The sequence below is a fragment of the Podarcis pityusensis genome (genome assembly GCF_964106645.2).
Source record: "Podarcis pityusensis genome assembly, chromosome: 10".
In the NCBI taxonomy this organism is placed as follows: Eukaryota; Metazoa; Chordata; class Lepidosauria; order Squamata; family Lacertidae; genus Podarcis; species Podarcis pityusensis.
Window position 1 is genome coordinate 30197409 of NC_138035.1, and position 69936 is coordinate 30267344.

General features: G+C 46.0%; 4 protein-coding genes across 6 annotated transcripts in view; 2 read left to right on the forward strand and 2 right to left on the reverse strand.

Annotated features, from left to right (window-relative positions):
• Nucleotides 1–822: 822 nt before the first annotated feature.
• On the forward strand, nt 823–37259 carry MICALL1 (MICAL like 1). Of its 2 annotated transcripts, none has more exons than XM_080971676.1 (16): nt 823–1295; nt 8592–8640; nt 17334–17475; nt 18589–18689; nt 20507–20643; nt 21732–22297; nt 23619–23682; nt 24815–25221; nt 25832–26319; nt 27586–27720; nt 28512–28641; nt 29949–30042; nt 30814–30887; nt 33175–33289; nt 33795–33841; nt 35419–37259. In XM_080971676.1, exons 1-16 carry the CDS (start codon nt 1150–1152, stop codon nt 35538–35540), a joined length of 2817 nt encoding a protein of 938 aa, XP_080827802.1. In that variant the 5' UTR covers nt 823–1149; the 3' UTR covers nt 35541–37259. The 2 variants fall into 2 exon arrangements, with proteins under 2 accessions (XP_080827802.1, XP_080827803.1); XM_080971677.1 differs by having other exon boundaries at nt 29952–30042.
• A 132-nt stretch (nt 37260–37391) lies between these two features.
• LOC308457696 (UPF0193 protein EVG1) lies at nt 37392–45822 on the reverse strand. Of its 2 annotated transcripts, XM_080971822.1 has the most exons (8): nt 45654–45787; nt 44965–45078; nt 43905–44018; nt 42176–42238; nt 41395–41580; nt 40422–40553; nt 38726–38826; nt 37392–38475 (listed from the first exon to the last, which is right to left on the reverse strand). In XM_080971822.1, exons 3-8 carry the CDS (start codon nt 44008–44010, stop codon nt 38353–38355), a joined length of 711 nt encoding a protein of 236 aa, XP_080827948.1. In that variant the 5' UTR covers nt 44011–44018; nt 44965–45078; nt 45654–45787; the 3' UTR covers nt 37392–38352. The 2 variants fall into 2 exon arrangements, with proteins under 2 accessions (XP_080827948.1, XP_080827947.1); XM_080971821.1 differs by lacking the exon at nt 44965–45078 and having other exon boundaries at nt 45654–45822.
• A 22-nt stretch (nt 45823–45844) lies between these two features.
• POLR2F (RNA polymerase II, I and III subunit F) lies at nt 45845–52334 on the forward strand. Its single transcript, XM_080971866.1, has 5 exons — nt 45845–46007; nt 47734–47803; nt 48221–48351; nt 50864–50935; nt 52159–52334. Exons 1-5 carry the CDS (start codon nt 45988–45990, stop codon nt 52247–52249), a joined length of 384 nt encoding a protein of 127 aa, XP_080827992.1. The 5' UTR covers nt 45845–45987; the 3' UTR covers nt 52250–52334.
• Nucleotides 52335–59490: 7156 nt separating this feature from the next.
• The window catches only part of SOX10 (SRY-box transcription factor 10), a 25585-nt gene continuing 15139 nt past the window's right edge, over nt 59491–69936 (reverse strand). The window contains exons 3-4 of the mRNA XM_080972068.1: nt 62904–63169; nt 59491–62118 (exon numbers count right to left, since the gene is read on the reverse strand). Of these exons, the coding sequence (XP_080828194.1) occupies nt 61409–62118; nt 62904–63169 (976 nt within the window). The 3' untranslated portion in view covers nt 59491–61408. The remainder of the gene's footprint in view (nt 62119–62903; nt 63170–69936) is intronic.

The window sequence follows — 69936 nt, forward strand, 5'->3', positions numbered from 1 at the left end:
TTATTTGGGGGCATTTCAGTAACAGATAACCTATGTATGGCCTTAGGCAGTCATCATTTTACAGAAAATCAGCTTAGCCCACAGGACTCAGTCTGTGTCTGGGATGTGATATTACAGATTTGAGTTTGGTCTGGCATTCCCAGGAGCACCGTTGAACTCTCCAGCGCTCAGGCCTTCCCTGCCACAACTACCAATCCTTCAGCACCAAACACTTGCTTGCATGCCTGGTCTCCTCCAGCCCAGTGTCATGTCATGAAGAGCCCTGATGGAGCAGACCAAAAACCCATCTAGCCCCGGAAGTGGGGAACCTGAAGCAACTAAGGGACTCAAAACTCCCACCAGCCCGAGCCAACAGAGGCCGATGGTCGGGGTGTAAGTGTTGGGAGTTGTAGTACAGCAACACCTGGTGGACCAAAGTCCCCACCCCCCCCCCTTGATCTCTAGACTTCCCGCTTTCCACAGAAGCCACTTCGGTGCTTCCGGGAAGCTCACAGACCCGTTTCCCGCGGATGCAGCTGGCGCTGAGCGGCCCGCTGCCTCTGCCCATGGAAGCTCCATTTGGTGTTCCTAAAAATAAACTGCCGCATCTCCAGCCAGCGCGCTCCGCTGCCGGAGTCCGTCCCCTCTCGGCTGCCGGGGAGCGAGGCATGCCCTCCTGCTCCTGTCCAGCCCGGCGGCCGCGCCGCACCTCCCTTCGCCCGCCAGACGGGCTTCTCTCCCGGGGCCGCTCCATGAGTAACCGCTCCGGTGGGGTCGGCGCGGGGATCATCATCATCATGGGCGGAGAAGCAGCGGCGGCGGCGGCAGAGACAGGTCTGAGCAGAGCCCGGCGGTGTGGCTGGGCGAGAGAGGAAGGAGGCGCCCCCCGGGGGTAGGAGGCGAGCCGGGAGCCGGCAGAGGGAACCTGAGCGCGGGCCCCGGAGCTCAGCCTCCCCGCCCAAGCACGGGGCAAAGGAGCCGCGCCGGGCTGGAAGGCACAGACCCGCCTCGAGCCGCGCAGGAGCCGCCCGCATCCAACCAAGGCGCGCCCAGCCAGCCTGGCGCGGCTGCCTCTCCGCCCCATCCATGTCCCTCGGCCGGGCCAGGGCGGCGGCGGCGGCTCCCTGAGCCTGGACCCGCGCCCCGCTGCTCGGCTCGTCGCCCGCCCCGATGTCGGGGCCCCGCAGCGCCTTGCAGGCCTGGTGCCGCCGCCAGTGCGAGGGCTACCCGGGCGTGGAGATCCGAGACCTCAGCAGCTCCTTCCGGGACGGCCTGGCCTTTTGCGCCATCCTCCATAGGAACCGGCCTGATTTGCTGTGAGTACCGGGCGAGCGCCTCAGACCCCGACCCCGACCCCACTTCACCGCGCCCCCCTCCGGGACTAGGCCCAGCAGCCGCGCTCTCGCCTGGGCAAGCAGCCGGCCCGGGGAGTGACTCTTCTGCGGCTGCGGAATGGAGATTTGAAAAGGGGGCAGGGGCGGAACAAGCCGTAGAGAAGGAAGGATTGAAGGAAGCGCCCTGGCCATGGGGTAGATGTGGGGTAGCCCTCGAGTGGGATTTAGACTCCTTAGGAAAAAGGAGAGGGAGCCCAGGTTGCCACACCTGGCAGGTAGGAGGGGAAGCCTTCTTGTCAACGGAAACATGCACCAAGTGCACACCTTCTGCTCCATATTAATTGATCCTGAGTGACTTCTGTCCTTTGCTCATTACAGTTGCCAGTACAAATTAGGGCCTCGCCTCAAAAATGAGAGCCTAGAAAAGGCTGGAAGGAGAGTCCGCCCTTTTAATCCTTCTTTGATCACCCATTGTTGTATATAGAGATTAGGGTAGTTAAAACGTGGGAGTAATTAATCTACCTAAAGGTGATCTCATGACCCAGGTTTTGTGTAACCATGGTTTAGCCTGAACAAGCAGATGTATAAGTTCCTAGACCAAAGATCATAGCCACAACTGCTGTACTATAGCGAGCAAAGCCATGGTATTATGCTTGAACCCGGTCTCGTGGTTCGGTCTTGCCGCAGAGGCACCGTGCGTTGTAACCAAAGTCTTTTTTTGGTTTATCACTTTTTTGAGAGCAGGAGACAAACCATAAGCCTGAGTCTGGATGGGACACTTAAGCCAAACCATGACTTAACTATGGGTAGTGCAGTAGGGCTGGGAGAGGAGCACTATGGCTGCAGTTAGGCTGGGAGGGACTTGCGTATTTGATCATTCATGCTAAGCCATAGTTTGGCTTAGTTTTACGTGCAAACTAGGCCCATATATAAGGGAATACCGGACAAAGTCCTCAACCCATATCAAGGAAGAGAGGTTGTAGACTGTTTTTCTGAAGTCTGGGGTCCTTATCAAAGAGGACTTGGAGGGAGCAGATTAAACCTGATAATGGGGCTCCTCTTTGCTTGGGCTGCTCTGATGGGAGTGGTGGCCTCAGACTGCCATTGGTATAGCTGCTCTGAAATCATAGAGGAGCTTTCCAGCCAAAAGAGAGGCATCTGATTATTGGGGTGCTGGTGGTGCCGTCTTAAAATCTGAATGCCAAGATTCATGTGCAACCTTTGATGGTTCAGCTTCCTTATCTAACCCAGTACACTCTGGAGTTTCTTTATCACACACCTGGTTGTTGCAAACTGGTTGAGCCTTTTTCTAGAAAGAGAGACAGGTTGCCTTTAATATGTGATAGTGCCAACTTCTCCTGACAATTCAGTATTATCGCTGCCATTTAGTGTAGTAATTAATACTTCACCTTCTAATCTCATTTTGAAAGCTTCCTGCATTGTCTCAGACAATGTGCTGCTTCCTTCCATATTACTATTTATAAACATGACTTGTGAATTGCAGCACCGGAGAATAACATCCATAGACAAAAGCAAGAGATTGATGAATGTGACCTAGTTTGTGTCCTTCAGTGACTTCTGTGCTTGTATTACAATGGACGGTTGCATCTGGTTGCTGCTTCCTTATGATCTGATTAAGTGCTTGGGGAGAAAAATTGGTGCCATTTCAACAGGAAACTTCCTTATGTATAGCTTTGAGAGTGTTCAAATGCAGTTCTTACTTGGCAAAGGTTGTAATTTAAAATAAAAATTTTAAAAATTAACTAGCATTTCAAATAACCATGTAGGTGAGAACTGGGAAACATGACCTTCCAGATGTTGTTGGACCCCATAATCCCTGACCATTGGCCATGCTGCCTGGGGCTGAGGGAGCTGGAGTCCAACAGTACTGTATCTAGAGGGCCCTGCTGCAGACAGGGGATGGCATTTTTTTTAAAAAAATCTTGAATTAGGACCCTTATGGTAGTTTGGGACAAACAAAAACACAGTCTAGATACGATAGAAATTGAAAATAGTAAAAATATTATAAAAACAAATTTAACATACAGTTAAAACTCATTAAAAACTTGACCATCATTATTTTTAAAGAAGTCTTGTCTGTCAACCGGGAATCTATGAACAAAAGGGCCAACTGAACTTTTGGGAGAGAGAATTCAGCAATTTAGTTACCAGAGTCTTTTTACTGTTAGCCACACCTCCTTTGGTGGCAGACCAGGGCTACTGATGGTAACAGTAATGGACAGTAGGTTTGTTTTCATCATGCTCTGCCTCAAAGGTTCCTAGGGCATTTTGCTGACTTCTGCAGGAAACAGATTGCTGGGGGAGATTTTCTAGAAACACGTGAAGTCTCTGGTTTTGATTTTCTTGCAAGGCGGCCTTACACAAGCCAGTAGTCTCTCAGCTTCAGACCCTTCCCTCTCTGCTATATGGAATCAAGAATACTGGCCTACCTTACAAAGCCATAAGGATTATTTATTGTGGTAATGTATGTAAATGGTGTAAAGGTGCGACCTGAAAGTGCATGAGACTTGCTGAAGTCTAAGAAAGTCTGGGCAATTGCCTGGATAGGTGACCATCTGGGCACCTTATGTACCCTGCATTGGATTCCATAACAGAAGAAAAGCAGAATGTAATTGTTAAAATAAATATTCCCTTCTTATATGTGTGTTATATTATCATCATGATTGGCCCTTTTTTATGAGAACATTTGCTACTCTTCAGAACGGAGACTGAATTTTGCTAACACATTATCTTGGTGATTTCTACTCTAATTCTGAGATGTTTTCAGTGTAGACACAGAAGGTTAGCTGCTAATTAAATCAGCTTCGGTTTAGCACAGGTCCACACCACATGCGAGAGGGTAAACCCACAACCTGTAGCAAACAAGGTTTTGTTGCTAGGACATTGTTCTATCTTCACAGGTGGAGAAGTTCTTGCCAAGGGTCTCCATGGAGTGCTGTGTGACATTGATGTGCGATGACAGACAGGCATGAGAACAGTGAACAATTCATACACTTTTTAGATGTGTGTGGCAGCTGTTAAGGGTCCAAAAAGCAGCTGTTTAAAGAGCATGTGGCCTAAGCACAGCATCTGAACAAGTGGGTCAGAAGAGCTACATTCAGCAGTGGCAAACTTCTCCAAACAGCTTTTCTATCCCATTAAGCAGAAGTCATTGCTGCTAAATATCCAGGACATAAATCTCTTTTCTAGCAGATGGTCTAACTAAGCACTTCTCAGTTTAGTGAATTATACTGCAGACTTGACACATAGGACCTTACAAGGACATGGCACGGTAAGAAAGGATTTTCGAAGCAGCATCTAAGGGGAGTGTTGAATCATTTTAACCACTTTAGTATGCCTTGATTTGGAAGCAGGGGATCTAAGAGTGGAAAGAACCACTCAAACAGATCAAAAGCAGACCCTCTCTCCTTCCCTTCATATTAATGGGTTCTGGCTGTGGTTGCAAGGTCCTCCACATGGACTGGCTGTTTCAGCTGAGGCCTTGGAGAACTCAAAGAATCTGCTTAGACCACAGTGAATTCTATAAAAGCCCTGAATGCTCACATGCAGCTGTGCTATTAATCATTGCCACAGCTTACACAGACCATATGATCAGGGCTTTGTGTGGTAAAAAGTAATAGAATTGTTGAGTTGGAAGGGACGGTGAGGGTCATCTAGCTCAACCCCCATTCAGCGCCGCAATCTTTTGCCCAAAGTGGGGCTTGAACCCACAACCCTGAAATTAGGAGCCTCATTCTCTACTGACTGAGCTATCCCAGCTGCGCTACCACTAAATAAATCAAAACTCCACTAAGGAAAGATTTCTCTGACTTGAATAGAATACTTTTAAATTCTTATTTTGCGTAATTTAGTCTGTATGTTTACTGACTTATTCAGCTTGCACTAGTTAAAGGGGAGGAATGTCCTGCCTATTGGCCATGCGAAATCCTGCAGTCATTTTGACCTGAGATTTCACCAAGGGTTGTCAACATGCTTTTAAGCATGTCTTCACAATCTTATGGACAAGGAACTTGATTTTTTTAAAGTATAGGCTCCAAAGAAGCTGAATTATGTTATTTTCCCCTTTCCTGCGTACCAGTGTGGAATACACACAGCACTATTTGTAGGGGGCACTGAAACTGCCTTTGTATACATCACTGGTGGTGAACTAGATATGGGTTGAGGAAGAGGATGATAGACCCCTTCCACCCTCCATCCTCTCTCTGTTCATTGTGGCCATTCAGTGAAGGTGATGTGTGGCAACCCATACGTTCCTTGTCATTCACTCGCACCTGGAATAAGCCTTGCCCTTTTGTTTTCAGGGTAGTCGCTCCTTTTTCTGACTACACAATGAACCAAAGGAGCCTGGGATCAGACACAGCTTTTCAAACCCCGGGCCAGTGAGTTGCATGTTGGTTCAATTTGATCAATGAGCTCTCTCTCTCCTATATCAGTATTAATACCATCCTTGGGCTCAGTGAAGTTTTCTCTGGGCTGTGGTGCCTCTGTACATGCCAAGCATTAAGTCACCTTTTATATACGAGCAGCTAGTCAATGTTGTGTCCTGGCTGCATATCATTCCCATGCTTTATTTTTTTGCATGTGAGATGATGACAGAGGAGGTGTTTCATATTGAGATTAACAAATAAATACATCACAAAGAGAAATCCCTGCTGCTTTAGAGTTAGCAGCTAGAGGCCCTGGGCCAAACCTGGCTCCTGAGAGGCGCTGCCTGGCTCTCTGTGCTGCCAACCTGGGGACATGATGGATCTAGAGAAATCAGCATCTGTGGTACGGGATAGGGATTAAGGCCCATCAGCTCCCCCTCACTTCTCAAAGTGGGTTTCTAACATTATTAGTTGCACAGAGAGAGAAGCTTGCAGTATCGTATGACCCACTTTTGCTTCTGCGTTGCCTAAACCTGCTCCAGCATTGAGTGGAGCCCCTCCTGGCCGTATCTATGCTGAAATCCCATCCTTTCTTAGTGAGTAGTTCCTGCAGTTGAGTCTCCATTGGATGGATGAGCTTAAAAGCAGTACTGCTAGGAGGCCTTGCTGGGAAATGCACGAACCTTGCTCGAATGAGAAAAAAAAGTGTGTTGTCCTCTTGGAGAAAAATGAATGTTCAGCTTCACGTGTCTTTGATTATCCAGTTGTGAACTTCCTCGACTCCGGCTATAACTAGCACATTTCACACCGTGTTTCTGAGCTGCTGCTCTCAGCTGCATCTTTTCCTTCACTCTTCCCTCCCTCTTTCACTATTGCTCAGCAAGCTTATGTTGCTCTAGGAAAGCTCATGCAGAACAGGAGTGCCTTATACTCCATCTTTCCCTGAAGGATCTAGTAGTTAGTCAGTGGCCAGAAGGTTCTTCACTGAGGTCACTTCAGTAATGGGAATACCCATACCATGCTAGCTAGGTTTGCTTAGGCTGATTTGCAGATCAAACTTTTTGGGGCCTGAAATGGGCATCCCTGAAGCAGATGCAGTAATGATACTGGGTGGTGCATAAAAAGCAATGTTTACTCTAATGCCGGAATGGCATGAATGAATTCTATTTCTTTACTCTCAGGTCCCTCTTATTTCCGGGACCTGCATATAAGGCTAAAAAAGTACACCTTTTTTTCTCTTGAGGGCACTCGCTCAGCAATATGCCAGTGAGATGGCAAAGTTCTCTCTGTGTTTTGTGTGAGGAGCATTGCTAGGTAGGGCCCACAAACTGAAACTCTTCTTACTTGGCAGTTTTTATAAGTAACATGAATAACAGGAAAAGAAAGACATGCATAGACCAGACCTACATATGTTTGTTCAGGAAGTTAGCCATATGGAGTTCCTGAGAAAGTATTCATAAGATTTCAGTCAGAGTTAGATTTTGTTATCCTTAAGTCTACAATTCATAAATTAACACAGGACACGTTGCATAGAATGTAAGTGCTAAAACTCTATGCTTTGCAGGGTTGAATAGGGTAGCAGGAGAACAGACTAAATTAAAAATAAAATCCTTGTGCAACTGATGAAATGAATCCATGTGAAGAAAGGGAGCTTAGCCCCATCCTTAATCAAAGTGCTTGTTTTCCTGCACATGAAGCAGCAGGAGGTTGGACTAGATGATGCTCTGGGTCCCTTCCAGCCCTACAATTCTATGATCTTTGACTTCATCTCAGGTCCGTGGAGATGCCTAATTAAAGGTTTAAAATACACACACAATTGCTGAGATCATTGGGCAGATGGTGCCATCATAACCAATCATGGTTGCTGTTATGGTGGATGTGCAACAACTCAGACATTTGCAGATCATGCCCTAGCTTGTTAAGTTTCCTCCTTTGCGAAAGGTACTGGAAATCTTGGCAAATGTTACCTCTTTTGCTGAACAAGCGTCCACACCATTAGCAATTAAGTGCCACTGGGTAGTTTTAGACTCTGGATGTAATGGTCTTACACCCCACCCCCTTTAGGTGGAAGCACTAACTTACTTCACAGTGTGGCAAACCACAGCCTTCCCCTATGATGCTGTCATTGCTGTACACAAAGTTTTTCTTCAACTACAGGATGCTAGGGTAGAGTTGCCATATTTCAAAAAAGGTTTTTTTGTTTGTTGTTGTTTTGGCCAAAATCTCCCCCCCAAAATTGAAGTTTTTGAGCTGTTTTTTAAAGGAAATTTGCCAAAAACCCAACACTTCTGACATGCGTTGCCATACACCCGGGTTTTCCCTGACATTTTTACCGGTTTTGGGAAATTGTGCCCAGATGCTATTTCCAACAGACAAATCCCAGATATGTCCAGAAAATTCCGGACGTATAGCAGCCCTCTGCTAGGGGAAATGTCATGTGTGAAGCAGTCCACATGATGGTATATCCCTATTTGGATAGACTGAAATGTCATACGTGTACTGGCTATGAAAATATTGGTGTAGAACTGTACAGTACCTTTGTGGAGCAGCAGTGGAAGTGTTGGTTTTCTTTTGAAAATAATAATAAGAACCAAAGCTCACTTTTTATCTTTGGTCGCCCTAAAATCAAGGTTCTACGGCCTGCATTTCCTGCCTTTGTGTTTTGTAAAATGCCGTAGTCGGAAGCTTTCTTTTCCTGCCTGTAACATCAAGGACAATTAAACTACAAAGATTCTGTGGTTTGAAAAGTGTGCTTTGAAGTGTCTCTATACTAATGGTTACCCAGAGATGCTGCCTCTCAGATCTCATGTGTGATCTGGTATAGATTGAACTATGCTTCCTGCTCCTCTTGTAACACCTCCTTTATTTATTATTATTATTTTCCTTTCAGGGACTTCAATTCGCTTTCCAAGGACAATGTATACGAGAACAATCGCTTGGTGAGTCCCTGCCTCTGTCTTCTCTCTTGATTACTTCACTTAATTCTGACGCCATTCTGGCTTACAGCAGGTTTTGAAAAAATCCCAGGTGCCTGGTTGCCCAGGTGTCTAGAAAATACGATGCTGGTACTCAGATATTTTGGCAGAGGGGATTATCCCTCTTATCTCTTCCTACCTAAATATAAATATGTTGATATCCAGCGAGTGAAGATATTGAAGTATAAATAAATATAAATAGTCATTAATTAATAATGACTATAGAATCACCCAAAAGATCATCTGCTGTGCCCACCAGGATGATCTTGTGTGCTCCTGTTTTTGTGTTCTTCTAAGTACCCAGGTTCTGCAATTCACTCTCTTGCAAATTCCAAATGTTCAATCTATATAAAGAAATGAGGATGTTCCCTTTTCATCTGATGAATGTGAACTGCCTTGTCCAGTAACTACCAGCTTTTGCTTCTGGAAAGTGTTGGACCTTCAGTTTTCTGTAAAGTTTAAACGGATGTGTGCAAGGCATGTGGACCAAAGTTTTGGATCGTGAGCTGCTTAATGTTTCTGGGATAGAGATGGGCCTGGCAAGGGGAATTGGTTTGTATAGGAAAAGGAGCAGAAATGAAACTGAAAGCAGCCAGTACTGAAAAGAAGGAAGAATGTGTTCACTTAGGCAGTTTGTATGATTTTATCTCAGATTAATAAGCTGAAATCGAATTAGACTTTTGGCTGCACACACAGACTCTTGGATCCTTTCTTCCTTGTACAAACAATCAAACCGTTAGCTGTAGTTTCCCATTTTGTCTGAACTAGGAAACTATGGTTAATAGCTTCAGAACAAGCTGGAATTATGAAACCTTTTGGCTAAGTTTTAATCAGTGTAGAGCCATGGAATTTAATGAACATTACTAACTAAGTTGGTGAGGGACAGAAGGGGCTTGGCAACCTGGGAAGGCAACCCATCTAGGAAGAGGGAAACTCTAATCCTAAACCTCTGCTGTTTTGTGGGATATCTTTGGGAGGAGAAAAAGCTAAGGAGTAAACCCTAGACAAATCTGGAGTCCCCAAGACGGTTGGATGGTGCCTTTTACACCTCCTTCTGGCAACTCCTGCAGCCAAGCTGGTACCAAACATATTGCTCTGCTTTCCTTTGGACCACATCAGCGAGGCCAAGAGGGGGTTTTGTTGCCTGGGCAGTCCAGGACCTCCAGACATACTGCCCAGGTTTGTGTCCCAGGGAGAACATTTCGGTGCTGCTAACACAGCAGTTTGGTTTTACCCTTGGAGGAACACTCCATTGTCTCTGTGATGGGACGATGAGCTGCTTGTGTGTAAAATCCTAGTCCCTCAGAGTTTGGTCAAGTTTGCAAACCTCTGTCTGTAACGGAGCCCCTTAAACATGGCTCCGTCAGTCGCTGGCAGTTTCCGACAGTGGTTGCTTTCGGAATCGCTTCCAACATAAAAGCTCCTTAACGGAAACACGTCTTCTGGACTCTCTGCGTGACAGTTTCCGGCGAGGAGTGGGTGTCCCTACAGGAGGTCCTGAAACCTCCCCACTGTTTTCGCTGGAAGTGTCTCTGAGCCATCCCTCCAGCTCCCTTTCCCTCAGCCCAGCTCCTCTCCCCCTACTGGTTCCCTCTTCAGCTGCTGAGTCTCTCCCAACCTGTGTGAGCCCTTTCACTTCCCTTCCTTCCGATGGCAGTTCCCTGACATCCACCTCCCCTCCAGGGCCCCCTTCATCCCCTCTCGCCCCCTCCTCTACGGGCGGTGAGGAGGCAAAACCCCGGAATGAACTTCCTTCATCTTCCGATGTCCCGAACACTTCTCTCCACCTGTTGCGGTTCCTGGTCTCGAAGTACTCCTCCTCCTCAGAGTCCATCTCCCCTTCCCCTTCCGATTCCGAGAATCCTTCCAACTCCTCCTCCTCATCGGTGGTCCCAAAGTATTCCCTCCGGAACCTCTCCACAGGCTGAGGTTTCCTTGGGAACCTTTGATGGAACGTTTCTATCAATACCTCGTCATTGATATCTTCTGCCATTACCCAAGTGTTTTCTGACTCCGGTTCTCCTTCCCACGCTACCAAATACTCCACCTGATCCCCCTTCCATCTGGCGTCGAGGATTTCTGCCACATGGCTGCTGCATTCCCTTTCTTCTATGACCGGTCCCCGAGTGGTCATCCCTTCTCGTCCCCCCTCATACGGTGACAGTAACGACCTGTGAAATACTGGGTGCAGTTTCATGTGGTTGGGTAACCGGAGCCTGAAAGCCACTGGGTTGACCTGTTGAATGACCTCAAAGGGACCCAATCTCCTGGGTCTTAATTTCTTACAACCTCCTTTGAACGGCAACCCTTGGGTTGACAGCCACACCCTATCTCCCACCCTTATGGTTTCACCTTCCCTTCGGTTCTTGTCTGCCTGCCTCTTGTATTCTTCCTTCGCCCTTTCTAAGTTGAGTTGGAGCTGACGATGGATTGCTTCCATTTCTTCTACAAAATGCTCGGCTGCCGGAACACCCCATCTCTCCCCTTCTCCCCCTGGGAAAGCCCTGGGATGACACCCATAATTAGCCAAGAAGGGGCTCATCCCTGTGGACACATTCTCGGCATTGTTGTAGGCAAATTCCGCCAGCGCCAACTTTTCTACCCAGTCATTCTCTCTGTCATTGACATAACACCTCAGGTATTGCTGGAGGACCCCGTTTGCTCTTTCCGCCTGCCCGTTGGTTTCAGGGTGCCGGGCAGTCGAAAAGTTGACCTCCACCTGCAGTAAGCTCATGAGCTTCCTCCAGAACCTGGAAGTAAATTGTTTTCCTCGGTCTGAGACCACCCTCAATGGCACCCCGTGCAACCTAAAAATGTGTTCTACAAATAACTTCGCTGTCTCTTCCGCCGTGACTGCATGCGAGCAGGCTACAAAGTGGCACATCTTTGTTAGTAGGTCTACCACCACCATGATGGCTGTTTTCCCCTTGGACTTCGGCAGATCAGTCATAAAATCTATCGACACTGCCTCCCAAGGTCGTTCTGGGGTTGGTAAGGGTTCTAATAGCCCCGCCGGTGCCCGCCTCTCCCCTTTGGCTCGCTGGCATTGCTCACACCCTCTTACATACTCCCGTACATCTTCCCTCACCTTAGGCCACCAAAATTCCCTGGTGACCAACCACATGGTTTTGTGTTGTCCAAAATGCCCCGCCGTGGGGCTGTCGTGCAACTGCTTGAGTACCCTCCCCCTTAAGTCTCCTTCAGGGATATACAGTGCCCCTTTGTAATACAAAGCTCCATTTCTTTCCTCGAAACCCCCTGGTTCCTCTCCCTCACCCCTAAGACCTCTGAGCTTATTCTGGGCGTATTCATCATTCTCTGTTTCCTCTACCAGTTCTCTTTGTCCCACCAATGCCGCCCCACACACCCAGCGGTCCTCTGGAATGACATGTCTCTCTTCGGGTGCTCCCTCCTCCTCCAAATATTCAGGTTTGCGTGAGAGAGCGTCCGCCCTAATGTTCTCTGGGCCTGGCACGTAACAAATCTCAAAGTTAAATTTGGAGAACTCCTGGGCCCATCTCACTTGCCGTTGGTTGAGCACTCGTGCCGTCCTCCAATACTCTAGGTTCTTGTGGTCAGTGCACACTTGCACCTTATGTTGTGCGCCAATTAGCAGGTGCCTCCATCTCCGGAACGCCTCATGAATGGCTAGTAGTTCTCGGTCATACACCGTGTAGTTCCTCTCGGATTTGTTCAGCTTTCGCGAAAAAAAGGCACACGGTCTCCACTCTGACTCCTCCTTCCCTGGCTGCAGAAGCACCGCCCCAATAGCTCTGTCTGATGCGTCAGTTTCCACTCTCATCGGTTTTTGTAAATCCACATGCAGGAGTTGTTGTTCCGAGGCGAAGGCCCTTTTTAGTTCCTCAAATGCTCGCTCCGCCTCCTCAGTCCAAACGAACTTCTTCTTACTGCTGAGACAGTCCGTAATGGGCGCCGTCAGGTGGGCAAAGTTTCGGATGAACTTACGATAGAAGTTCCCAAATCCTAGGAACCTCTGCACATCCTTCCTTGTTTTGGGTGTTTTCCATTCCAGCACCGCCTGGACCTTGCCGGGATCCATGGCCAATCCCTTGTCTGACAGGCGATACCCCAGGAATTCCACCTCCTTGGTATGAAACTGACACTTCTCCAGTTTCACCCACAGCTGGTTGGCTTGCAGCCTGCTCAACACTTCTCTGACGTCTCTCACATGCTGCTCCTCATTCTCAGAATACACCAACACGTCGTCTAAGAAGGCCACACAATTCTTGTAAAGCAAAGGCCCCAGGACGTGGTTCATAAACGATTGAAAGCACGCGGAGCCTCCTTGTAGGCCGAAGGGCATAACTAAATATTCAAATGCCCCCAAAGGGGTGAACATGGTGGTTTTCCATTCATCCCCCTTCCTTATTCGTATCAGGTTGTACGCCCCCCTTAGGTCCAGTTTAGTAAAAATCTTTCCCTTCCTGACCCTTGTCAAAATGTCGTCAATCCTGGGCATAGGGAAAGCCACTGGTTCTGACACTGCATTTAAGGCCCTGAAGTCACACACAAGCCTCGGCTTGTTCGTGTTTTTTTTATCCACAAAAAACACTGGGCTGCCCCCCACCGCCCTGGACTCTCTGATGAACCCTCTCTTCAGGTTCTTGTCAATGAACTCTCTTAGCTCCTGCATCTCTCTGTCTGACATGGCGTACAGCTTGCCTACAGGGAGCTGTGCCCCAGGGAGTAAATTGATTTGACAGTCAAAGGGTCTATGCGGGGGTAATTGGTCAGCTTCCCTTTCGCTGAAGACGTCGCGGAGATCTGCGTATTGTCGTGGTACCTTCACGTTCTCCGTTACTTCAGTCCCTGCTAGGGTGGCTTGGGCCCCTGCCAAACCCTTTCCCTCTTTGCAGTGTTCTAAGCAATGTGCTGAACCAAAAGAAACCACTCTCTGATGCCAGCCCACCAGCGGATCATGTAACGCTAGCCAGCTCATCCCCAATATAATGGGAGCTCCTCCCAAGGTGGCCACATTAAACGCTATCAGTTCGGTGTGCCTTGCCACCTTCATTATCATTGGGACGGTCTGCAAGCTGACTTCTCCTCCCAACAGCTCCCTGCCATCGATCGTGGTCACCTGCAGGGGGTTGCTTAAAGGGATCGTCTGTATCTGGTGTTCAGCTGCAAACTCTTTGCTCATGAAATTGCAGGAGCTGCCTGAGTCCAACAGCGCCTTTATCTTTAGAGGGTGTCCGTTTGGCAGCTCTAGCGCCACTTCTATCACTAGGGCGGGTTTAGGAGGTTCTGGCGTGGGCACTTTCACTGCTCTTTGGCCTGGCTGCTGTGCCCCGACGGTGGCAGCCAGGCGTTGGCTTTTACTTGCTTCGGTATTTCTTCCTCTCTTCCCTCCACAGCTCCTACCATCCCTTGCCATTCCTTCCTCTGGGGGCAGACTCTGGCAAAGTGACCTGGCTGTTGGCAGAGATAGCATTTCCGGGCGCCTTTTCCCTCCTTCTTTCCCCCCTCACTGGGCTTTGAAACTGCGCGCGCGCGCGCTGTTCCGATTTCCATCGGCTCTGCCGGCGGGAAAGTTGGCTCTGGAATGTCTGGAATGCGGAACTCCTTCCAACGTTCCCCCTTCCCTTCCCGCCTCTCCAATGCTCTCGCCTCCTGGCGCGCTCCTATGGTCAGCGCTGATTTGGTCAGCTGGTCCATAGACTCCGCCCTGGGCGCCCGGGAAAGTTCGTCTTTCACAGCCGAAGAAAGCCCTTCTTCAAAGAGCATTTGAATGGGTTCCGCCGATAGATCCCACCCCAATTTATGGATCAACATGGTGAATTCAGTCCAGTACTCACGGACAGATCGGCTCCCCTGTTTGCAAGCCATTAACTGTCTGCGGACCACTCCCTGTTCAATATCGCTGGAAAACATCAGATCCATGGCGCGAAAGAACTTCATCGTGTCCTTTAGGACGTCACTATTCGCTGCCATCAGGGGTCTAACCCAGTCTCTCGCCCCCTTTTCAAGATGCCCAATCACGAAAGCCACTCGTGATTCCTCGTCAGGGAATTCATCAAACTGCAGATTGAGGGCATATTGCATCTCTGTCCGAAAGCCATGATAGTCTTTGGGCTCCCCCCCAAACTTCTGCACCAATCCTGGTACCTTTCTGACGAGCTGGGTGTCTTTCCCCTTTTTGTCTGCATCCTGAGCCCTCCTCTCCTCAAGCCTCGCCGTCTGCAGCGCTAGCTGGACCTCCAACACCCGGTACCTTTCTTCCAGGCTTGGACCCGCTCCAGCTCCTGCTTCTCCGGTTCCGGCTGGGTTGCTCATGATGCCTTCTCCTGCACAAGCTGCTCACGAAGACTGTCGGAATGCTGTGATGGGACGATGAGCTGCTTGTGTGTAAAATCCTAGTCCCTCAGAGTTTGGTCAAGTTTGCAAACCTCTGTCTGTAACGGAGCCCCTTAAACATGGCTCCGTCAGTCGCTGGCAGTTTCCGACAGTGGTTGCTTTCGGAATCGCTTCCAACATAAAAGCTCCTTAACGGAAACACGTCTTCTGGACTCTCTGCGTGACAGTTTCCGGCGAGGAGTGGGTGTCCCTACAGGAGGTCCTGAAACCTCCCCACTGTTTTCGCTGGAAGTGTCTCTGAGCCATCCCTCCAGCTCCCTTTCCCTCAGCCCAGCTCCTCTCCCCCTACTGGTTCCCTCTTCAGCTGCTGAGTCTCTCCCAACCTGTGTGAGCCCTTTCACTTCCCTTCCTTCCGATGGCAGTTCCCTGACAGTCTCTCTAGACAGACTGATGCTGAAAACTAAGTTAGGTCCAATAACTTAGCTCAATACCACCCATAGTTTGAAACTAGATGTAAATTGAAGACTTCCTGATATGTGAAGGATGGGGCAAAGGCCCCAAAGACTCTCCTCCTCTCCTCATTTATTTGTTATTTATTAATGTCATATGCCACCATTCCTCCCAAAGGAGGCTGTGACTTATTAAGATGAGATATGGCCATCTGAATGTGGTCAGTGTACAGCTCTATCCTTACTCAAACAGACTGAATAAAACTAGTTGCAACCAGACTGTATTTGTTAGAAACTCTCTTCCCCGCCCCCCGCCACTCTGTTCCTTAAAAAAAGAAATCAAGTTCAGATTTCCAGGGTAGCATATGAGATTCCACATTTGCACAGCAAACTTGCAGACCCAAATATGCAGCCCAGCATGATGGACTTGCCATGACAGTGGAGGAATGTGCTTAGATTTCTCTTTGTGGCCTGCCAGTGATACCAAGCAAGTGTAAATAATAATCTCAGCTGGGCAAACAAGCGTTGATGTAATTGCAGACTTCTGCTGGAGATGGGCTGGTTCTGACATAATCCTTTGTGGTTCCATTCTGGAAAACGCCAGAGCAAACCATATGTACCGTACAAATGTTCAGGCATACTTAGTCAAGAGTGCCTTTATTGAAGTTTTGCCTTTATGTTTCCCTTGGCACTAAAGTCATGGTACCAGGCTTTCTTACCGTGTTTAAATTCCCAGCCCAAGACCAAATGGAACCAAGCAGAAGTTTTCAAGTTTGATCCCTGGTATCTCCAGGTAGCACTAGGAGAGACTGAAATCCTTGAGAGCCACTGCCTGTGAGCATAGACCATTCTGAGCTAGAGGGACTTATGGTCTGATTCAGTATAAAACAGATTCCTAGGTTCCTACTGCTGTGGTGGGCAGATCTCCCATTTCTGTGTGACTGGTGTTTGTTTAATACAGTATGCATCTCTTCCTAGTGTTTTGTTCAGTGTTGTTGTCTTATGTTTTATATTGATTGCAAACACTTTGAACACATATTTCTGGGGGGGGGGGGCGGAATGGGAGAAAGCAATTTTAAGCAAACAAATAAATAAAATATACTCCTCACAATATGATTTATGCTTTATATTTGATAAGCGCCAACATTCTCAAACTGAGGGAGAGAGCCTCAAGGTCTGTGGTGCAGCTGAGAATTGGTCAGAGTCCAAATTCTGACTAATGGGCCATGCTGGAAGCAAATATAGCGTCGTCATCTCTATTCTGCTTCATTCTCTGTCCCTGAGCAATTGCTAATGACTGGAGAAATTCACATACCCTGGCAGGGGCACTTCTATTGCCACTAACTTCTTCCCAATTTGCGTGTGTGTGTGTGTGTGTGTGTGTGTGTGTAATATATATATATATAGAGAGAGAGAGAGAGATTTTTTGGGGGGGGGAGGGGGGTGTTAAACTAAAATGGTGGAAAGGATCATTGGACCCTTGCTGAAATTTCAGAGGTGTACAATAAAAAAGCTCTGCTGGTTCAGGCCAAAGGCCCACCTCTTCTGGCACCCGATGCCCATGGGAAGCCCGAAAGCAGACCTGAGCACAACAACACTCTCCCAACCTGTGATCCCCGACAACTTGTGATCCCCTGGCATTCAGAGGCATGCTGCATCTGACAGTGGAGGCAAAACATAGTCATTGTGACTGGTAGCAATGCCAATGGAAAGAGGTGGTATGAGTGGCCAAGGTCCCAATATGTGTCATCTTCCTTATTAGTTCCTTCTGTACTGCAAGTTTCTACTTGGCGACTTCTGCCCTTATTTTGTTCCACCAGTGGTGCGTGCCTGTCTCTTTCTCAGAGTCAGCTTCCGCTTCCTGATTGTCTTCTCTTTGTTGCCTTTCAGGCCTTTGAGGTGGCTGAGCAAGAGCTGGGGATCCCTGCCCTGCTGGATCCCAGTGACATGGTCTCCATGAAGGTCCCTGACTGCCTCAGCATCATGACCTATGTCTCTCAGTATTACAACCATTTCAACAACCCCAACCAAGGTGAGAGCTCCGAAGCGGGGCATTTTCCTACAGTTACCCCTCCAGGGATCTGAATGACAAAGAGGAGGAGTTGTGCTCTCCACCCCACCCCCCGCTCCATGACAATATTGGCACCTTTGCTCGCTTGCAGTCCATAAAGTTGTTCGCAGTGGTGAGCACTGACTTCTCCAAGCTTGATGAATCCATGCCCTTCTCCTAGAGCAGGTGTGGAGAACCTTTAGCCCTCCAGATGTTGCTGAACTACAACTCCCATCTTCCCTTGTCTGTGGCCATACTTACTGGGGCTGATGGGAGTTGCAGTTCAGCTGCTGAGTCTTGCCTTTTGTGAGTGGGTTAGTAGATTCCAAAGTACCATACTGGGAGCAATACGCCATCACCCTTCCTGAGACTGGCGTGGGGCAGGGCACAAACGCTTGCCTGCTCCTAATTGGCCAAATTTTGCAGATCCCCAGAACTGCTTATGGGTTTAATGATGCTGCTTAATGTTTCTGGGCTCTGTGCTGAAAGTTGAGCTTAAGGGCTCATCGCAGCTTTGAAGTATAAAGGAATGGGGTGAATAGTTTGCCCACAACAACCGGAAAGAACAGAAACTCATGTAGGCTGTGTGCTGCCACCCCTGTCTAGGTGTTTTCAACTATGAGACAGTAGCGAAGTGAGAAAATCCAGGTAGGCCAATTCCACCTCATCAAATGCAGTGATTCTCTACAACTTCTGGCCCTGAAAGCATGAAGGCTAAAAGGGGGTGGGGGTGGATATGCAAATCCATCTCCAGTGTCCCTGCATTTGCCAGCTCTGCTTCAGACCCATGTTGAGAGGGAAAGTCTGGAGATTCTAAATGCGTTCACCCAACAGGCCTAGAATCCTCCCCATGAGCCTCTCCATGCCTTAGCTGGTTCTCGATCGCAAGGAGCCTAAGCACGCTCACCCAAACACATTAAGACTCCCTTTTCTGACTTTCCCTCTGGTTTGTGTTCAGAGATGTGCTTGGGTACATGTACTTGTCCCCTGCCCACTTTTAGCCCACATGCTTTCAGGTGAGCACCTGAAGAGGGCTTCTGTCTTTTACTTACTCAGCAGCCACCATCATGGATTGGTTCCCATCTGTCTTTGCAGCCAGAGTCCTCCCGCCTATGAAGCACCCTGCAGTTGCCTCCTCCCCTACTCTGCCAGCACACAAACCTGTGCCTGCCTCCGAGACCACATCAGCACCCAAGGTACTGAGCCTGCTCCTCTGATCGGTCAGATGTCTCTAACCTGCTTCAGGTTCCAGTTTCTGAATCGAATCTTTCCAAAAGCGAGCGATTCAAAAAGTGTGACTGATCATTCTGTCCTCTTCAGCTTTGAAGAATTTACGGGTCTCCTTTTGTGGTTACTGCGGCAGCGTTTATATTGTTTCTGCACTTGACACAGAGATATGTATATTTCAGGAAGGGGAATGCAGTGTATAGAGCAGGTGTTACTCACAAAGTTGAATGCAGCCATTGTGCCACTAATAACAGCCCACAAAGGCAGGGGTGGCCCTTTAGGTATTGTTAGTCTTCCAACTCCCAACAGCCCCAGCAGCATGGCCAATGGTCAGGGATCGTGGGAGTTGTAGTCCAATAATATCTATAGGGTTAGAGGTTCTCTTGTAAGGGTTTGCTAAACCTTATGTTTATGCTACCTGCCAGGGATTGCAAAAAAGGGGTGTTTGAGCACCATGCATGCCACAATACTTGGGTTGTAAATTGTGCAGGTCTGGTGTAGAGAGTTGCTGTTATTCCTGATATCCGAGGGCCTTTTATTTATTTTTTTTACATAACTGAGTATTTTGAAATAACTATCCCTTAGCTCACATCAGTGGTTGCTGTCTTTACAGGATATCAGCCCTACATATCTTGTTTCACCTTGGGATAAAAACAATTCTATTGTAAACAACCTTTTTTTCTGTGACAGGGGTCAACATTTTTGCCCAGGGCAAATAGCAAACCTGTTAAACCTTGTCATGCACATTTCAAACTAGGATTCAGTTGCACATAGAGACTGTGAAACAGAGCTTGCCTCTGGACAGGGTTGCTGTATGATAAACACCTGTCTTTCTCCAGTCAGCAATAATGCATGAAGACAAAGTACTGGCTTCTTCCATGACTTCTCAGTATAACACTTTCTACTGCCAACAGTTCCACATGATCATGTCAAACAGTAACACAGAAGCCTGCAATCATCCGGGGAATGGAAACATGCATGCAAAGAAGGAGGCGACAGTGAATTAGGGATCCTGCAAAGTTGTGCAGCACATTTGCTCAGGCTTAACAATACATTCAAAATCCAAAAGAGAGTATAGCATGCCTCTCTGCTGAAACTCAGAAACTTTCATCTTTACAAGTGAAAAGGTAGACAGACCTTTTACCATAACTTAATCAGAAGGTTGGGGGGGGGGGCTACTACCAGAGTCCATAGAAAATTGATTTGGTGTGTGGATGTGGCATGTACACCTCTGGTTGGCCGCTCCTGAATACAGAAAACAAACCAGTTATCTGCAAATTGAGAGTAAGCCAAATAATGCAAACCATTTGGAGGTAACAACTGAATTTCTGAAGAAGAAGGAAAGTCAAGATACGGCTTCTATTCTGAAAATAATAGTGTAACCTGGAAGCTATATATGTGCCTCTTTCAAGGGTCTTGTTGAGAGATTTAGTAGTTCTTATGAGCTGTTGAGAATTTTACATTATTGAACTGGTATTGGAAGATTCCCCTCTTCCTCCTTGGCAGTCATCGTAGGAAAGAGCATCATGCGCCATTCATTCCAAGACTGGCTGAGAGCCAGAGCACCTTGCTGAGATCTGGGCTGTGGATGTTGGATAAATTGCTTCTTAATACTTTGAACTGGGTAGGGCCCTAAATTGGTAAGCAACCCTGGTACCTGAATAGATCTTTCTTCAGGTTTGAGGCTCTGCTGTGCTAGACAAGAGTCCTCTTGAGGCCAGTCCCAAGAATGTCTGAATCTCTTTGTTTGTGGAGGCATTCTTACGCCACCTTTCTGTTGCCACAGGATGAGGATGCTGCAGGCCTGGCAGAGCAGTCCCAGAGAACCACCCTGAGCAGCACTTGCGCAGCTTGCCAACAACACGTCCACTTGGTCCAGCGCTACCTGGCTGATGGCAAGCTGTACCACCGCCAGTGCTTCAGGTAAGCTCTTCCTCCTCACTGAAGACCAAGTGGAGCCACCTGCTCTCCTGTAGCCTTATCCTTCTTTGCCAGGCATCGCCTTCTAATTATGCCAAGCCCACGTAGATCATCTCTGTTCTATGAGTAGTGAGAACATACTGCCTGCATATTTTTGCCAGCTACCATGAGGTCAGTAACTTCATTACGAAAAGAAAGAAATAAGCAGCAACCTAAAGCTTCTGTACTTGAGTGGGTCCCATAATTGCTACTGTTCTGAGAATCAGAACAGTAAAACACAGATTGCAACAGCAGCCAGTGAATAGTAGCTACAAAGTAATCAGACTTTTAAACAATGTACAGCCCAGCATAAAAATAACCAGAATGTCCAGATAAACTGAAGATTAAAACCCAGTCCTCTAAAACCCAGCAGCCTAAAAAGAAAAAAGAAAGCTGAAACAGATGGGGCTTCAAGGCTTTTTCACATCACTACTGTAGGTTAAATGATGAGGTCATATCATTTTCAAAAATATGGGCAGGTGTGGGAATATAGAACTCTACTGTGATGTTCTGCTACTAAATCCATGAGGCTCATAAGTCTCGCTGTCATTCCCAGTTCTGACCTGCTTTCTGTGTTATTGGCGTACGACTGTAGTGTAGAAAAAGTGAGGGGCACGTCTGTTTCTCAGGAAAGAGGCACATTTTCCAAACCAGCTTTGATTGTTTTACTTAATATGTCTTTTCTCTGAGGAATAAAATGTACTTGATTAACTTTATGGTGTCATATTTGCCCACGCAAAAATGGAAGACAGATCCAGCCCCGGAAAGCAAAACTGCTTTTGAGTTTAAGTCGTGTGAGAGAGACGGCACCAATCTCTTCTCTGAAAACCTTATAGCCTGAGTTAGAAGTGCAAATCAATTGTAATTTCTATGTGGACAAATGGGGAATCAAGAAACAGAGAAGCTAAGTGACTTAGCCTAGAGTGTCACAGGGCATCTTCGGCGAAGCTGTAAATGGAAGGTTGTTCTTCTAAGGGTGCCTGTGATCACAACTCCGCAATTCTTGCCTATCTCCACTGTTTGGTGACAGGCTTTGCTTGTGTCTCCGGCAGGTGTAAGGAATGCTCCAGCACTCTCCTCCCCGGTTCTTACAAGCCTGGACCTGAACTGGGCACATTTGTGTGCACCCAGCATCGTGGCAAGTTGGGCCTGAGCGGGAGGATGGAGCGCAGGCCAAGCCCAGATCTTCAGCACGTGGGGGAAAGCGGGGAGACTGGGATAGTGAGCACTGGTGCGGAGGAAGAGAACGGAATACTGGAGGAGCACCCATCTGCTGCGGAAGAGATAGGCAAAACGGGGGAGAGGGTAGCTGATGGAGTGGAGAGCGAGATGCCTCTTGCGCAGCCAAAGAACGAAACACTTGCCCCTGCTCCCGGATCTGAAACCTGCTCCCAAACACCTCCCAAACCTCCTGTGCCAGCAAAGCCACCTCTGCTCATGCAAGAGAAGGCTAGCCTGCAACACGGGCAGCTCAAGGAGGCTCGGCCCACGCCTGCCCCCAGGAAGAGCACAGACACAGCAGCAGCCCTGTCACCGCCAAGCTCCCAGCCTGTTCCAAAACCCAGAGCCAACGTGCAAAGCGAGGGATCCAGTGAGCCTGGCACTGGACTGGCCAATGGTAAGGAAATGCGTGCACAGAGGGAAGTAGTGAAGAACCCATCTGCAGCACCGTGGCAATAGCCAAACTGAAATGGGAGCCCTCATTTGCAGCTTGTGTGGATTGGAATCTTAGAATCACAGAAGGAACCTCAAAGGCCATCTAGTTAGACTCCTGAGACAGGAAACCTGCTGCTACAACATCTCTGGTAGGTGGCCACCCATGATGTTGCAGGAGCAGATTCCCTGCTGTCTCTTTTTTGTAAACTGCACTGCAGCCATCCTTGTTGAGGGGAAGTATAGAATTCTCCGCATAAATAAATACAATTGGCAGGGGGTTGTACGAGAAAACCTTTGGAGGTACATTTCAGTTGTAGCAGTGGGCAGCTTGGCGAAAGCCCCTTTGTCCTGTGAAACATGCCCTTCTGATGGGACAGATAACCTGGATTCTGTGCCCATGAATTAACTGCATTCACTCCTTGTGTGCTGCTTCATTCTTCTTCCACAAGCACGATTTTCTTGTAAGGACCAGTGGAGTGGATGGAAAGAAGGGCGTGGAGATTCAAGGCTGGGTGTGCCTTGGGCATAGATCAGAGAGCCGTAGCCAGGATGGAGGGAAAGGAGCTGTGTGGCTGTGCAGTCATGCTCCCAGAAGGCAAGAGAAGATTTATTTGGCCACTTTCCTAGTTTCTGAGGTTTCGCAAGATGCTGCGCAGCTGCATGTTGGGAGCTTTCATCCCTGGCTATAAAAACAAGTTATCCCAGCGTAATGGATTTGGACATCCTTGCTAGGAGATGAGACACATGGGTATGTTAAGAGCATTAGGAGAGCCCAGCTGGATCAGACCAAAGGCCCATCTAGTCCAGCATCCTGCTCTCACAGTTGCCAACCAGAGGCCTATGGGAAGCCTGCAAGCAAAACTAGAGCTCAAGAGCAGTCTCCCCACTTGTATAACAGCTGTTATTCAGCAGCAGATTGCCTCTGACAGTACAGGGGGAAAACATAGAGCTATTAGCCATTATGGCAATCTGCCATGACTTTGTCTAAGCCTCCATTAAGGCACCTATTTTGCTGGCTATCCCTACGTCCTGTGGGAATGAATCCCATAGATTTAACTGTGTGCTAGAAGAAGTATTAACTGTCGCCCTGAATTTTCCAACAAATTCAGTAGTGCTTGAAAACTGTTGCGAGAGAGGGAGAAAAATCCTTTCTCTCCACTTTTTCCAAACTGCATAATTGTATACACATCTATCATGTTCTCCCTTACTTGCCTTTCCCCCTCTCCTAAACATAAAAGCCCCTAATGTTGCACCCTTTCTTGTGTTCTTCATTTCTGGATTAGGTAGGCCTCCTGAGCCCTGTCCTCCTGTTCCGAAGCCCAGAGGCAGACCCACGTCCTCCGAGCGGTATGTCCCTTTTGCTTGCAAATCACACACAGACAGCGAGATAAATGTTGACCTTCCTTCCATTTTCCTTTTTCCCTGTTCATGCAAATTGAGCTGCAGGATGGGCATGCATTGGAGGTTTTAAGTGAGGGATGGGGGCTCATTCAGAACTTGTTATTCTGAAGTAGTGACACTCCCCCCCCCCCCCAAACTATTGAAGAGAGAATCCTGGGTCCTTGCAGAGCAATACAGACAGCAACACCCCCCCTTCAATCTGTGTATCTCTTGCCAAAATGCAAGTTAACAAACAACTGTGTAGACCACACTTCTCCAACCTGGTGCTCTCCAGATGTTGTTGGCCTGCAACTCCCACCATCCCTGAACCCTTCCTGTGCAGTGCTGATGGGAAGGTGGAGTTAAAAAACATATTGAGGGCACCCAGTTGGGGAAGGCTGACTAGATAGTAAATCATGCAGATGAACCCTGTGTAGGAAGAACAGCATGTCTTGATTTCCAAAGGGTAGCTATGCTAGTCTATTGCAAAGAGTCTTGTGGCACCTTTAAGGACTAGCAAAGCTAAGAAATCGGGTAGTTTTCCCTGGACCATGTGTCACAAGACTCTTCATCATGCTTTAAGCAGCTCTTCGCAATTTCAGCCACATAGAGGGGAAGATGGAAAGGCTCAGGGTCATGTCTGAGTCACTTGATGTCTCCCAGTCCAGCACAGATGGAAATGGTTGTTCTCAGTGCATCAGACTATCTATAGCTTGAGAATCCAAAGCTGCTGCTCAGTATTCCTGCCTGAAAGATTGGAGAAAAAAATAACAGGGCCGTGTATATTCTAAACATAACAACCAAAGTCATGATTCAGTACCAAGAAAATATGCTTTCTGCTTTTCAGCCTTCAAAATATACATGTGTCTATCTTTTTTCTTTTTTCTTTTAAGCAAAGGGTTATGAAGTAAATTAAGATTCTGCAGGGGGGGAGTGAATGCTGTGTTCACTATCAGCTTGTGGTCTTGTGTGGCACACTTGCGGAATATGTGCAGCCTTGGGCTTCAGAGACCGAGCGTCTTGCTTGGGAGGAGCCTCTTTTCCATTTTGTACTCTCCCCCTTTCATCCTTCCTTACCCCATATATTTTCTCCTGCCAGAACTGGGGAATGCCTGCGGCCCAAAGACCCTCCCTGGATTGCATTGGTCCAGGGAGAGCCCAAGAAGAAGCCGGCCCCTCCGCCTCCCCCGCCAGGTAGTCGCAAGGAGAGCCCCTCAAGGGTTTCAGAGGAGGATGAAGGCGGAGAAGGGAAAGCGCAAGGCAGGGAAGGCAGGCCCACTCCGGAGGAGCCCAAGCCGTATAATCCCTTTGAGGATGATGAGGAAGAGCAGCAGGAGGAGGAAGAAGAGGAGGGAGTCGTCGCGCAACAGAGCACGCCAAAGCAAGAGCAGAGTGAGGGCGAGCCCACCTCCAAGGTGGCTCATCCCTGGTATGGCATCACCCCCACCAGCAGCCCCAAGACCAAGAAGCGGCCAGCTCCAAGGGCCCCCAACGCATCCCCTCTTGGTGAGTCTCCACCCTGCCTTCCAACAGGAAGGAAAAGAATGAGCTCTCTCATGGCTTGCACCAATGTGGCTTGGATGTTTGAGGCCTGGTCCTGCCATGCTTGCCGTGGCTGGGGTTCCTTCAGGGCTTTGTTGGACTCAAGCTCCCATCATCCCTGACCACTAGCCATGCTGGAGAAGGCTGATGGGAGTTGGAGTCCAGCAACGTTGAAGGGGAGATGCTCAGGTTCCCCATCTTTCGAATGGGCCTGTCTGGAAAAGGTGTTCTGTCATGCTATGACTTTTTTTTCTGCCCGAGCGCTGCCTTCACTCCTGGGTGCTTTGGGGGGGGGGGGGCAAATTGGCTGGGGCAGCAAAGGTAAATTTTGCCTTTGGACCAGTAGGCTAGGTTTTGCGCACACACATCGTTCTCTGTCCTCCAAATGGACAATCAAGAGGCAATATCGGAGTTCAAGGACACATTCCAAGCAGGCATATTGGGGGCCAAAGCAAGGCCAGTGGGAGGTGTGGCATGGGGAGGGTTCAGAGGGCTGGGCAGAGAGGCCTAAAGAGCCATGCTTGGGCCTGAGTTCCCCGACTTTCGTCTCACCTGTACTTTCCCCTCGTTGCAGCTCACCACCCCATCTCCCGACTCTCCCGCTCGGAGCCGTCTTCCTCCACGCCCTCGCCCGCCCTGAGCCTGGAGAGCATCGCATCCGAGTGTTTGGCCAAGGGCGCGGACGACTTGGACGAGACCTCCGTGCCCAAGAGCTCCTCGGAGCCCGCAGTCCACGTCCCAGCCGCCACTTCCATTGTCTCCTCCTCAGCCCCTCCGCTCCCCCGTCTCTCCTCCTCTGGTGAGGAGTGTCCCACAGCCCTGCCCAGCAGCTCGGCCAACTCCTCCTTTTCGTCCTCCAGCGATTTGGCTGGCGATGGCAGTGAGGCACAAGGGGGACATTCACAGACTGCCCGAACCTCCTCATCTGGGAACTTGAAAACCTCTCCTGGGGGAGCCTCCCCCAAGCCTTCGGCCGGGGCCATTCCCACGCCTATCCTCTTGGCCTCGGAGCTGAGTGGTGCGGCTGCCAGGAGCTCTCCATCACCCAAAGCACAGCCAAAGGTAAGTTGGAGTCGCTTTCCTAGGTTCTGGTCGTGAGACCCATCCTTCGTCCCTGCAGGTTTTTGAAAAACAATGACCTTTTGCCTTGCTCTGTTACTTTGAAAGGTCCCTGAAATGAACTGAGAAGTTTTTATGTGTGCATGTTTGTGTCTGTAACAAAGCATCTGGCCAGGAAGTCCCAGCCAGAGTTACAGCTTTACTGTCTTCATACAGTGGCACTTTGGTTTGCAACCGCTTTGGATTACAACCACGTCAAACCTGGAAGTGTGTGTCCCTTTTTTTTTGGATTACAACCCATTTTTGGGGGGAGGCCCCATTGGCGAAAGCGCACCTTGGGTTACAACCTGTTTTGGTTTACAACCAGACCTCCGGAACAGATTATGGTTGTAAACCAAGGTACCACTGTATCCCCAGAGACATGACAACTTCTTGGCCTGCTCTCCACTCTTGCCTCTAGCACCACCCGCTGGTTATGTTATGTACTGCTTATTTTGCAGCCTTACAAATAATTAACTCCGGGTAGAAGCTGCTGTTATGAAGCATTGCACAGGGTTTCAGATCCTCTGTCAATGCTGCTTTAAAGATGGCATGCACAACAAAGGCTGTTCTCATGGGGAAAGTCTGTTAGGGCTGTGTTTAATGGTGCTTAGGGCCAGATCTGATTGGGGGGCTTCTGATTCCCCCACCCCTGCTTTAACTCTCCATCAGTTTTGGCTTTTTGCTCCATTCTCTCCCCCTTCCCATTAACATAAGCCTAAACTGATCACATGCAGAGGGCTTGAAATGAGGGCTGCCTGTGGCTCATGAGCTGCAGAGGAGGGGGCTGACACGAAATTCCCCAGCCACAGAGTGCTGCAGGGTTTCGTGTCAGCCCCCCTCCCTCCATCTTTTACCCCGGGAAATTTAAAACTCACTGCTCCACCATGCAATTCCCTGTTCCACCAGGATCCCTTGAACTGCAGGGCAGTCTCACTGTGGCTGGCTTGTCCTCAGTTGCTGAGCATGGCTGTCGGGAGTGTCCCCAGCATTTGTGATTTCTCGTGTGCACTGCCTCATTTCCCTTGCTCAAAATCAGGAGTCCCTGGCCTGTGTCTGTTGCAAAAGAGGCCTGGCTACTACGCCCCCCCCCCCCCGTGCCAGAGCTGAGTCCCTGCTCCAGAGATATGGTCCTCAAAAGTGCCAGGGTGGAGTGGCAGGTTCAGGATCCCATTGTGGTGCAGCCCAAGAGGTATATTTTGATATTCTGCTTGGTGTGTTTGTCCCCAGTCATCCTGCAAAGAGAATCCCTTCAACCGGAAGCCGTCGCCTGTCACATCCCCCTCCATTAAGAAAACTCCAAAGGGACCCAAGCCAGCGAGGCCTCCTGCTCCGGGACATGGCTTCCCACTAATTAAACGGAAGGTAACGAGGATTGGGGGCTTCTGCCTCATTTGCCATGCTACTTAATTTCCCACAAATTGCTCACAAAAGGAGTATTTAAATTAACTGAGCTAACTCAGTCGTGTTTGTTAACTTTGGTGGGTTCTACTCTGAGTAAAACTTAATTGAATACCACCCCTGTGAAGAGGGATTGCATACTTTCTAGCGGGGTGATTGAGAGCTAAGGGCTGGTGTGAGGCATTTGTATGTAGTGGTTGTGGCTTCCTCTGAAAGCTACACCGTAACAAAAGTTGCTGGGGCAGATTCTAAATGCTGAGCCTGAAACCTGGCTTGAAAGGTGCTGAAGGCAAGCCTCGCTTGCAGAGGAACAGTTATCTGGGATCAGGTGTGGGGCAAGGCTTGGGGAAATGACAGCACAGGCCAAAGTAGGACCAGGACATGTTTAGTTAGGCCTGCAGGCTGGAGGTTCCTCACCAGTGCTTTATGTTTACTCTGTGGACTCCAGAATTTGTCTCCTTAAGAATGTCGGCCAAAACAAGTTTCTGCCCCTCATGATTGTGTAGGAAACCATCTGAAACATTCAGTAGTGATAATTTTAGGTAAGGAGGCTAGGAAAGATTTTGGGTGGGAGACCCCTGCCAGGTTCTGCCCTACATCTTGCCCTAATTCACAGATACATATTTTTAAAAATGTATTCCCCATGACTCTTATCTCCCTCCTCCCACCCTGGAGTCAGTAGTTATCTTCTAGAAAGCCACGCCTGCCTTGTTAGAAACAGGAAGCATGATCTTTGGTTCCTTGCCTTTTTACAGGTTCAGTCAGACCAGTATGTTCCAGTGGAGGACATCTATGGCGAGATGGACAGCATTGAGCAACAGCTGGATGAGCTGGAGCATCGAGGGGTTGAGCTGGAAAGGAAGCTTCGCAGCATGGAAAATAATGGTAGAGTGGTGGATCACTGCCTGTGAGGCTGCGCAGGGCGAGGCAGAAGGCAGGAAGATTCGCAGGATATATGAGCGTCATCTTCGGTCATGCTTGCTGGGGCTGCTGGGAGTTCTAGTTCAGCAACACCCGGAAGGCCAAAGGTTTCCCTGCACCTGATATAATGTAGCCAAGTTTGCTTTTCCATGGCTTGGGCACCACCTGCCTATCTTTGCTTATCCCACTGTGTATATTCATGGGGTGAATGTTAAAAAATATTATATGTATATGAATTATCCATGTTTGTTAAAATATATACCATGTAATACTTGGTTAGGGAACTTTCAGGCAGAAGGGTTTCTGTGTTCAGAGCAAAGGCAAGGAGGGAAGAGGTTAAGCTTTGGCAACTTGGAAAAGATGGGTCAGGTTTAAAAACAAAAGCCAACCCTCCAGGATGTTTGGTATTTGTGTCCGGAGATGGAGGTGATTGAGGAAATGCCTTTGTGCGTGTCCTGGTAGTGCTGCTGCTTCAAAAATAGCATTTCTAGGTTTCAGGTGCCCTGAAGCTAATGTGGACTAACAGTAAGAGCTGCTGTAGCTGCCTCATCCCTTTGCCTCTGTGGTGGGCAGATCTCAGGGAAGGTCTCAGTGGTAGAGCACATGCTGTGCATGGCAAAGATCTGGGTTCAGTCCCTGGCATTTCTACGTAGGGCTGAGAAAGTCCCCTGGTCTGAAACCCTGGAGAGCCACTGCCAAGGTAGATGAACCAATGGTCTAATTCAGTATTGGTGTCAGGCTCTGAAGAGTGTGTAGCAGAGGCAGGGGGACAGGGGAGTGACCCCAGAGAGGGACCAGTGATTTATGGGATGCCACGCAACCCACAAGGCAGGAGCAGGAGCCAGGGCAATTCAAGGCAGAAGAAGAAGAGACCGTTCAGGCAAGGGACGGGTCAGTAGACCTTCCTCTGTCCCACTGTCTCCTGGGAGCAGGAGGGGCTTGAAAATGGAAGAGCAGCGACGACTTCTGTGCAGGAGGTCTCAGGTTGAGGCCACGCCACCCGTCAGATAAGCCTGAGGATGGGAGGGGGCCCCATTGTTGCCGCAACTTCTCCGTAGGGCCCAGACCTATGGACAGCTGCATAGAGGCTAGAAGTGTGTGAGTATGTGTATCCAGAGCACGATGGAAGCTACTGTAAGTGTTTCTCTAGCCAACAAAGAGTTAACTGTCAGACGTGCATCTTCCTTATCTGAGATAGGCCAGGACAGTAAGGTAGCTTCGTACCCGTGTGGCCTTCTCAGCTCTTTCCCTTCCTCTGTCCCTTTGACCAGCAGATATTCCTGAAGACGGCTTGCTGGTCGACTGGTTCAAGCTCATCCACGAGAAGCACATGCTGGTGCGCCGGGAGTCTGAACTCATCTATATGTAAGTACACATGGTTGATTAATGGCCACACACTTTCTAGGGGGCAAGTGCCGCTCTTTGCAGGCTCAGTCCCAAACGCCAAAGGCCATCTCAAACAGGTAGATCAGAAGTTGGGGGCGCCATATGTTGTTGGGCTCCATCTCCCATCGTCTCCAGCCAGCATGGCCAGTGGCCAGCAATGATGGGAACTCTCATCCAACAGCATCTTGAGAGGCTCAGATTCCCCATCCAGGATTGGATCTTCCAACCTTCAGAAATAATCTGGACTTTGCTGAGTAGGCATAGGGAATGCCATAATGGCAAGGAGGATGAGCTAGTTATAGAATATACTATTACAGATGCCACATAATATTAGTTCTGCACTTGTAAGAAATAGATCTTGCAGGGGGGGGGGGCACCACCAAAACTCTGGAACTCACTGCCTATTGACGCCTTTACTGTACTCTTTTCAGCGCCTGTCAGAAACTTTACCCAAAGATGTAAAAACTGACAGACATTTTAATCTGCCATTTTAGCCTAGCTGACTTTATTTATATATTTTATATATATATTTATATATTTTGTTTTTAAAAAATAACTTTAACTTTTATCAATAATTCTAATGTATATTTTATGCCTTTTGTAAACCACTTAGAAGTTTTACTTCCAGTTAAGCGGTTTATGCAAATTTTGTTAAAAATAAAAAATAAATTTGCCTTGCTGAAGATTCCCATCCCACTGCTCCCACATCTTGGTGCTGGCATGTAACTCTCCTCTTTTCCTTCCTTCTAGTTTTAAGCAGCAGAACTTGGAGCAGCGTCAGGCTGATGTGGAGTATGAGCTGCGATGCCTCCTCAACAAACCTGGTACGTCTCTCAGGGTGTGATACGAGCAGTTTTTAAAAAAGCGATCTTTGCCGTAGCATTTGAGAATGACTTGAAAATGATTTTGGATGCATTTGAAGGGAACAGTGTTACAGGATCTACGTGAGGAGACCATGCCAGGCAATGTGAGCTGTTTCTTGTTCCCCTGGTGTGCTCAGGCTTTGCTGGGATGGCCAGTGCTCCAGGTTGCTCACTTTGAACGTTAGCCTAAGTATGTTTCTTCATAAGGTGCTTACAGTTCCTTCAGTATCCTTAAAATTGTGTATGTCCGTTTGTTTGTTTGTTTGTTTGTTTGTTTGTTTGCCAAAAAAAGACTGAATAGCAATCAATAATTCATTCATCCAATTTATATCCTACCTTTCCTGCCGAAAAAGTCTAGGACTGCAGAAACAGCCATGATAAATCACAACTAAAAACAGTCAAAAACAGTTACAAGCATGTTAAATGCATTCTAAAAACCAGCTAAAGACGTTATTTCAGTCGGTGACCTCAGGGTTGTCAAGAGCAGTTTTTCAGCCATCAAATGCCTGGAGAAACAGGAATGTTTTTAGAGTGCTGAAAATCAGTAATGAAGGAGACAGACACACCTCACTAGGGAGAGCATTCCACAAACACCCCTGTCCCTAGGTTTAAAATTTGAAAGACACAACACAAAAGGAAAAAGGATTGGGCAGGAGGAGGAAATAAACAAAACTCAGAACTAGTTCTTAGATATGGAGTTCTTTTGACTAGCTGGAAGGGAAACTGCTGAAGGAGAGGAACGGCCAAAAGTTGCTGATTTTGCATCAGAGCCAGTAAAGTGGTCCTGCTTCCCTTCCCTTTGCTCTGCTGCAGTCTGACAGAATGGCAAGATGGAATTTGAGGAAGAAAAGCCTGCTGGAGACGGCTTCTCAGTGGAGCTGATGGAGCGGTCCTTTTTTCCGTATGCTTCAGGCTGATGGAATGGCAGGCTAGGAAACTGCCTAATACCTGGGACCCAGGAACTGTTCTTCCACTATGGCCTGAGTGTTGCTCGTTTAGACAACTGATGTTACTGTGTCAGCTAAGAGGAGAACTCACTAGTTTGAACCTTTCCTCTGCCATGGGCGCATTAGGTGGCATTTGGCAAGCCATAGATTCCCAGATTCATAGATTCAATCTCATCTGCAGTATGAACAGAATAATAGCGGCCTACCTTACAGGGCTGTTCTAAGGCTTGCTGAGATTGAAGGATTTCAGAGTTTCGACATGAACCTATATGTAGGTGGAATACTACCCAGAGCAGAATATTATCTCAGCGCACGTTTACTGCCAGCAGAGAGCACTGTTCAATAAAACGAGAGGTTCTTTCCCTACTGCCAGCCTTCAGTCGATGGCATTTCCTGCCCTAGTTAGTTCATGAAAGTCCAACAAGAGGGAAGCTCTCGAAACAGGCTCAAGGCACGGATGATCTGTAGAGAGGTATGGGGAAGAACATAGTGAGCAAAACCCAGTGTTTCTTGAGCCACAATTGACCCTTTGTGAGGAGAACTTGGAAGATGTTCAGCCTCACAGGCAAGAAAGGAACATGGAGCAGTCTTGTTCTGAGTCACTGCCTTACACATTGCTTTGCCCAGTCTAGTTCTGTGTACTCTGAAGGGCAGTGGCTCTCTGGGGACCCAGACAGCGGTTTTCCTTAACTCTACTACCTGAGACCCCTTTGACTCAGGAGTAGCTAACCTGGGTCCCTCCAGAGGTTGCTGAGCTACAACTCCTCTCTGTCCTAGCCAACACCCCGTCATGGACAGTGTGGGTTGTAGTCCAGCAACTTCTGAAGGACACAGATTTTCTCACCCATTTTATCTGGAACTGACACACTCTGTCCCACACAATCCCACGGGTTGTGCGCCTTCATAAGGGCCAGCTTTTATCCTTTGGGTGGCACATTCTAGGCTAAAAAGCCAGAACTTTGCTCAGACTTTAGCACTGTTCATGTTAAAAGGAGGAGCACGCTGGGTTCAAGCACACACTTGTCATGTAATCCTTCGCAGAGCAGAAGTGCGACCGTCTAACCCTAGGAAGTTCCACCACATAACCCCTGCATTGCTCTTTGCTGCTATTCTGTGCTGATGTTTTGCTGTTGGGTGTTCTTGTGCTTTCATTTTATGATTTTAACGTAAACTGTACTTGTTTAATTGTCACTTTTTTTTGTAATCCGCTCCTGGACCGTTTCAAGGAAGGTGGGCTTATAAGTACAAACACCTAGTAAATAAATAACCGCCTACTCACCTCTCTCTTTCTTGGCGGACAGAGAAAGACTGGACAGATGAGGACCGTGTGAGGGAGAAGGTGCTGATGCAAGAACTGGTGACCATTATTGAGCAGCGGAACGCCATTGTCAATTGCTTGGATGAGGACCGGCAAAGGTAGCAGAAGGGGAAGTGGTTGGAAATGGCCTGCCTACTTCTAAATAGTAGGGCTGGGGTGACTGTAAAGATGGCTGTAGTTGCATGGCCCCAAATGCCATTTTTATAGTGAACATCTTCCCTAGACAAGACACAAGAGCTTTGTCCAAGGGAGCAGGTGCTAGGAGCTTGCCCAAAGATGTGGTGCATTTGGGATCTGAAAGAATGGCTTTCCAACTTGGGCCAAGGATGGTGAACCTGTGGCCTGTCAGTTGTTTCTGGACTACAGCTCCCATCATCCCTGACCATTGGCCATGGTGGCTGGGACTGATGGGAGTTGGAGCCCAAAAGCTTCTAGGGGAGGGCCATAGAGCCCTATCCCCCAGCATAGAAACTATTGGCTGGGCAGGATTGGGAGAAGAGCAGCTTCTTGTGTTCTATGGCATAATGACATCTTTTTAGAAGCTTCACTTCAACTGTTCTGGCAAAGACCGAATCTTACTATTCCTTCTCCTTGTTTTACCAGGGAAGAAGAAGAGGACAAAATGCTGGAAGCCATGATTAAAAAGAAAGGTAAGAGAGGTCCAGGAGTTAAGGCATTGGTTCCTGGAATATTCTTTATTAAAATATTTCTAACCCACCTTTCATTTAGATAGTTAAAACGACTGTTAACCAGGACACAATGTGCTTATGTGTCCTTTCCATACTGAACACACTAAAAGTATGCACCCAAGCAATTTGAATTCTGCTCCAAGGAAAGCTGAATTGTATGACTTAAATGCAAAATTAAGTAAATTTGCATAATTTTTCTTTTTTTTTTTGTAATCCTGCTGATCACTCAGGAAAGTAGCCTTCTGCTTGCAGATGCAGTAGGGGCAGGAAGCCAAGGTGGGGGGGATTTGGGACGGAAAGGATGTCAAATGCTCCTCTGCTTTCTCCCCAAACTGCCTTTGGCCATGGGTGGTGCATGCATGTTTCCTCTGTTGTTGGGGAATATCGCTCCCAGCACAGGGCAGCACATAATCCCTATAGCCCAGGTCTTGTTCTTCATCTTGGAAGCAGTTGCAATACAGAAGGAGGAAGCTCTGAGACATTGCACCTAAATCTGAATCCTTCCCTCTTAATAGTTGCCTGGGGGGCAAAGGGAATCTAAGTTTTCCCTTCCCTTCTGCAGCAGCTATTTTAGAGGAAGAATGAAAGCCATGGAAATTCTTTCATGGATGCATGCTTGTTTTTGCTAATTTGCTAATTTAGTCTGGTTTTGCTAGCCACAGGGCAGGGCAATAAACTATGCAAGGCACTGAAAGCCCTGCCCCCAAACATAGGAAATTCAGTCTCCTTTATGGCTTCTGAGATTTTAACTCTGCATTTTCAAGCCTTTTCTTCACATCCAAAAAGGCTAGAAACCTTTTTCTGTCCTCCTGGTTTCTTTTTTCTTTTAATCAGGAAACCAAATTCAGTGACTTAAGAAAACATTACGGGTTTTTTCTGGACTCCTGCAGAATGGCAGGATATACACAGCTTTGGGATCAACCCCTGAACACCCAGGGATAATTCCAGCTTGAGACTGTATCTAATACAGTCATCTAATACACCCTTTAGGTGCCTATTTGTTTTGGCAAACAGCAAGGGTCACAAATCTATTTAGTGGTTGCTATTCCTCCCTTTTTGCATTTTTCCACAGGTGATGATCCTCCTTTCTCAATTCCTTGCAGAATAATAATTCCAGATTCTGTAAACAATGCTTGTCCTGACTTGACAATTGGCCTGTTGTATGAAGCATGCAAATAAGCAGATTTATGCTAATTTAGCTAATGTAATCCCTTGAGGCATTTGGATTTTCTGGTTACTGAATCTAATTTTAGTATAGAACTGTAGCATCCATGATGTTACAAGCATTTGCCAGGGTAGGCTTTGTTGCATGAAGATCCTGATATATATGGGAGGGCTTTAGCCCAGGTTCAGTCCCTGGCGTCTCCAAACAGTGTTGGCGTCTCCTGTCTGAAACCCTGGAGAGCTGCTGCCAGTGCTGAGCGCCTGTCTGACTCAGCTGAAAACAGTTTTTTACCTTCCTCCCTTGCCCAACCCCAAGTGCATTCCACAGAAAGTGATCACTGTACTTTCTCTCTCCCCCTCCCTCCTTTCTCCAGAATTTCATAAGGAGACCGAAGCTGAAAGCAAGAAGAGAGGGAAATTCAAGCCCATGAAAGTGTTGAAACTGCTTGGGAACAAACATGAGTCAAAGAGCAAGTCGCCCAAGGAGAAAAGCTAAAGCAGGAGGCAGCCAGAAGCGGGGAGGGACAAAATCGGTCCTGTTTGGCCGGCCACCTGGCAAATGGGGCTTCTGCCTCCTGCCCCTTCCCTGCCCTCCCGCCACCACCAATGCTGTGCCTCGCCATACACCAAAGCTGGCTTCCCTCGGAGAAATTCCGTCAGCTTCCATCAACAGAAGCTCCTTTGCCTAGTAAAAGGGGAGAGAGGTGGGGTAAGCCTAGTCAGCACTGAAATAGTTGGAGGGACAGACTGGAGGAGGAAGCTACTTGTCTCTTCGGCTTCTGGGTAGGGGTGGGAAAGTGAAATAGCTTTAGGCTTCCTCGATTGTACGTGTGTACTTCTTATTACTGGTTCTGAGCAGTGCAGAATTTGGGTGTCTGTGGGAAACTTGCACTAATTGTCCCCCTCCCGTCTCTCAACTGTGATAGTCACATGTGCCTCGTACCCCTCTCCTTCGGGGAGGAGGAGACTTTCCATAGTAGTCCAGGGACGGGGACTCCTCTCCCCTGCTCCAAATCCCTTTTCTCATTAACCTGCTAGTCAGAAATCCCACTTGGGTCATTTGGAAAGGTTTTGGGCTTTTGGAGCACGGTTATTTTTTTGTTTTGGCTTAAAACTGTTAAACTGAGTATCATGGGAAACGCTTCCATGCCATAAGGGCGGATAGAAACAGCCAAGAGCCTAACCAGTGGCCTATTTCTCGCCTGCTGCCAATGTGCTGCAAATGCCGAGTCTCTTGGAAACCGTTTTTAGCAATGCAGGGAGGAAAGCTTAACGGGATTGGATTTTCATGTACTTGGTAAGGTCTGAATCGGACACTCACTGGGCCTTTTCACCCTCTTGGTTGCTGCTGCTAAATTTCATCCATGGTGCTCTTCAAGGGACACAGTGGGCTGGGAAAGTGTCCAACGTTCCCCTCCACTGTGAGGGCATAAGATCTCATGCTGTACTCGATGCCAACAAGGTTTCCTTTTTGCCTTGCTCACCAGTGCTACCCTTAGCCCATTTGGGAGGGATTCCAGCTGCTCCCCCCTCGGCTTGACATGTATATACTTTCCTAAGAGTGCAAGAGGGCTCCTTTCTATACTGCTTCCTTAGCTTGAATTTCCACCTCTCCCTTCCAGCTTTGTTTTTATTTGTTTGCGTGTGTGTGTGTGTGTTTGCGTGTGTGCTGGGAGGGAAGGGGCCTTCCCACTTTCCTTTCTGCCTTCTCCTCCGAGTGGAGGAGCTATTTATTGAGATGTTTGTTTGGTCTGAGTTAAACACTGATAGTATTGTAGGTGTTGGTTAGTCAGCTGTTAGTCTTGGGTTCTTGTTAGCAGAGTAGACTACCAGCCCAGAGCAAATTGCTGTGCTGCCTTATCCAAATATGATGGAATGTTTGGCCAGTCCCTGGCTATGATGCTCAGCCTACGCTGTCCCAGAAGGGGATCTGAGTTCATCAGTGTTGCCAGCGCTGGTTTGGGGCCTTGTTATCAGTCCCCACAAGTGGGTGACAACCTCCTGCTGAATCCTGCTCTCCACAGAAAGGCCACCCTGGGGTTTGATTCCAGAGCACAACATTCCCCTCTAAAACGAAACTGTTACAAAATGCCACCAGAGACGCTCCCATCACAAATCCCCCTAGCCCTGATGGACAGAATTACACTGTATTAACCACAATCTCCACTTACATGCAGGGAACAAACAAATGAAATAAAACTATTGTATTTAGCAACAGTGTTGGTGTTTATTTCTCCGTTTTGAATCACAGTAGAAACAAAACAGACCCTCTCTTATAAAGGTAGTCCCAGGGCATATAAAACAGAGAAGTCTCAGGTATATATTTCATACCAGTCTTGTTTTTAAAAATAATAATAATCTGAGAAGAGTATATGAGGGGTAAACTAGCCTTGAGGGGGCAGCTGTATTTTGTATTCACACTTCTGCCCCACAACTAAACTGGAGTGGGTGTTCTTTTTACAATAAGAGGTAAGGGGAGCTGGTTGCCTCCTCTCTCCCCAATTTACCTCTTTCCACTCTTGTCACTTCAGGCATTTGCCCGGGTTCCAATACCAACCATGAGCTAAACAGCCAGAAAATGTTTCAAGTGACAGAGCACAGTGAGTTAAAGCAAATAAGAGATCAGTCCTCCTTGGCCCCAGCTTTAGTCATGAATGGGGTAGGCCTGTGACTAAACAAACATGGGTGCCCTCTGTTATATCTAGGTTGGTCCTGACATGTTCCTACATGCTCCCAATCTCATTGAGGTAGACATAAAATTAAAAACAAGTCCTCACAGTGTTCTTACTAGCTCTGAAGCAGCAGGCAACATTATTTGTCAGGTATAATTGTACACAAGATTGTAAGAGACTTTCAGCTTTCACAGGAAAACGTGTGAAAAGTAAAGGATATGAGTTTAGACAGAAGCTTTTGACCAAAACACTTCCTATAATAGGCTGTTGTGATTTTAAGAAGCAGAAGCACAACCTTCTAGAAAACTGCATACTGTTATGTTTCACATTGAGACTAGATAGGTGTGTGGAAGTTCTACCCCTTGCTGGTCTGTTTAAAGAGGAAATGCCCATTCATGCCTTTTACTGTAGCCAGGCATTAATCCTATGGCTACTTTTAAACCACACCCTCGAAAAGGCCTCTTGCTGTTAAAGGCTATGAAAATAGAATGTTTTGAGTTCCTGCAAAAACAAAGCCCCTGGGGGCACGGAAACTTCCATTTGCCACTTATGGGCTAAGAGCCATTTCTGAAACTCTTGTGGAAAGTCTAGTTCTGGCACCCTTGTACAATAATCATGTTCTGGAGTGGGAAAGGACTACTGGTCTTCTTGACTTGTGCAATCAGGGTCAGGTTTGTTGCCTATATTGAAGGATTTAGCCATCGCCTCTTTCAGTTCTGCACTTCTCTGTTTGTCGATGATCTCCATCTCTCGAACCTTCTGCAAAAAGCAGGGGAAGGGGAGGCAGTGAGTATTCCAGACACTTTCATCACAAAATTACATGCAACAAGTGTCAGAGATTTACTCCCACACCTGTAGCATTTTTTTTAAGGCTCTTCATGTCTTTCATATACCTGGCGGTCAATCTTTCCCCACCTTCTCAAAATACATTATGGCCAGTTATCAGACTAGAACAGTAACGCTCAGTACTATACATGACAGAATGTCCAAACCAGAAGAGGCCACATACCTGTGATATTTCAGTGAGGATGATCCCTCGGTACAATTTGCCTTGTCCCAGGGCCTCCATTTCTTCCAGAAACCTCTTTCTATCTTGAACTTCATTAACCACTGAGTATTTTATTGGGGGGGGGGGGGGAGAGAGAAAATGAAACAATGGAATGACGGAGCCTGAAGGCAGGAACACATAAGTACTCCCGGAACTATGACTCATCCAATTTCCTAATTACTACACATATTGTATTCATTTTTAGTATGCTCTTTAAACTTGGAAAGGACCATTGCTCTCTCGGAAAGAAAGCTTGATGACTGAATTGGTTTATTTACGTGTATGAAAAGGAAGTCTTCCCACAGTGCCTAATTAATTTATCGAATTTGCTTGCAATATAAAAGTGGCGGTCAGAGCAAATTTATGGATATCAACTTGCTGGCGTCCAATATACATCAACCCCAGGCAGCATGGCTCAAGGGCCAGGGAAGATGGGTGTGGTGCCCTCCAGATGTTTTGGACTACTCACTTGGCGAAGGCTGAGCTATAATAACTAAATGGGAACTCCAAATTCAGAGGAGCTGAGCATATAAGTTCTATTTGCTGTGGTTGGAGGGCAACAAGTACAAGCCAGCAGTTGCTTGCCAGAACATTAGATTGGATGGCCCTTACGCTGATCCAGCAGGAATCTTTCATCAGAGCATTAATATTCTGCCCTTCTAGTTTTGATACACCACACAGGGGTGCCTTAATATACATTAAAAATACAATCCTATTAAAAAATGGTATAAAACAATTACTAAAAAAATGGTATACAATTACAAATATTGTAAACATACTGTTCTAAAAATTTAAAATAACATTTTGTTTCCTTTTATTTTTATTTATAAAAGTATTTAATTTTATACCATCCTCTCACCAATCATCAGAGCAGTGTACAGCCCTGTTTATGAAATGACTTTTGCCTGATCACCACCAATCAACATATTTGAATGCGGAGGAAAATAGGCATAGCTTTCCCAACTTGCATGTATATATATCACCTACTCAGCATGTTTTCCAAATCAAATATGAGAATATTCCCCTACACCATTGGCAGATGCTTTTCAGAATGAGCTCAACTCAAGGTTTTTGATGCCCCAGCTGTCACTGGCACTGTGAAGGCGTTCCCATGCAAATAGGATGCACCTCTGGGGCTCCTAAACTAATGGGAGTCTGCAGTGTGAATTCACTTTACACAGAGGACACAAGCCCACAATACGTGTGCTGTTTCTATTGTGGCAGGAGTTCATTTAACTAGGAAAACTAGGCTGCCTGCCTAGTCTGCTTGTATATTTGGACAGCTTTACTGAGTCAGGTCTGCACTGTATGTGCTCAGACACGAAACTAGCCCTTGTAACTCATTATACCCATCTTAAATATGTATTAATCTTGTATCAGACTGCTGTAGTGCCATCACGGGGAACAGAGGGCACTACTGACCATGTTTATAGGGTGGAATTTGTCCTGCACTCTATAGTTCCTACTTAGTGAGGTAACCTTCTTTGACAAGACACAATAAGGGAGATTTCTTTACTTAGGGCTCTCCCTGAACCCAAGAATACAACCCTTACTTTCCTCTGACCAGTTCCTATGCTTCAGTATGGGAGAGCAGCCTCCCTACCATACATAGAGCATCAGATCACTGCTTTCAACCGAGGCAATCCATTGTACATACATTCTTCAAACCGGTCTGGTTCTGGGACCTTCTCTTCTACCTTGACTGGCTCTTTCTTCGGCTTTTTTTCAACTTTGTCCTTTCCTGTTGCAAAAATGTTTTGGAGTCTTTCCTTCTCCTTCTCCAGGTCTCCTACAAATGCCAAAGCAAGCAGATGATGTACAACATGTGGGAGAAGTGCTTTCTTCTATTGCAAGCTCTTCAGGCAGTTTCTGTGCTAGATATTCAGAGTTCCTACAAAGGTGTCTGCATAGGAGACTTATCAAAATCAGGCACCACAGACTGTAGGCTGCAGAGGCCATGCATCATGAAAATGACAAATATTTTGGGTAGAAGTTCTGACACAAATCAATCAGCAATGGTAATATGAAACAACCTGAACACAGCAAGGTATGGCAGGCACCAAAACTGGTAAGAGGAGGGCAGAGGTTGCAACACAATCCTATTCATATTTACTTGGCAGTAAGTCCCACTATGTTCAACAGGGCTTGCTCCCAGGTAAACATGCATAAGGCTTGTAGCCTTAGTAATGGAAACTAGATTCTATTAAGCTTTTCAGAGGAAAGGTGTGAAAACTGGTTTAACACCTGGAAAATTTCAGTGTGTGGTCTAAAAATTCTGCTGAGCTTTCACAAACAGGAACTTTCATAAACGTTACTGCAAAGAAAACTTGTGAGCTACTGCACTGCAGTGGCTAGGAGCTGGAAGCCAGGAATTTCCCAGTTCAAATCCTGCCCTTAACCATAAACTTATTGGTGGCCCTAGGCAAGTCACTTATCCATCCGCTTCAGCACAAACACACCCACCCATTGCACATGGAAGGACTGTTAATGCTGACCTGACAGGGCTGTTGTGAAGAGCGCTAAATCCATTTTACATTCTGAAGTGCTACATAAATGCAAAATGTTGTCAGGGTTACTTAACTCCCATTTCAAAATTAGTCCCCTGGGAATGTTATCATTTGCTTCCTTACGGGTGGCCTGGGGCCTGAATTGCTCCCGGATGTATGCATCGCCTGCCCGGCACATCTCAGCAGGCCGGAGACGAGGTCTTCCATATGGACTGATGGACAAAAAAGCCTTTGGTGGTGAGACAGGCTTGGAAAGCTCTGGTTCCTTGCTGGATGTTGGGCTGCATTTATCAGGAAGGGAGTCACCTCCTAAGGAAGGAAAGACCAAGAGCAGAAGATCAAGGAAGTAGATCTTGTGACTTACTGACAGAAGCAAGTGACTGTAACCCTGAGGCTTCAAAGGTATACCTGGTAAAAACCAAGCATTTCAAGAGCTCAGATTTGAACCAAAGGCCTAACACAGCCAAGCAGATGCACAGTGCTCTACTCACAACCTCTCAGCAGTGGCTCTGGCAATTGGTTTGGCTGCAAATGCATGGTGCAGCATGGTAGATGACATTTAACGTTCAGAATCTTTTGATTCTCAGCTTTTAATAAAAACTACCCAAATCTAGTTTTACAAATCTAGTTTTACAGTATATACAGTGACCAGAACAATAAAACAGCCTTTATTATGTCCCTACTGGATAGAACTAGTATCTGTTAGGGAATCATCCATGACTCATTTCCACTTACATTCTGTTTAGCTGCTTGAGTCAATGCTAATTTCCTTTCCAAAGGGATGATTTGTTTGTTTGTACATGGATAACATGAATGTGACTAAACCGTATTTGGACTAGTAACAACCAACAACTCAGCAGCAATGCTAAGTGTAACGGCAAGGCTGAAATTAGACATAACTCACGCTTTATGCAGTTTGTGAGATGACGTTGCTGGAAGTTGGTAAGTTTGGATTCTTGCATCATCACTGAAAAACAGAAGCTATCTGTAAATATCATGGCCTGAAAATTCCTAGGACATCATCACCTTCACAGGATTAGTTTTAACATAAACAGGAAGAGCAATGGTCCTACAGATTCTTAAAAGATCTTAGGTAACGTGTGTTTTTTTTGGGGGGGGGGTTAAAGTATATACAGCAAAATAACTACTTAAATCTTCAAATGTGTGATTCGCCATCAGCTCCCACTGATCTCAATAAGTGGAATTCTTGGGTGAAATGGTGATGACTATTTGAACTTTTCAAGAGACCCCCAAATGGAATAATTGATTTTCCCCATATTTCTGAAAAAGAATACAAATATTTAAATACCTTCTGAACCACAGAAATCCAAAGGAAAGAGACACTTTTATGAGTTTGTACTGGATCTTTCATTTTAAAAAGTATTATTTAGAAAGGCCATTATACAGAAGCTTTTTTTTTTATATAACACAAAATTGCAGATCAGTTTAGAATCTGTTTCCATTAAAACTTCAGTGGACAGCAGCAGTGAGAGAAACCCAATCTTTGCCGACATGGAGCTAACTGCAGAGCATGGCATATGGGACACATGCACTTGTCCCCATGCGTTGGGAGCTTGGGCAGCTTATGGTAGTGTGCCAAAAGCTGCTTCCACTACATCATGGCAGGTGTGGAAATCCTTCCTGGCACATGCTAGGCAAAGAAGGGACTTGATGTAGGTTTGTTTCTGTAGTCATCATTTATGAAATTGGTTCTGAAACTAGGCCTTTACTTTATAATCCCGATTTGCACTTTCAACACCATTAAAAATTATTTGTATTATGACGTAATATATTTTCTTTGGCTTGTGCTCTTAAGTGTAGACTTGGATAAAGAGGGCTAAATCAGAAGTGTGAGAAGCCCACAAATTAGATAACTCTGAAATGCAAGTCCATTTTCTTGCACTTATACAATAAAACTCATGCCATGTGGATTGTATTTTTAATCTTTGTTGGAAGCCGCCCAGAGTGGCTGGGGAAACCCAGTCAGATGGGCAGGGTATAAATAATAAATTATTATTATTATTATTGGCTCAAAGAAAACCTGTAGCACGGTGGTAGTATGCATGATGTCAGCCCCTTGTTTGTCCAAGCAGTCTGGGTAAGACTCCTGCCTGAAACCCTGCAGAGCAGTTGCCAGTCAGCATAGAGCAGTGGTGGGGCATCTGTGGCCCTCTAGATGCTGTTGGGCTCCAATTCCCATCAGGCCCAACCAGCATTGACAATAAACAGGAATGGTGGGAGTTCAGTAACATCTGGAGAGCCCCAGATTCTCACCCGGCATACAATCTTTGCAGACAATACTGACTGAGATGACTCAATGATCTGACCTGGTAGAAAGCACCTTTCAGTGTTCATGTAACTGCAGAGACTTTGCTGTATCTGCACTTGCTGTTGCCCGAGGTGTAGACAGGCCGCAAAAGAGGGGCGATGAGTGCTAGATGGACTGCAGACTGTGATAGTGAATGTGGATCTACAATCTCAAGGACCTATGTGCGTGGGAATGCATTCACACAGAAGATTATACAGGGCAGCATGGCCAAATGATCTGGTGCATGAAGCAGGGTACAGAGTTGCTGGGCAAGGTCTACGAAAGCTCAGTCTTGTTCTAATATCTGCTTAACAGCCTTAATTACCTTTCAACAGTTTCTGTGTTTCCTGGCTATATTCAGTTACAATGGGAACATGCCAGAATCCAGAGCCTTTTGCCACAGCAGGTGTGGTCCTTTCTCGGGCAGCCATTGCAGCACCTTTAAAAGAAAGGTAGGGAAATGCATTTTCTGCATTGGTTAGAACTACAGCTCTAAGACATATTCCAACACCAAATATACTTTTTCAAATAAACATTGGTCAACATCAACAAATTTTACCCTTTCACTGTGCTGTCAGGTACTACTGAAAAAAAGATGGGGAGTGAAAATTATACTTTGAGAAGTTACAGGTAATGGTTTAAATGAATTCAGGATTTGATTGCCTTATATGCAGTCCAGTCCTATGCATATTTACTGGGTACTGGTTGCTAATGTGCTTCCAGTCCATATTCATGGTGCTGGTTTTAACCTTGAAAACCCTTTGCATTCCATCATTGAAGGGGATGGGAACCTCAGTTGGTAGAAGCAGATTTTTTACAGCATTTGCTCTCATCCTGAATAATGATATCAGACCTGAAAAGCTGCAAATCTTTGGCTCTTTCAAATGGCTTTTGGTTTGGGTGGACAGGAGGCAAATTACAAAAAGCAGCTGATGCTGTTACAGTTCTGGGGTTTTTTTTTAGAACTGTGTTTGAGATGCTATTTTAAATATTGATTAATTTATTATATGCCTCTCTTATGAATAAAAACACATAATAACTCAGAAATCAGCCCTTCAGACTTCAGTGGGGCTTAGTACCAAGTAAGATCTAAAGGGTTGTCACACAGATTGAGAAAACTTGTTTTCTCCTGCTCTGGAGGGTAGGACTCAAGCCAATAGATTCAAGTTACAAGAACAGATATTCTGACCAGTGTTACAAAATGAGATATGAAAGCTAGGAGCTAAATGGCACCTTAAACCTAGGGGCACCACAATGGAGTGTCTAGACACACTTTTTAATAAGAATACAAAGCGCCTAGAACAATGGGAGTTTCGAACGCTGATTCCGACTAAACATCAGGAAGAACATTATGACAGTAAGAGCTGTTCAACAGTGGAATGAACTCCCTCAGAAAGCGGTGAACTCTCTTTCATTGGAGGTTTTTAAGCAGGATGGTCATCTGTCATGTGATGGAGGGCTGAACTAGCGGATTCTTTGGTCTCTCCAGCTCTATGATTCTAGGAAGCCAAATATTTCAGGTATTATTGCAACATATGAGTTTCTCATGCTGAGGCTGTATACACACCATATATTTAAAGCCGACATGCCTACCCCCCCCCCCACAAAAAATACTGGGAACTGTAGTTTGTTAATGGTGCTGGAACTACAGCTCAGTGATGGCTAAACTACAGTTGTGGTGCTTTGGGGCGGGGGGGGGGAGGCACTCAGCCAGAATTTCTCACAAGACCAATTTAAAGACAAAAATGATATCTCTATTATTTTATTTTATTAAATTTGTATACCGCCCTTCATCCGTAGATCTCAGGGCAGTTCCCGGTATAAAAATACAAGATAAGAACACGTTTCATAAACAATAAAATACAAACAAAGCAGCAATCCCATAAGGGAACACACAGCCCCTCGTGCATGTTGCTACAACAATCCGCGCGCATTTCTTATTCCCGACTGGTTCTAGGGGGCATTTTGGCATCGCTCGTGATGCCACGGAGCAGCTTGTTGCCTCGCAAACAACGGAGGGACAGTCTTCTTCCGCCTTACATATACCGTGGACGCCCCAATTCCACCCTTTTACCTTTAAAAGAAAAAAGTTCCCTCATAGGATCTTAATTGTTCCCTTCATTTGTAAGGGTAAGACGAATCCCTGACGTCCTCCTCCTCCTCTTGCCCGAGCTGGCGGCTTCCGTCGCCATAGCAACCGCCTCCGGCGTCCACTTCCGGTGACGTCAGTTGCGACCCGGAAGGACTTGCGCCTAGCAAAATCGTTGCCGGTAGAACGTTTGCGAGGCTTGTGCGCGGCGGCCGGGGTGCCGTTTGGCGTTTCTTGGCTCCCTCGTGCTGGGCGCCTCGCTTCTCGTCGGAGCCTCTGGTATCGCGAGAGGTCGCGCCGAACCCGGAAAAGCCTCAGCATGTCTGACAACGAGGATAAGTAAGGGACCCTCGTGAGGGGAAAGGGATGGGGGTGGGTCGCTGGGGTTTCTGTAGGCAGCAGCGGTGGTATTTACGCAGGGCGCTTATTTTGTGCTGTGCCGCTGGATTCCCAAATATTAAACGCCATTATTGACACAGTTACAGATAGGTAGCCGTGTTGGTCTGCCATAGTCAAAATAAAAAAAATCCTTCCAGTAGCACCTTTAAGACCAACTAATGCCATTATTGACATTATTCTTATTACGTCCTCCCTCCAGGGAACTCAGGGAAGCCTACCTGGTTATTCCTATACACATTCTATCCACACAACAACCCTGTGAGGTAGGTTAGGTGGAGAGAGAGGGACTGGCCAAAACTCAACCAGTGAGCTTCATGGCTGACCAACAGTTTTGTGGTGGTGATGGCCACAAAAGTTCGATGATTTTAGAAGAGGATCGACCAAATATTGCCAGTGACTATTGGCCACAGTGGCTATGCCCTGCTGCCACAGTTGGCACCAGTAATCTCTTTGAATACCAGTTTGTAGAACTACAGGAGGGGAGCATGGGATTTTTTGGGGGGGAGGACTTTTGTTAGGGGAGAGGGCAGAAGTGATGTGATTGGTCAATTAGTTACGTACAGTGGTACCTCGGGTTACATATGCTTCAGGTTACATACGCTTCAGGTTACAGATTCCGCTAACCCAGAAATAGTACCTCGGGTTAAGAACTTTGCTTCAGGATGAGAACAGAAATCGTGCTCTGGCGGCATGGCAGCAGCGGGAGGCCCCATTAGCTAAAGTGGTGCTTCAGGTTAAGAACAGTTTCAGGTTAAGAATGGACCTCCAGAACGAATTAAGTGCTTAACCCGAGGTACCACTGTATTTCTATTGTTTTACTTGATCGGGGGGGGGGGCAGCTGCCCCCCCTGCCCCCTTTGGCTATGTCCATGGAGGGGAGAGCAGTCTTGTGCTTGAATCCAGATTTTGGTAGGTGGTGGTTGGGTTCTTTTCTTTCCCTTTTTCTTATACTGTATTAAGGTGAAAAAAACTGAAAGGCTGTGATTTGTCTGTGGTCGCTCTTTAAACTAGTTGCCAAGCTGAAACATAAGCCAAGCAGTCAGTTCAAACTCTCATAAATTAATTTGACTATTAGCTTCCAAACCTTCCACTCAATGCAATGGAAAGGATTGTGAGAATAAGGTGCATTGTTTACATAGAGGTACATGCTATGTATCTCATGTCATGGCAGCCATGCTCATAAGTTTCTCACCTCATATTATGTATAGTATTTTGAACTGGTCCAAAGTGTCTTAAAGTTGGAAGGAATCCAGTGAGTCACATTAGGCCTTGAAGCAGGACTAGTGGCCCACAAACTTTGACTAGCCACTACTGCATGTTGCCACCAACCTTTCCCCAAGTCTTCTGCGATATGCAAAAGATTCATGCTGGGATTTGGAGATTCTTGGAAGATGTACGAGAGCTGTGATGGCAGGTTTCAGTTCTCCAATCTTGGAAGCCTTGGCAAAGGAGATGAGTTGAACATATTTTGTTGATGATTTTGCAAAGGGAATCTTGCTGTTAGTAAAGTTTAAGCAAGATACAGTAACTAGCCAATTCCACAAAAAGTTATTTGAGTATTTAGTGGCTATTATGAAAACAATTAAGAGAGTATTTGAAGACAGTGATGTAGTAAGATTTGAGCTCTGAAATTTTATATAAGCCTTTGATACATTTCTTCCTCCAGTTTTGATGGAGATGATTTTGATGATGTGGAGGAAGATGAAGGACTGGATGATCTGGAAAATGCTGAGGAGGTAAGTGACTTCAGTATATGATGTCCTATAGCCTATGTAAACATCCCAACATTTACCTGCACTTCTTGTATCTGTGTCTGTAACCTGTACCTGCACGGTTCCTATGTCTAACGTCAACAACTCCTCCAAAACTCATGTGATGAGAACAATAGAAAAAGATTAGGGAACAAGTTCTAATCTATTAAGGTGAACATATCTCATAGCCTTTCTTTTTTTTTTTTGAAATGGTAAAACTTAGTCTTCTGTGTTAATCAAATAAATACTTCTCTCTAATGGTTTTCCTCTTTCAGACCTTTATTTTAAAATATTTTATTGAAATCTTCTCTGTAGATTTGAATTTGATCTCAAGTGGCTCTAACAACTAATACACATATAACTCTGTGAATATGGTTATAATTCCTTATATTTGTGTTACAGGAGGGTCAGGAAAATGTAGAAATCCTCCCCTCTGGAGAACGCCAGCAGGCAAACCAGAAGCGAATCACCACTCCTTATATGACCAAATATGAGCGTGCCAGAGTTCTTGGTACACGTGCCCTCCAGATAGCGTAAGTATGATTTTGGTCCAGGAATATGGATATTCGTCAATGAAAATTGGTAGAACTTATTTCATGTGTTTAAAGTTACTTCTGTTTAGATCTACACCTAGTTCTTATCTCAGTCCTCTCCCCCTCAGAAGATTTGGCGTTCCAACCAAGGATAATACCCCTGTGCTATAAAGCAAGTTAGGTGTTTTAGCCAAATCCCAGAAGGTTTTAGGCTTTTTCTATAATTTTCTGCCCCCTTCTTTTGCCCCATTGTGCAACAGTGCCCCTCCAGAAAGCAATAATAAAATAACATTTGGGAAGCATTTCAGAACAACTAATGAAGAGGAATGATGTGTGGATGGGCCAGTAACACACGGTTATTGTGACAGTGACATGTTGCAGAATACACCCACACAAAACTCTGGTCTTGAGGGGCCACATGTGTGTCAACTACACATGCAGTGGATCACCAAAAGAAGTAAGCTGTGCATAAGGGGTGACAAAGAACAGGTTGCATATAATCTGCCACCCACTGAAAGCTTTTCATATGAGGATGTGAAAATTCACCTTTTACTCTGGTTCTAGGTTTTCATATAATTCCAGTCCGTTATATTGTCATAAAATGTAGGTATCTCATTTTTCTAGAGTGCTGTTATGGAGATGTGCTTTAAAGTATCTAAGATAAGGGGGGTGGTGGTCTTTTTTATTATGGGTCCACAAACAAGCAAACAATAAATGCATTATAAACAACAAAAAACCTGAAAAGGTTAAAACTTAAAATAATTTAAGCATCAACTCAATTAAAAAAAATGTTTATACTTAAAATAGTGGAAATGAAAGGGAAAAACAAACTTATCAGCTTACATACTAATTATATAACAAAATGGTACATAATATTTCATTTTTTCTCTTCATATTTTATGTTCTTGTAGTTAGTAAATACATTTCATTTTTCAGTGAATGTATATGATGCACAGTCTTCTTTACATTGATAAGTAAGCTTAGTCAAGGAGAAAAGTGTTTTCTTCTTCTTAAAGAGGTTCCCATTCTGTATCTCTGAGTTAATACCTGTTGCTGCATAACTTAATATGCCATGAATACAGAATATAGGCCTGTAGGAGCTAGATCAGTGTAGCATGCATAGTTATTTTGCTGAGAATGTTTCTTCAAATTCTCATCCAGGTTTAATATTAGATGTGAATGCAGCATTGGCTTAGTGCATGTTTTGGTTATAATAATATACAGGTTATTTCATAAAAAGACCAGTATTTCCAAGCAATATTATTCATGTGCAAACCAGAATTTTTAGAAAGCTAATTTGCATCCATAATTGTTAAAATAAAAACTGTCTTGAATTTAAGGTGTATTGCCTAGACCAGGCATCCCCAAACTCGGCCTGCCAGATGTTTTGGGACTACAGTTCCCATCATCCTTGACCACTGGTCTTGTTAGCTAGGGATAATGGGAGTTGCAGTCCCAAAACATCTGGAGGGCTGAGTTTGGGGGTGCCTGGTCTAGACATTTTGTATGTTCTGAATAAATGATGTGTGGTCCGAGTCTCTTAAGTTTCCTGGTAAAACAATTTTTTCTAGTACATTGATGCTACTTATATTAGCACATAATAACATCACTGTTCACACAAGGGAAGGTATGAAGGGCAGGAGGTGGGATATCTATCTAGGCACCAAAATTACTACATCTACTCCAGTCTACTGGGCAAAGAGAAAGGGAAGCTTTAGGGTGAGGTACTGAAAGTACCTTGCTCCACCTGTGTTTGTTGTTACTTGAGATACCTGATGTCTTGCAGAAGATGGAGATTTTCCCTGCTTGGCATTCTGTAAAATCTGGAAGTGAAAAGCAGCCCTTCTCTGCTCAGGATTAACTGGTCACTGAAAGTGAAGTGATGTCCAGTGTTAGGCAATATCTTCTGTTTAGGGCTTCAGGGAAGCACATGGAATCAGTGTAATGCAATACAGTACTCCTGAGCTGAGCCTAACAGTATCTTTCCACAACATTGAAAGGGCAAAAATAAATGTAGTTTGTAGATACAAAAGATCCCTGGACTGCTTTTCTCCCTGAAGTTAATAGGAGTCCCACATAGCGCAGTTGCTTTGATAAGCCAGCTGAGACATGTTTGCTGGCGCCTGTCAGAATAATGTGTGTGTCTGACAATTATACTCTCTGTTTGCTTTATTTATTTCAAATATTTCTATTCTGCCTTTTTGCCCACAAAAGGGCCCCTAAGGTGGCTTTCAATTTAAAAACTACAATAGAAAATTTAAAAAACACAATCAAAACATCTCAAACAAATAAAGCAAGTGGTATTAAGTGACCTCAGTTAAAATAGCAGCAAGCAGAAATCATGAAACTAGGTCAAAAAGCTAACAGTAGAAGGATAAAAACACAGGTTAAATAAAAAATATGATGCAAGATGGAATTCACTGCCCACTCTGAACTGAGAATAGAGTTGCTACTGCCACACAGTATATCCCTATTGCTGTAATGATTTTGGAATTGTTTCCCCTCCTCCCAGCATGTGTGCCCCAGTGATGGTAGAGCTAGAAGGAGAGACAGACCCGTTACTGATTGCAATGAAAGAACTCAAGTAAGTTGGAGATTTTAACCATGTGTGCGTGATTTGTTGTAGAATGCTCAGCCCTGAAAGAGGAAAGTTGATATAAAGCAATGTGAAGAAGAGGGCTTCATCCCATCTCTTAATATTTGCTGTCATTTCATTCACACGTAGATTACAGACAAGGCTGGTATTGATATGGAGTTTAAATGGAAAATTCATTTTCTTATTAAAAGTGCAGTAGAACCTTCATTAGCTTGAAAGCCATAGTGCCACTTCATAAATTACGTAGGAGTTGTGAAAGAAGTGCTGGCGACTTGTGCTCCTGCTATAATGCAAGTGAGATTCATAACTTCAGCTTCACACATTACAGAAGTGATGAGAAAAAGTATGACAAATCAATCAACCTTTCCTCGCATCTGTGCTAGACTTTTATATATTTCATTTATAGCTCGGTTTTCTCCATAAGAGTCTAGAGATTTGGCTCTTGTTTTCCATATAATTTAGCATCTGTACATCTGTGTCTGTATAACTTCGTGGAAACAAGTTTGAATAGTCCAAACATTAAAAGTATGTAAGCTTGTTTTGTTGTAAGCTTGTTTTAATGCATGTTTGAGCTGTGTGGAAGGAGTCATGATGAGGGGCACCAGTTACGCCATTCTGGACACGGCTATGTAATGAATTCTTGTGATTTTTAAAGATTTTCATGTGGGGTTTTTTTTACTGTTCATGTGCTGCAAGATTATAAGCCTGATGTCCTGGACAAATTCCAAGCTGGCTAATTACATTGTTGACCTAAAAAGTCGTACTTAGATTAATCTGGATTTGAGTTTCTTTCCTTTCAGTCCTGAAATGTTCACTTTTCCAAATGCTTTTTTACAGCCATTGTATTCCACTCAAAGGTGGGGCCGTTTTCAGTGGTTGATGAGGTGTGTGAGCTCTTTAGATTCTGCTAGACAGATGTGTTATAGATAGGTCAACATGTGTCAGATATTTGTGTCATCCCAGCAGGATCTTTATTCAATTGTTTCTTCACCTCGGGGGGGCGGGGCGGGGCGGGGATGATCCATTGATTGGGATTCAGTATTACTAAATCAAACCATTTCCTGCTGAGCTGTGGGGGAACTCATCACTTAATGTCAGAAGTTTTTGTAAACATTTTGTGTGATCTTACCCTACCAAAGTGCCCTTGGATGCGAAACTCCATGATGTGGCCAAAGTGCCTTCTTCTATATACTTTTCTTTCCTCCCTGCAGAGCCCGGAAGATTCCCATAATAATCCGCCGGTATCTGCCAGATGGAAGCTATGAAGATTGGGGTGTGGATGAGCTAATTATCACAGACTGATCAGCTATCCTTCTGTGCTCTGACTTCACTTTGACTGCAGATGTTTTTATTTTTGTGTAAATAAATACTAAAACCCCACTATAAATGTTTAGTTGCTTACTTGTTCCTCTTACAACTTAATTCCGTGAAGAGGTCGTAGTATCCTTTTTTCCTTTCTGTTTTTCTGGAGCTTCTAGGCTACTTGGCCTATTGCTAGATTTGAGCTTTGAAATACTACATCAGCAAACTAGTTGAGGACCACAAGAACAGACTCTCATGTACTTGTTTCTGACTGCCATGTTGTATATTTAAGTGTTTTTTAAAGTGATTGTGCAGCTGCCAGGCTGCCAGGTGCCCTCTAAGGCAATTGAGAGACACCCTCCCCCCTGCCCAACCCACACCCTTTTCCAGGGGCCTGTAGTAGAGGAGACCTTTCTCTTGTCTGCCAGCAGACAGACATGCCTTTGTGCCTGGGAACAAGTTGCCTTGGAAACCCCCAATTTCCCCTCTGATCAGGGCTGGCTCTGTGGGCTTCTCAGGAGTATCACAGAGCAACTCTCATCAAATCTCCCATTGTTCCCTTCTTCTGCCCCAGCTTCTTATCAATCAACAGGATCCCCTTACAGTGGCAGTTCTGCAGCAGAAAGCACAGTTGCCTCTATGAATCCCAACCCAGTGAGGCTCTGTTTTACATCTTTAGGTATAAACTATGATTTACGGTATGTATCAGTGCACCTCTTTCCCACAGATCCCATCATAGCCTTAATGTAAGTACATCTGGTCTTCCTATTGTAAGGAAGTGAGGTTCTTAAATTTTAGTGAATCAACCACTATTGAGGCAGGGATCTGTTTGAGGCACTCTGTGGGTAACAAATGGAAATATTCACTTTTGAAAAAAACAAAATAGAAAAGAGCAGCTATTTGGATGCTTCTGGATGGGTTTCTGTGTTAGTCTGTTCTGGAAAAAATAACAGTGTCTTTTGGCATCTTAAAGACTGACAAATTAATTGTGTCTCTTCATTGTTTTTGCTGTGTATCTTAGATCTAAAGATCTGCATATAGCACTAATTCCAGATTTTAGGTACTGAAAGCAGATTTTAAAGCAACAACCATCCTTTAAAAACCACCCTTTAAAAACAGCACCACCTTTAAATTGCTGCACTGCAAGTTTTAAAAAGCAGTTGGTGGTAACCTGTAAAAGTGTCAGAAACAAAACATCTTAAGCGGATGACAAAGCTACAAAGTGGGTGGACAACTGAAGTTCCCTGGGCAAAGAATTCCAGAAGTGAGTTTTTAATAATTTGGGGTGGGGGAGAGAACCACTCCTAACTATACTATGCTCTTACAGACTCCACCAAATGTAAGCCACTCTGTGATCATCAAAGGAAAGGTGGTATATAAATGTAAGAAATCAAAATAAATAAATACATCATGAGTTACAGAGCAGAGCTTGATTTGCTGATCTCAGTGTGAGTGGAAGTACATGAGGCAGCAGGCACTCCCTAAGCATGTAAAGTGGTTTTAAAGGTCAACAGCAGCATCTTGAATTGGGGCCGAAAAAGAAGTGGGCAGACAGATCAGCATCAGAATAATATGATCTGTCCTAGACAAAGCTACCAGTAGGTGGAAAGCGCATTCTGTATTACCTTTCCAAACAGTCCAGGGCAGCACGTTACAACAGTTTAAACCAGACCTTGCCATCGCAGAGACGATAGGAGCAAAATTCTGGGCTAAAAGAATGTCTTAGATGGTTTGCCAACAAAAGGTGATGGAAAACATTACTGGACACTTTCTCCACCTGAGAATTAATCAGCCATACACAGTCAAGGAGCACTTCCAGACTGCATGAATCAGGAGTGAAGAATCTGTAGGACTCAAGAGGTTAATCCCACCATCCCTGGTTATTGGTCATGCTGTCTGGGCAGATGGTAGTTGTAGCCCAACAGCATCTAAAGAGCCACAGGTTTCCTACCTCTGATCTATAATGGTGAAAGTCACTGAGGTCAAGTAGCACTGTTACACTCTGTCTGCTGAATTCTAATAATCTAGATCTGTGGTAGCCAATGTCCCCTCCAGATGCGGATACAACTTGCATCAGCCCCAGCCAGCATAACTATTAGCCAGAAATAATTGGAGTCCAACAATATTAGGAAAGCACCAAGGTGGCTACTCCAGATCTAGAGTCTAAGTGTAAACTTTAGTTAAATTCTGCACAAATCTACCATCACTTGTACTCAAGTTGCTACTTCCTTGCAATTTCATTGCCAAGAACTACTCCAAGTAGAAATCCTTCTTGTTAGCAACATGAGAGATCATGGCAAAATACTTTTTGATTTCAATAATCAACTTGGCTACAAACCAAAACACTAGTGGGAGCAGCTGGCAACATCTCCAGAATGTTTAGAAACCAATTCGATTCATCAGTCCTAAGAGGAAGACATATCTGAATTGATCTCATAGGAGACAACTCCTAGGGGCTGAGGGGGCTTCAGCCCCTCCTCATAAAATATTTGAGGGAGCCAGGCCCCACTCCCAAAATTGATGGGCATTGCCATTCAAATGGTGTGATTGCACCGCATCATGTGATTGATTATTGTGGGGCAGGGCTCACCTGCCCCCCTCCCCCAATATTTTTTTCACGTTGGCATCCCTGATTGATCTACCAACGCTGTGTAAGTGAAGGACTTTCACGACCTGCGCCCTGACCAGGTTTCAGTTTGTGCATGACAGCTGCAAAACGGAAATGTTGCCTTAAAACCCAGCAGTAGAGCACGTGCTTTGTGTCAGGAGCTGGAGCCCAGTGGAGGTCAGCAATTCAAATAAAGCAAAACAGTGCAGGCCTAGTCACCTCAGTAGGTCTTGCCCCCATGTAGGTCTTGCCTAAGTCCCCTCCTCTCCAGGGGTTCCCCCAAGCAATTGGAATTGTGTCTGCATGCAATCTTTACCCTGCTCTTTTCATTTCTCTGTGTGTTCTGGCAGACCAGTGGCGAGGGGAGCTGGTCGCATCAGGATGGGGAGACTTCCTGGATTCTTCAGCAGCCAGCCTCCTCTCTGTCTCCTATTCCCCCTCCTCTACCTCCTCTGAATAAGGACTGCTCTCTGCCCCAGCCTCTTCCTGCTCACTAAACCCTGTTGCCCCTTCAGCTTCTTCCTCCTCCTCCCAGACTGTCCCATCGTCATCGTCATCCCACCACTGATCCCCTAGCTCTGAACCTTCTTTCCTTGGTTCCTGCCACTCTTCTGCATCTAGCCAGTCCATGACACTTTGCATGCAAAACATCCCAGGCTCTGTCCCAGGTATCTGCAGGAAGGGCTATGGAAAATACTCCTGCCTGAAACCTTGCAGAGCCAATGCCAGCCAGTGGGGAAGGTATTGAGCTAAATGGATCGGTAGCCTTGATTTCGGTCTAAAGCAGCTTCCTGTTACTCCTCATCCATGTGACCAGTGTAGGGTATATGTGCCTTGCCAGTGACCAACAGTTGCCGTGGGTGCCATGAAATCCTGAGCTACATCTGACAAGGCAGATTTGATATGGCTGTATCCCCCCACTCCAGCCGCAGCCCTCAAATACCAACAGCCTTCATCCTGTGTTGTGTGTTGCTTCAGGCAACCCATCGATAATGTCTTCCCATGTGAAAATGGAATGCAGAGATGCGAACGGCGATTTAATCAAGGGAGCGGTTTAAGAGGCAGTTTTGAGAAATGACCGCTTTAAAGGGATATGATAAGCAGCTGTCAGCAGGAGCAGGGCACTGAAGCCACAAGGAATGTGCTGTGTGCTCACAGCAACCTGGCCAGGAAAAGGTTAATCTGTGGAGTTAAAGCTTACAGGCCTCCTTGTCCTCCCCGCTCCCCCTGGCGTTTAATCACGTTGGCGTGATGAAATTTCAGTAATGAAATGTGCCTTTGTGCGATCATTTTGGCATCTGCAATGGAGCGCGGGAGTAGTTTTCTTGGTCCTCTTTTTTAAAAAAAGCTTCTTTGTTTTAATGCTCCCCCCTTCCCCCAGCCCAAGCCTTGCATCTATATCAGATACAATTAAAGGGATAGCGAGGGACTCTAGGCCAGCTCCCACCAGACTGCGAAAGGGAACGTGCAGCCCCTTTGTGTCCACTGTGGAAGCTGGTGGGTGCTGGATCCTGCTTTTGCTGGGAAGACAGAAGTGGAGTCGTTGGCACTAACTCCTGCCAGTCAGTGACCAAGAGAGCCTGCCACCGCTCTCTTAAGCAGTCTTCTTCATAGGGAAGTCTGGGGACCACTTGAATTAGGCTGGGTGTTTGGTCTCATGTGCATCACTTTTTTGCACGTTCCCCTAATCCAAATCCCAGCTGTGCTTCTGCAAAGGCAGGATTTGAGCCTGCACTTTATTCTTAGCTATCTTTCTTAACTTTTAAAAATGGCTTTTCTCCATCGCTCTATTTAAAATATTTTCTCTGCCTTGGATTTTCCAAGGGCATGTCTTCATGTGCACTTAACCACAAGGCAATTTGCTCTGCTGTTGCTTTTGCCTGCATATCCAGGGAGCAACTTCTAGAGGGGTAGCCGTGATAGTGTGTTGCTGCAAAAACAGTCTTTGGGATCTTAAAAGACTAATATTTATGTTGGCATAAGCTTGGGATGCATCGGATGAAGTGGGCTCTAGCTCACCACAGTTTATGCCACAATAAATCTGTTATGAAGGATCAAGTGCCCTCTAGAATTAAGCAGTATCCTAATTTCTGTCTCATTTGCCATCTGAAGGCATCTGAATGTGTAGCCATGTCTGGTACAGACTCTGATTAGATTCCAGTGCCAGCCAGAGGCCACATTTGCCCAGGTGTTTGCTGTGCATTAGCACTTGAGCCGTATTTGATTACAGTGGTACCTCGGGTTAAGTACTTAATTCGTTCCGGAGGTCCGTTCTTAACCTGAAACTGTTCTTAACCTGAAGCACCACTTTAGCTAATGGGGCCTTCTGCTGCTGCCGCGCCGCCGGAGCACGATTTCTGTTCTCATCCTGAAGCAAAGTTCTTAACCCGAGGTAATATTTCTGAGTTAGCGAAGTCTGTAACCTGAAGCGTATGTAACCGGAAGCGTACGTAACCCGAGGTACCACTGTATTAGATTTTACTGGGTGTTTTAAGTTTGTGAATAATATTATTTTCTTAGTGGTTTATTACACGTGTTGCATTTTTTTTAAATGGTGAAGGAACTCTGCCCTGGGCTTGTTTTTACAAAGAGAGATCGGGTAATGCATACATTAAGAGCAGTTCTTCATGTTTCCGCTTGCTGACCTATCCCTTCATAATCCTCTTTCTCCTCTTCACTTTAATCCATGGGTGCAATGGTGGCTAAGTGGGCACTTAACTGAGGCAGAGTACCTCCCCTCACTTGATTAGGCAACTTCTGGCACCATGATGGAGGCATGGTCCAAATTGCTTAATTTGGCTGGGCATTTAAAGCATTTGAACTGGAAAGACCCTCTGTAGGCGTGGAGCCAAAGATTCCCATTAAAGCCAGTCGGGATAATGTCAGGCCAAAGCATAATCCACTCGCCTACTGCATTTTTGCATGTGCCCACGCGCAGAAAACGGGCAAAGTGTCTGCTCTGTCATTCAAAAACGTGGCATTTCCTAACTCTTTGAAGTGACCTCTGGCTGCGTATCCCCCCCTTCTTACCTTTTGCTACCCTTGGCCTTGCAAAAAGATATTTCAGAGTGAAGAAAGGATGTGTCGTCTGTTCGTCATCTTGAAAGGCTGGCTGTGGAACCATTTTATCTGATGGAGTGGAAAAGCCGGGGGAAGCTTCTGTAAATGGTGTTTCTTTCTCCTCCTGACTACTGTGCAGTATGACAGCTCCGAGATCAGAGGGTGTCAGTTGCCTTCAAGGGTAGTGCAGAGGCTTGAAACAAAGGAATCATGGTTTGGAGTGGAAATGCCAGTGGTGTGGAGCAAAGGATGGGTTGTTGCTGCCATAAGCAATCTGCTGGAGGTGTGCAGGCAGCAATGGGATGGAGGAGGCAGAACATCCTCTTTTACTTAACCTTTGGCTTTAACTGAGCTATGCATGATAACGGCAGGTTCTCTGAGCTCTCTCTCTCTCTCTATGTGTTTCAGTACTACTAGAATGTGATGCTACCCAGTGGAATAGATTAGAAGGAGGCTTACAAAACGAAGTCATACTTAATGCAGTGTGTAACTTACAAATGCATTGAATCAGTTGCAGGTATGGATGGGGGAGATATTCTGCTTAGATCACAATTAAAGATGAGCCTACCTAATTTGTACTTCCCAAAGATATAGTCAAACTGAAACACAGCCTGCCTTTGAAATTTGCATTTATCTGAATTTTGCAATGCCATGTGCACAAAAATGCATATATTCATGGAAGCAACATACAGAAATGCTTTAACTTAGAGGACATTGCTTTGCAAAAAAGTGTGTATTAGGTAAAGCTGTATACAAAAACGTGCTTATTCAGGGACAAATTCACACTAAAATACTGGTGAGGACTTTAAAACGAACAGTTTGGGGGCCTGATGTGGAAATGTGAAGAACTGAACTTAAGTCAGGAAAAATGAGAAACTGAAATGAATAGTTTTGCCCATGCCTAGCTGAGAGGGACCTCAGCGTTTGCTTAGTCAAGTCCCCTGTCACTACATTCCCACAGAAGGTGGGAATGGGTGCTTCTGCCAAAAGATTAGATGCAGACCAGGGCGTGGATCTCATTTGGGATTATCCCTGAAAACTAACTGCGTGGAACTTAGGTCACCCAGCAAAGACAGTTCTTAGTTACCATTTGTGCCCTTTCAACAATGTTTAGGGAAGAAATATGAAACACCATTTTCATATTGCATATGTACTACTGCTATTAGCCGCCTTGAGCACTGCAGTCGTACCTTGGAAGTCAAACGGAATCCATTCCGGAAGTCCGTTCGACTTCCAAAACATTCAGAAACCAAAGCACGGCTTCTGATTGGCTGCAGGAAGCTCTTGAAGCCAATCGGAAGCCACTGAAGCCTTGTCGGACGTTTGGCTTCCAAAAATAGTTCGCAAACCAGAACAATCACTTCCGTTCAAGAACTAAGCTGTTTGAAAACCAAGGTACGACTGTACTTGGAGGAAAGGCGAGATTCAGATTTAACATATAAATAAGAAGAAAAAAATGTGTGAGCCAGAAGGGTGTGTGTAGGTAGAAATAGTTTCCTTCCACCCCTTTTGGGCGGTGGGGGTGGGGATTGAGATTGAGATAGAGAAAAGAAGAAACAGAAATTGACACGCATAGCTGAAACCTCTTAAGTTTATTATTCCATACATTTGATGCAAAGTTAATGGTGCTAGAGGGTTGTGGTGCTGGGAACAGGGGAGGATGTGCTACTTCCATAAATAAGGGTGTAGAGCAGTTAATAGATTGCATGCATACAAGGATTACAGGCATACTACATGTTCTTTTCAAACACCATGGAGAAGAGATAATCATCCATAGCAGAAAAATGGAGTCAAGCATATATAAAGCTCATAACTTTTGGGGAGGTTAGCCTCAGTCGTCTCAATCCAAAGGGGTTAGGAACAACAGCAAGTACCACAATGTACATGGTGGCCAGTTGTGGGTCTATCCTCATGCAACTGCACAGTGTCTGGCCTCTCCAGGGTGTGTTTTGGGTACCGTCTTAAGTCACGGCAGCCATCAAAGTGACATGCTCATTCTTTTTTGAAGCTGTGGAATGGGCATGTATCAGGGCCACGGAGAAGAGGCAAAGTTTGATTTAGCTGAGGAGGCTGCCTCCATTTGAAAAACTCAAAAGTGAACATGGGTTCATCTGAATTCTGCACAGCCCTACTTCTTCTTTAAATGCCCATTCCACATCCTTTGTTGTGGCAAAGACAGAACTTAGCTGTTAACAATTTTGAACATGTGACAGGGATTGGCCCTGCCAGGAGGCAGGGTGAGGCAGCCTCTGGCACACAACAGATTTTGGAAAGCGGGAGCAAATGATTGGTGATTTAGTTTATAATGTTTTTGGCAAGCCATGTGCATGCTCTGCCTCGGGCACCAAAACGCCTTGAGCTGTCTCTCGTGGGGGAATGAGGATATGTCTGTTCTAGCATTGTGTTCATGTAGAAGTTCTCCCTGCGCATTTGGTCTGTGTTTAAGAAAATAGGAGAACCACACTGACCGTTCCAGGCACTGATATCTTTCTGCTTTCCCTCACCCACTCTGCACACACATGTGCACACACGCATATAGACACACAATCACTCTTGTAAGCCGGAAGGAAAAGTATTGGCTTTGGTAGGGTATCTTCTGGCATGTTAGAAAGGTAGCTGGGGGAGTTTAGAAGGGAGCCACAAAGTGTTGGAAACAAACTAGGAATACAAAATGTTCATAACAACAAAGTTGGATTCAGTCCCATTTGCTTTTTTTACGGTCCAAGGGACCAGCATGTATGCACATGCTTACATGCTGCGATGCAAAGGCGGCCAGAGCATATAATGCAGTTCCTGAGTCCAAAGTACTGTGTAGTTAAGTCTTAAGAGAGCCAGGCAGCAGAGAGGCGATGGAATGGATAAGGGAAAGTGGGCGCAGGTGCCAAATATCAACAGGAAAAGCAAGCATAGGTTGGTCTTCCAATGGGGAGCAACATTTCATGCACGTGCGACTCTGAAGCAGGAATGTCCTAGAGCATGGTCCATATCGGACGGCTGCACCATTCTACTTCTCCACCTGTAACATTACCCCACCAGGGTGCCCACCTAGCCTTCACCCACAGCGAGTGGCAGAATTGCGTCCATTGTGTTTCTTCCTAAACCATCAGGATGATGGGTCTGGACAACTTCAGGGAGGGGGAGAGAAGGGAAGGGATTATCTCTCAATTTTATTTTGTTTTAAACCCTTGATCTTCTGAACAAAAACAAAAAAACCCACCATGACTAGTTGCTCCGTGCCTAGAATCGTCCTCATCTAGAAGGCCTACAGGACCTCGGAAGCCAATCAAGGACTGGGATTGTGGGGGGTGGCTGGGAACCTTCCTCCAGCCAGGTGAGCGATCGATAACTGCGGTCAAGATAGACACGCCCGGATATTCTGTGGGTTCTGGCGACTGGATTACACCGAATGACCTCGGGACCCGGAGGCTCGTCTTCTGGGGCTGATTCTCCGGAGCCTTTCCGCTGCTGCTTTGGTCACTGCTCCCCGTTCCCTAGGGTCTCGAGAGGGTCGTATATACAGGCTGCTCCCAGTGTGTGGGGCTATGAGACTGTGGCACTGAAGGTGCCGGGTCAGAGATGGCAGTGTATAGGGGCCGTTGGGAGGGCCCCATATAGGAGAAGGCCGAGTAGAGGCCGGAAGCCTGACTGGAGTGGCCGTAGTAGGGTCCTGAGGGCTGGTGGTCAGGGTAGTCAAACTGAGGCCTGGATATAGAGGGGAAAGCTGAGCCATAGTGGGGCAAACTGAGAGAGGTGTATGCTATCTGTGAAGTGGAGGGCTGGTCAGTGTAATGGGCCCCCGGAGCAGAGCCCTCTGTTTTCACTTGTGCCTTGGAGTCTACCACCGATGATGTGGCAGCAGACAAGGAGACTCCATGCTGCTTGGAGATCCAGGCCGAGTGTCCACTGGCTGCAGCCAGGGCACTCCCAAGGCCATAACCAGCAGCTGTGGCATAGCCTCCGACATGACCTGGGTGAGCAGCATGTCCATTCGGCGGCAGGTACTGGTCAAACTCGTTGACGTCGAAGGGCTCCATGTTGGACATCACTTCGTGGCTGATCTCCCCAATATCCACATTGCCAAAGTCGATGTGTGGCTTTCCTCCTTCCCCAAGGGAACGCCCCTCCCTCTTGGAATCAGCCTTACCGGACTGCAGTTCTGTCTTTGGAGTGGTCGGCGGTGTGGGAGGTCCATGGCTCTGACCTGTGATATGAGGAAGCCGAGAGAAGATGTCAGTTACTACCTCGCCGCGGATAAAGTAGAGAGAACAACTTCACAGCAGAAGAAGAGAGCAGCTGACCTGTCTCCCTTCGCTGCACAGACCTGCTAGAGCAGCTCCCTAGCTTGAAGCCCTACAAATGTTGTTGAGTTGCAGCTCCCATCACCTTTAATCATTGGCCGTGCTGGCTGGTGTCAATGGGAGCCAGAGCCCAAAGCATCTGGAAGGCACTAGATCAGCCTTTCTCAACCTGTGGGTCCAGAGCTCAGGGATGATGGGAGTTGTAGTCCAACAACATCTGTGGACCCACAGGTTGAGAACCTCTGCACTAGATGTAGGAAAGCTGTGCTAGCATCGTTCCTCAGAGACGAGGCAAAAATAAATTGGGCAGCAGCTAATGAAATACAAAATGACAGCTGGGTTAAATATAGCCCTTAGACTTTGGGAATGATGAACCATGAGGGTTTGTTTTTTAAAAAATAAAAAGTTGCCAAACTCACTTGTGCCTATGCCAGGTCAGAAAAATAGGAACAAAACCAACCATTTGTTTTCACAATGGTACTCTACAGTTAGACAAGGGGTAGCCAAGTGATGCCCCTCAGATGAAGGTGAGACTACAACTCCCATCATCCCTGACCATCGGCCATGCTGGTTGGGGGAAATGGGAGTGGGAGTAAAAGAAAAATAACACCATGTTGCCTACCCCTGATATTCCCAGCTGCTGATCTTCAGGCTATGTCTGTGGATTGAACCGTATTATGGGACTAACCTGAGGGGTGTTCAGGGTGCCCGTCAGACAGGGGAGAGCCTTCCCCAGGGTGCCTGTGGTCCAAATGGGCGTTCTTGTAATGTGCCTGTATTGCAGCTGCTCCACCAGCTTCTCCCTCAGCCTGGCTGTCATTTTCACCCTGGGCGGCCTTGCCATTTTTCCGCCGGCGCGGCTGGTACTTGTAATCAGGGTGGTCCTTCTTGTGTTGCATTCGCAGCCGCTCCGCCTCCTCAATGAAGGGACGCTTGTCGCTTTCATTCAACAATCTTAAAGAAAGCAGAGGAAGGGGGGTGTTGGGGGAGGACACGCGGAACCAGTTTGTTAAAAGCGGAACCACAAACCCACCAGAAGTCATAGCATTGGCATAGAATTGGAGGAAAGAGGGGCAAATATGTTCTGAAAGTGGATTGCTCCATTGTGACCCCTGTCAACCATACACTCCCTTTCAGAGGTTTTGAAGTGGCAGGGTAAGGCTCTTCGGGCCACTTTATGAACAACCTGCATATGTGATCGGCTCCCCATTTTTGATACATTTCTAGTCTCAACCAATGAGCCATCTGATCCATTTATTAGTATTAGATTGCAATTAAATCACACCAGCAAAGTTGTTGACCTTAAGCACAGTTTTATTTAGATTTACTAACACGGGCAAAATGTGTTAATTCTCTTTATTTTTTTCTGTGTAGTTTTGAAAGCTGTGCAATTGGGAATGTCCCATTTAATTATCCCAGATACTGTTGCATTAAAAAACCCCACAAAATTCTAGGGTCCTTGTGCTCTGATCTCATTTTCCACTCTCTTTAACAGGCGCTGCTTTATAAGATGCTGTTTTGGGGTGACTAATTAAATACACAGCACAGAGCCTTGAAAACACAGGATGAAAGACACTATAGAACGGTACGGTCACTCCTGTAGCACTTTGAGTTTTCTCCAGTTAAAACAGAATCTCACTACTCTTCATCATATTAGTCATGGACTAGACAAAATCCTATACCTCTTTTGCAGGTGCTATCAAGCTTTGACCACAACCTTTTTTCATACTACATCAGGGATGGCTAAATGGTGACCCTAGAGTAATTTTTTTCCTGGACCCTGGCAACTCTTACCAGATTTTAATCAAGGTGTCGTGTACATGCTTGTTGTCAGTTTCCCTCGTAAGAAACAGCATGGAGTGGACCACGTTTCTTATCTTTGTTCCCAAATATGCTTATTTAGCCCATCTAATTTGCTCAAACATAATTTACACAACTTTTGTAGATTCCAGAATTCCAGTTTCGGAGTTGTCTTCTGTTCTGAATATGGTTCCATGGTCATTCTATCTTGCAACACAGATTGACTGTCATTCCCCACCAACCCAAATGCCGTTCTGTGTTCTATAGGAAACAGAAAAGCTCCAGGGTGTGAAAGCTTCTTGGGTGACATTTCCAGTCAAGACAGACTTAGCTGTAATATCTCACATGCAATTTTTTTCATTTATATGCAAGATCTCTAGTTGAAAATTTGAATTAACTTCTGGAGAAAGTATAAACTGAAGAAGCTTCTGAGGGCCTATGCAAATGCAGAACCAAACTTTCTGCAGAGTCTATTGCTAGAAAGTAAATAAACTCAGGACAAAGAAATAAAAAGGGGGAAAGAGCTAATGGCAGGAATAATGAACACAAAGCAGCCCATAGCAAAAGTAGTGGCAGACTTAAGACTGATTTAGTCAGGCCCTAACAACAACAACAACAACAACAACAACAACAACATTTCTCACCCGCCCTTCACCATCTTATCTCGGGGCTAGTTACAACAATTTAAAAATACAGTATTAAAAACTGTTAAGGCCATTGGGCAGACTGAGGACGCTGCCTCAGGCAGCAGATGCTGATGGGTGAGGAGTGGCAGCAAGGTGTTGGGGGAACCTGCCCTGCCTGCCTGCCTGAAATGCCTCTGCTATCCAATGAAGCCATAGAGGGTGCTGCCTCGTTCACCAAGGTTGAATTATGACCCAACTGCCAGTCTAGTCCGCTTCTGTACACAAAGGTAGGGACACCATTTTGCACTTCACTTCAGCGAGCAAAAGGCCTGGGCCAGCCCTGGATTGAGCTTCTCCTTTTCTCTCTCGGGCAGGATGTCCTTCAGTGGTACCTCTAGTGGAGCTGACCTAACTTCACACCAGGCTGAGAGGGTCTCCGCCACATAACTGCATTCCAACCATGGCTTTAATCCAGGAGATTAAAACGATTGAGTCACCCTGAGTTCAGCACCAGCTTTCCTGTGTCTCCTTCCCGCCCCTATTTATCACACACAAATGTCCCCAAGGACCCTAATTCTCTCATCCTGAATTGCTGCTCCTAGCACAGTTATTCAATGAGTCCAAGACTCAATTCCTGATGGTTTCCAAGAAGCAGGAGACTTGGGAATCAAACCCATTTTGAAACCTATTCTGGGTGCTTTAGGTGGATCCACACCATATTTATTTACTTTATTTATTTATTTTAAATTAAATTTCTATACCATCCTTCCTCTGAGGATCACAGGGCAGCTTTCAATGCAAAAATACATGAATACATAACATAGCAACAAACAAAACAATACTTCCCCCAAACAGTTTAAAAGGTTATAGATCGTTTAATTAGCCAAAGGCCTGAGGGAAGAGGGATGTTTTTGCCTGGCACCTTTATATTTAAAGCACACCCAACACACAGTGAAAGCACATGACTTCCCCCAAAGAATCTGGGGAACTGTAGTTCGTTAAGGGCTCTGCAAATTGTAGCTCTGTGAGTAGGAAACCTGCAGTTCCCAGGATTCTTTCAGGGAAGTCATAAGTTTTAAATGTACACTGGATGTGCTTTAAATGTATGATTTGGATCTGCCCAAAGTCGCCAAACAGGTTTCCAGATAGTTTTAATTCTTGGGTCTCCCGCTTTTTGGAGACAATGAGGAGCTGGGCTTAGACTCGTTGAATAATCGTGCTTGGAACAATTTAGGATGGCATAATTAGGTTTTTTCTGACACTGGAGGAAGCAAAAACTCATTCCAGCAAAGGATCCAGCCTTTTTTAAACCTGGGAGGTACTAAGTACAACATACACTCCAACATTTCTCCAATGAAAATAGGGATGTCCCATTTCATAATGATAATTACCCCACACATCTTACTAGGTTGCCCCAGCCACTCTGGGAAGCTTCCAACCTATATAAAAGCATGATAAAACAATAAACATTAAAAAAAACCTTCCCTATACAGGATTTTCTTCAGACGGCTTGGGGGTCAGATAATTCCATACCCTCCAACATTTCTCCCGTGAAAATAGGGACATCCTAAGGAAAAGTGGGACATTTTGGCATCAAATCAGAAACCTGGACGGCTTCTCTAAATCAGGGACGTCCCTGGAAAATAGGGACACTTGGGAGGTCTGAGTACAAGCCGGTGGGGAACTGGGTTTCTGCAAGCTTTCCAGAGCTTCCAGCCCTTGCTTATGCTAGTGGACATAGGACGTTGCCTTATAGTCAGTCAGAGTATTGGGCTATCTAGTTCAGTACTGTCTACACAGACAGACAGCTGCTCTCTGGGGTTTCAGCTAGAAGGCTTTACCCAGCCTTACCTAGGGATACTGGGAATGGAAACTTGGATCTTCTGCATGATGTTCTACCCTGAGCTACAACCCCCAATGCATGCACAGGGATGGATTTTTCAGTTATGGCACCCACGTGTGCCTAACCATATTGCTTCTTCTGAGTTTAGGATGTCATTTCCTTTTACTGTGAAAAATGTATCATGTGCAGTATTACAGATACATGTTTGTCAGGAGGAAACAAGCCACAGAAACAGTGAACTCCAGATTTGAACTGCAGTGCCTGATAGCAGCCTTGCTCTTGAGATTCCCTGACTGCATTGTGCAACCAAGTCCTCTTTCCGTTCCTCCCACCCCACCCCGTGGCCCAACCCTACCCTTGTCTTCTCCTGCTATGTCACCTGGCTTCCCTTTGTTCTTCCTGGGGATCAGAACTTCAAATCAGCTTTAGCGAAGGGAAACCGGTATGAGCAGGCAGAGAGGCCAGGAGATTTGCGGGATTTGGATTTCACTCGTTTCCTGCCTTGGCGTCCCCCCTACTTCATGACCTTTTGTGCAATGGAATTTTTGCAGGCACCCAGGAAAGAAAGAAAGAAAGATTGGCATGTAAATGCAATTGGTATTAAGGCAGCTTTAACTGGACCTTCTCCTCCTGCCTCCCCATAGGCAGAATACTTTTTGATGCAGCCAGAGTGGCATCTACACTCCAGTTTTGTGATCACGGAGGGGATCCATTGCTGTGGCTTCTACATTTGTAGTCGTAGCACATGCAACTAGTCTAAATCACTGAGCCTCTTGGACTTGCCAATCAGAAGGTCGGTGGTTCGATTCCCTGCGACGGGGGTGAGCTCCCATTGCTCAGTCCCAGCTCCTGCCAACCTAGCAGTTCAAAAGCACACCAGTGCAAGTAGATAAATAGGTTCCGCACCGGTGGGAAGGTAAAGGATGTTTCCATGCGCTCTGGCTTCTGTCACGGAGTTTCCATTGCACCAGAAGCGGTTTAGTCATGCTGGCCACATGACCTGGAAAGCTGTCTGTGGACAAACGCCGGCTCCCTCAGCCTGAAAGCCAGATGAGCGCCACAGCCCCAGAGTTGATTTTGACTGGACTTAACCGTCCAGGGATCCTTTACCTACTCCCCCCCCCCCACATCACCACCATACTACAACTCATATCCTCCCTAACTGCTACTGGCTGGAGTTGATGGGAGCTGGGGCCTGACAACATACGGCATACCCTCCAACATTCCTCAGGTGAAAATAGGGACATAGTCTACATCAATGTCATCATTGCTATCCCCCGTGCCTCCTTCTCCTCAGAGGCTAGGGCATGGACTCAGACACAGTGGCCGAATGAACCAAGCTGGAGCCAAGTGACCATAATGGCTGCTCTTCAGCTCCCACAACACCCCTTGCAGCCATGGCAATGGCCTTGCAGAAGGCCCCACCCCCTTCGCTCCCCCACTCTCCACTTTCTTTATGAGAGTCCGACCGACTGAGGGGCGGGGAAACGGTGAAAAACTTTCTTGGGGGCATTCAGGTGACTTGTTTTCATAAAAACAGGAAGTGACGTCATATTGAGCGCATCTAATAAATGTGTTAGAAGGATGCACAGAACTGAACTTCTAGTAACACATTGAAATGCTGTACTGAAGGGAAGGGCCCTTGGGAATTGGGACTCTGCATGAGGAAGTGAGATGCTGTAATGGCTTAAGGGTTTTCGTGACAATCCTGGCATTGTGGGGGCAGTGGGGGGGTATGCATATGGAGGGCACCACCTTGGCCATCTGTGCCAAAGTATAGTATTTTTCCGTCTATAAGATGCCCCCATGTATAAGACGCCCCCTATTTTGGGGGACTCTGATTTAAGAAAATGGGGGGAGATCTATTCTATCTGTGTATAAGATGCCCCCAAATTTTGGACATTATTTTTTAGGGGAAAAAGCCTAGTCTTATACATGGAAAAATACAGTATGTCTATAGTGTAGTGGCTCTATTAGTGGGTGACTGCAAAGGATGCAGCTGATATATTTTGCCAAGCCTCTTTACTCATCGGTGTCTGCTACAGCTGAGTCAGTGATATAAGAAGGGCTCAGTCATTGGTCCCATAGAGAGCAATGAGGAGAATTAAGGCAGGGAATAGAGTGGGGGAAGAGATCAGTTGTATCTATGCATGTGTGTGTACAGACCCAATGCAGATGTTGCAAGCACTGCTCCAAGGGACAATTTGCTCAGAGCAGTGTGTGCCGAGAAAGATTCAGCTGTTATCCACATGCTGAGATCCCATCAACTCATCTGTTATATTTGATAGAATTCTTGCCTCTAGCATGCAGGCATGGAATAAAAAAACCCAAATCTATGGCAGCCAATGGATTCATTTCATGCTGCTCCGAGAGAGGATCCTCCATATTTACACACCCCAAAGACTTTTTACATCCTGTTTTGCCATGCACCGAATGCAGAAGAGAGAGACCAAAGGAACTTTAAAGAGACTTGAGCATGAATCTGCTAACTTATAAAAACGTTAGTTGCTATCCACTCAGACTTGAATGGAGACAGTGGTTTCCTGTCTCATTATAGGTGTGAGTAATTAACTGTGCTTATTTTGAATACGTACATTTGTTTTTAAATGCATTTGTGACAATTCAATTAACGCATATGCAAAATAAGCAGAGCAGCAGGCTATATATTTTAACCATTTGATGCCACTGGTGACAGTTTTTGCTCTCTACATCAGAGGCGGGGAACTATAAGGCTGGATCAGACCTCCCAGACCCCTCCTGTCACTTCATGCTCATTCGCAGAGAGGAAAACAAAATGATCTGCCCCTGCAGGAAGTTCCCTACATGGCCAGCTTGCTGTTTTCTCTCTTTGAATGCTGAGAAAGGGCTCCTTTTTCCCAGTGCCCAGAGAAAAAACAACACACATGTATATACACACACTTACAGACATATGCACACTTGCATACACTTTCACACACACACACACACACACACACACAGAGAGAGAGAGAGAGAGAGAGAGAGAGATTTGTGCACCAACATGCTAACTGAGGATCACGAAGGGGCACCCTAACATATAAAAGCATATGCCACAATAAACATGCAAGTCCTAAGGCATGTATTCTGCCTTACAGGGGAAGCTATCACTTAAGGGAAATATACTTATTCAAAGGCACCTTTAATATTTTTTCACATGTTCACAGTCTAAGGCCTGGCATGCAGGCCGATTCTGGGAATTTAGGAAGCATCAATTTTATTCAAAGCCATGCGCATCTTTTTTTTTTAAAAAAAAATGTTTTTATTAAGACTTTCTTGGGTTACAAAAGTACATACATCGTTTCTGTTTTCTGATCATAAAGTCCTTTTTTCAGATCATTTATATTCGATATGAGACTTTGATGCTGCATACAGTAGAAGGTTGGGAAAGAAGAGAGGTAGGGAGAGAAAACTGGGGAGAGAAAAAGGGGGTAGTA

Excerpts from the sequence above, each read along its gene's own strand:
- MICALL1 (XM_080971676.1), top strand. The coding sequence starts at position 1,150 with ATGTCGGGGCCCCGCAGCGCCTTGCAGGCCTGGTGCCGCCGCCAGTGC. Across the intron at positions 17,476-18,588 it reads TTTCAACAACCCCAACCAAG|CCAGAGTCCTCCCGCCTATG; the intron begins GTGAGAGCTCCG and ends CTGTCTTTGCAG. Across the intron at positions 20,644-21,731 it reads TACCACCGCCAGTGCTTCAG|GTGTAAGGAATGCTCCAGCA; the intron begins GTAAGCTCTTCC and ends TGTCTCCGGCAG.
- LOC308457696 (XM_080971821.1), bottom strand. The coding sequence starts at position 45,678 with ATGAGGGAACTTTTTTCTTTTAAAG. Across the intron at positions 44,019-45,653 it reads GGAACTTTTTTCTTTTAAAG|GTGCTGCAATGGCTGCCCGA; the intron begins GTAAAAGGGTGG and ends TTTCTTTTAAAG. Across the intron at positions 38,476-38,725 it reads TCCTCACTGAAATATCACAG|AAGGTTCGAGAGATGGAGAT; the intron begins GTATGTGGCCTC and ends TGCTTTTTGCAG.
- POLR2F (XM_080971866.1), top strand. The coding sequence starts at position 45,988 with ATGTCTGACAACGAGGATAA. Across the intron at positions 46,008-47,733 it reads ATGTCTGACAACGAGGATAA|TTTTGATGGAGATGATTTTG; the intron begins GTAAGGGACCCT and ends TTCTTCCTCCAG. Across the intron at positions 48,352-50,863 it reads ACACGTGCCCTCCAGATAGC|CATGTGTGCCCCAGTGATGG; the intron begins GTAAGTATGATT and ends CCCTCCTCCCAG.